Source organism: Porites lutea, chromosome 1 (assembly GCF_958299795.1).
Source record: "Porites lutea chromosome 1, jaPorLute2.1, whole genome shotgun sequence".
NCBI lineage: Eukaryota > Metazoa > Cnidaria > Anthozoa > Scleractinia > Poritidae > Porites > Porites lutea.
In genome coordinates, this window is record NC_133201.1 from 60,268,173 (window position 1) to 60,339,171 (window position 70,999).

A 70,999-nucleotide genomic window follows, 5' to 3' on the forward strand; every position below is an offset into this window, starting at 1 on the left:
TGGGATTTAAGTTATAATTTGAGCTTCTTGCCATTTCCACCGCCAAGTGTTTCTTGTTTTCTTTCTTCTTCGTTTAGGACCAAATAGCTTTTTTCAACTAAAGAAAATTGTTGTGTTTTTGAGGTGTTTCGTGTGTGCATTTAAGCTTATTTCATTGTGTGATTGCGATCGAGTTTGATTATTGAATTACAACGGATTCAATCAGAGTACCGCATGCAGCAGTTGACAGTTTAAACGTTAAAATGAATTACAGTCAAAAATAGTTAAGCAGTTCTGTATCATGTAGACATTTCCAGAGATAAGTTCAGTTGAAAATCGTGTTTTATTTTGCATGAATTAAAGCAAACGAATAGTGACGTCACTGGCCGGCGTTAACGGCTGGTCGGTTCAGACGTCACTGAGGGAGTAAAAAAGACTCGAGGTAATCCTCTGAAATTCGGACTAGATCAAGCCATAGTTATTAGAGGAGACTGGTTATGAAAAGCGGCAAACATCAATGATAAAAACAAAAGTGCTGCAATTTATGTTGGAAGCACCCTGAAAGTGCACAATCCTTTGTTTTCTGTTGGCAAATTGTTACGGAATAAATTAATGCAACGTTTTTATTGGTCAATACAATCAAAATGATAGGAATTCTTTTGAACGTTGTGCACTTTCAGGTCCACAAAAACATATAACAAAGGAGTCTGACGGGTTTCATAACCATTCCACTCAGATCAATTAGCATCGAGAACATCGTCAGCAACGTTCAAGACTATTTTTGACTGAGTATGGCTTCATCCCTTCTCTGCTCCAGGAGTTAACTCCAGTTTGCAGTTATTCGAAGTGCCGGTCACCGATGTTTCTATTGTCAAAAGTAAATGGGTGGACTATGAACCAAGTCAGAGTGGCACGAATCCCATGGAATTTGTGATCAAACCTCTGTCCGATTAAATCGACATTAACAAGACTGAACTTCGTCTGGTGGTGAAAATTACAAAACGAAACGGAGGTGAGACAGGAGCTGGGAAGAAATATACGTTGATCAACAACGCTCTTCATTCTATCATCAAACAGTTCACTATCAAGATCAATGAAACCCTTGTCACAGAACAATCAGACACATAAGCCTACAATGCTTATATCAAGACCTTACTTAACTTTACTGATCAGGCCAAGAAATCTTACTTGACAAAAGCGTTGTACTACAAAGACACTGCTGGGTATATGGATGAGGTGGATAATACAGCGGATCGAAATTTGGGTCTAAAAAAGAGATGTTCTTTTACCACTGGAGATGCTGAAGTTGGAATGGTTGGTGTACCCCTGTGTGATGTATTCAACCTTGACAAGTTACTGTTGGATGGATTGGAAATCAAAATCAAGATAGATCTTAACAGCAGTGAGTTTAGTCTGATGGGTGGTGAAGATGCCAACGATTGCAAGTTACAAATAGTGTCAAGCACGCTCCGTGTACGTACTGTTCATGTGGCAGACAGCACTAAATTGGATCACGTAAACACCATGACGGGTCAGAAGGCACTTCCTGCAATCTATACACTAACAAGAACCCCTTACGCATGCTAGGATCATTCCCAGAGGAGTATTAAATCACACAGAGACCGATCTATTCAATGGTCTCATCCCCCAATGCATCATATTTGGAATGGTGCGAAACGATGCTTACAATGGAAACTTGGGGAGGAACCCATTCAACTTCCAGCAGTTTGATCTGAATGCTGTTCGTCTAACAGTCGATGGAGAAGAAATACCTTTCTCAGGCATCGAATTGATAGGTGGCAAGAAAATCGATGGCTACAATACACTTTTCTCAGGCAGTGGTGATATGAACTGCGGTCATGGTATAGACATTGACAGAGAAGAATGGGAGCAGGGTTATGGTTTATTTCGCTTGGACACAACACCAGCAGGAAGCGGCCATCCGGATCATTTGATTCCTAATCGCAGCGGAAATGTCAGCTTGTATTTAAAATTTGGCACTGAGACCCCTGCAGTTCTCAATTTAATTGTGTACGTAGAATTCCAGAATCAGTTGGAAATTGATCGTAACAGACGTGTGGTGTACGACCTGTCACAGGGCGCTTAAAGACAAAACGATGCATACCATCTTTGAGCTATGGCAAGCGGCACTACAAGACCCCATTTTAGCTCCCGTTATGCAAGGTGTCTTCCCAAGAGACAAGTTACCTATCGTTAACAAGTATCTTTCGGGACTGATCGCAAATACGGACCCTCGTGATCAGCCCGGGACACATTGGGTGGCCATATACTTTATTTCTCTGTGGGAAAGTGAATTCTTTGACAGTTACGGGTTTCCTCCCGATACCTATGGCATGGATGGATACAAAGAGCGAGATGTTACGCGTTACAACAACAAACCGTTCCAGGGACTTACTTCAGACACTTGTGGAGACTACTGTTTATTTTATTTATTTCATCGAGCACGCAATGTTGATATGGACGCTATTCAAGCTAAATTTAGGTCGCACGATACACAGTGGAACGATTCACAAGTAGCCACATTTGTTCACAGCTATGTAAAATCGTTGACAAGTGTTAGGCAGAGGTCACCATTCTTTCAGAGTGAACAAACTTGCAAGTCATTCAAATGTTGGCGTAAGGAATCAATAAAGTGTTGTTTAAAATGAACATTATGTGTTTATTTTGTATTGGACTTGAGATACACCCCTATAAAGAGAAAGGCACCAGTAACTTTGGCATCAGTTGTTTTTTCGTTCTGTGTGGGAAGCATGGCTCAGTTCAAATGCCCGAGCAGTGTAATGATCGCAGGGCCGAGTCGATGTGGAAAGACGACGTTCGCAAAACTATTACTTCAGTATGCAGAAGTTTTGTTTGAAAGACCTATTCGTAAAATTGTGTACTGTTATGGGCAGTGGCAAGATGCTTTCAGGACATGGCGTCACAGATGACGTTTGTAGAGGGTATTCCTGAAGATATTCCGGCTTTATTTTCAATGGGATGTCGTCCAGGTATACTCGTGTTGGATGACTTAATGAGGAATTGTAGCGAGGATGAACGTATTCTGGACCTGTTCACAAAGGTGTCTCATCATTGTGATGTCACCTGCATCTACTTGACACAGAACCTTTTCCCACCGGGAAAATTTTCAAGAAGTATTTCTCTCAATGCTCATTACATCATTGCCTTTAATAATCCTCGGGATACGTTGGGTTTCCGAACCTCGGCTCAACAAGCTTTTGCAGGGCACGCTCCTTACGTATGTGTGTTTTCAAGATGCCACCTCGCAGCCGTATGGTTATCTCATGTTGGATTTACGTCCGCGAACACCGGCTATCCTACGATTACGTAGCAACATACTGCCTGTCTCACAATCTTTGCCTTCGGTCTACATCAACAAGAAAACCCATAAAACAGACGGGCCTTTAACTATCGACGTCAGTTAGCACCATGCCTTCGTGTAAGGCAGGTGGCACAGTGAAGTCAAGGGTTGTTAATAAACGCGGCGGCAATATTGTCTTACGTTCTGGCACTACGACTCAGACCAGTGGGACAAAACGAAAGCGGTCAAGTATTGCCAAACAATCCAAATTCCAACAACACCTACCCTTTCTTTGTGCGTGTTTTAAAAGCAATGGAAAGCAACGAAAAGATATGATAGCCCATGCTAATAGAGGACAGATGGAAGCCATTGGGGAAGTGGCCCTGAATCTTCTTAAAGGCAACATCATAGCACCGAATTCGTCATTTAAACGATTGAAACCACACAAGTCAAAGCTCCTCTGTTTGACCCGCAAGAAACCGAGCCTTAAATAGAAGAAGGAAGAGCTCAATCAAAAAGAAGGATTTTTGCCAGCCCTTGCTGCTCTGATTGCACCCCTTGCAGTTGATTTACTGGGTAAAGTGTTCAAATGAAGCACGCTCAAAAGATGGTGATTACACCGGAACATTTATCACAGAGCGTGGAGACAGAACGGCGTTTAACTGCTCCTGTTCAACTTCCAACGCTGACGAGATTAGATCAAGACATGCCTACTGCGCAGGGGACAGAAATTCTGTCCCACACGTCTGAGCTAAAACCTTCGTACCTTCGTATCTAGAATAACAACTACTACCCGAGTATGACCCGACCATCAGGCGCCATCTGGAATTTTTGATGATGTCACTTTCATAGGTGGACACTTTATGACTTACTACTTCATGACCTAAAGGACATTTCGTGACTATGACATGAAGTACTAAGTGCCCCAGTTAAGCAAGTAATACTACTAACAGATTCCTGTTCCTTTTGCGAGGAACAAAAAGAAACCCTCGTTCATATTTTCTGGACTTGCAAATACACTCACAACTTTTGGAAGAGCATGTTCGAGTGGATCTCTCAAAATTTCAAAGATTTAGAAAACGTCTCTCCCTCTTTGTCTCTCTGTTTCGGTCTCATTGACGACGTAAAAGACCTCTTTCATCACCTACTCCTTATAGCTAGACATTACATATACACCTGCAGACTCGGGAACAAGCTTCTTAAGGAGATTGCATTCCGCAATAACGACTCAAACGTCTTTGTACGGAAATGGTCTCGCTTTAAAAATAACCTCTCACAAAATCCATTACATTAACAATATATAGGAAGCGTAAAAGGTAGAATCCCTTGACTTGAAATCAAATATCTTGTATGACTTTTAGTGTGATTTTGTCTTACTATATGTATATACTACTATATGTATGTCAATAGTTGTTGTGGCAATAAAAAAGTTATTAAAAAAAAAAAACTTTCTCACCTGGCCTCTCCTGGCAATAAAACGACGCAGGGCAAGCAGGAAGGAATCTGTATCTGGGCTGTGAGCCACTTCAATAGGAGAGGAAAAAGTAAAACATTGTGCGCAGTGTAAGAAAAAAGATGGATTGCCTTTTTTGACTATTTTAATAGAATCTTTAATCTAATCTTTTTGCAATTATTTTAATAAAGAGACATAAAGTTGATTTCTCGTGTCTTAAGAAACGTGTCTGATTTTATTGCGAGAATCAATTTATTAGTCGCGTGTTTCAATTGATCCTTGTTTAGTTATTAATTGTTTTTTTTTTGTTTGTTCTCCCTTCTCTCCAAGGTTCTCCCTTGGAGTTTTTACTGCAGAGCTGAACTAATTTGTATGCAACGGTGGGCTTGTTAACTCGCATAATTAACTGACTAACGGCGCGTGAAACGCTGAGATTTCAATAGTAAGTCGTTTCTTTGAGGTAGAATTATGGCAAAAAGAGGAAAAGAAATCGACATAAGAAATTTCGAGTCAAACCTTACAAGTACTCCATCAGCGAAGAAGGTGATGATTAATTTTTCATTCCTTTCAGATCGCTGTGTATTTAACTCTTTTCATTAGTTTTCAATAAAGTTTTAAAAACGGTATCTCGTGTGTGGTTTTGTTTATATATCCTATTTTTTTAGCGCTAAATAGAAGACGTATGCCGTTTTTCGCGTTGCAGAGGTGATCGCTCCTCTTACTCGTAGTTTTTAAATAGACGGTCTGAGAAACCGGAATCAAGATACTTAATGGGCAAGCCTATAGTTCCTATTGTGTTCTTCCATATGAAAAGAAACGACTATCCACTTAATTACATATGGAGGAAGACAGTGACTAGACACTTACTAGACACATATGTTTTACTAATGAGGTGACGTCATTGACTATCCCTAAACTATCCTTACCTATCCCCAAATGAGACTTAATTCTGACCCTAATATACTGCTTCTGTTATTTTAATAACATTAAAATGTTTCTCTGCGAGCCTGTTACTGTATCCAGATGAACCCTCTTACATAGAAACTCTATGGAAAGGGTTATCAAGCAGATACTGATCTATTAAACAAGAGTATGATTCAATACAGGGGGAACTGTCTCAGTAAACATCCTTTGTGAATGAAATGTTTCAAAAATTAGCATATAAAAAATTGTGGTATCGACAAAATTGTATCATTTAGGAATAAAGTTAATTTTTTCCCAACAGAAGCCAGAATATACTTAAAAGGTGAATTAATAACGTTTCATTGCGTGCTATTTTGGGGTTGCGGAATAAGGCTAGATTTTCTTTAAAAGGCCTCAGTGTTTTATTTATTTACATAATAAAATGAAAACAGTGTATCGTCAAAATAAGGTTGAAAAAATCAGAACTCAAACCGATTGCTTTAATTCTTTTCCTTTGTATAACTAAATGATAGAGTTTTTTGATTTTCAAAACACAATCTTGCTGGCATCATTAAAAATTTATAGTTGAAGTGCGTGTATATTATTTCTCAACGAGAACGTACCGGTGAAGAAAGCTGAAATTACCGCAGAAAGCAATTTTTCACAGTCTTCATCAAAGCACCATTCATTCGTGGAAGTGTTCTTAGCTTCATTAATCATTAACTTTATGTGGGGAGAAAGACGAAATTTTGAGATTAACAAGCCAGCGAAAGAGTGAAAATGCAGTTTCACAGAAAAATGGATAATTAATTAACCATTGACTCCTGAGACGATTAAGTTCGATTTTGGAGTTACACTGTTGACAAGAATTAAATATCTATAGGATAACTGTTCAACGAAAAATTATCGTACTGACCGTTTCTCGCTGCTCAAAACATGTGTGCGATATGTTGGGTCGTAACAACATTCAGCCGATGTACTGTTTTACGAAAGGAAAGACTGTCTTCTTAAGGCGACAGCGTGACTAAATAAACTCACTTTCATCGCAGAAATACCTCATTATATTAAATAAAAACTTATAGTTGAAGTGCGTGTATTTAGATGTTGCATACGTTTTCACGCATGAATTCACCCGTCAAAATTTTGACCAAGCACGGGGAGGGGAGACTAGGTTGCTAATTGTTCCTTGAGTTTGATCAAAGAGTGACTTAGCAAAAAGCAAATTTATTTCCAAACATTTTCTCCTAAGCGAACACAAGAAACTTCAATCTCAATTTTTACTCGAGCAACTCTGTTGGTTGTCCCTAAATGGTTAATTTTGCGCCAAAATGAAAGGCAACGGATATGTCTGGGACTCCCCTCTCTACCTGACTGTGAAATAGCTAAGTTGCAAAGAGTACAGAACGCTGCAGCTAGGCTGCTTATGTCATGTAAAAAGTATGACCATATTACGCCCATTTTGATAAATTTACAGTGGTTATCAGTAAGATATAGAATTAATTTTAAAATTTTGTTACTTACTTTCAAAGCCCTCTATGGCATGGCACCTAGTTACATCATTGATTTAATTCATACTAAGACTAATACGCGCTATTTGCTGCGCCCTAACGAAGGTGTTTTATTAAAGCATCCGTCTTGGAAAATGAAAAAGTCATTTGGTGACAGATACTTCAGCGTGGCTGCGCCCACTTTATGGAACGCTCTTCCTGTTAGCCTCCGCAGCATCAAATGTATTTCTACTTTTAAGTCTAATCTTAAAACTTATCTTTTTGAATTAGCTTTTAATATTTCTTCGATATTACATATATTTGTATATTTCTAATATTTGTATAGCTTTTAGGTTTTTTATTGTTGTAATGCGCTTTTGATCACCTAGTATGTTAAAAAGCGCACTATCAATAAATAATTATTTTAATTGTTATTATTACCTCTCTAATTTTGTTTTTAGAGGGCCACTAGGGAGAATACTTTTCATAGTAATTGGTGTCACCCTCTTAAAATAAAGGTTATTACCCTACTGAGTTTTTTACCCCTACTCCCGGAGTCTGTGGCTGTGTGGACAGTCTTTCGTATGCAGACGAAATAACCTAATTTTTTTGGCATTGATTTATCTTTTGGTATGGGGTGCCGCTGCGCTAAAAAGACGATATCACGAGTTATAAGACGAGATCTCACTTTAGTCGAAATCTCGTTATAAGACGAAATTTCGTGTTATATGACAAGATCTCGTGTTATAAGTCGGGTTTTCGTCTTATAGGAAGAGATCTCTTCTTATAACAAGAAATCTATTGTTAAAAGTCGAGGTCTCGCTTTATAACTCGACATCTCGACTTATAACTAGAGATCTTGTCTTATAACTCAACATCGCGTTTTATCGGTAGGGATCTTAGATCTCGCACACACGAAATTCTCGACTTACGAGAAAAATAATACTATGCATGACCCTTATGGGCCATTGTACATTAAAGACTGTGATCATGAGGTCCCCAATAACAACCGGCCGATCTCGTTGCTTCCTGTCCTTTCTAAAGTGGCTGAGAAGATTGCCTTGATTCAATTTAATGACTTCCTGACTAAGCAAAACAAACTCACTCAACATCAGAGCGGGAACCGCAAGAACCATTCTATGGAAACTCTGAGCCTTTTGGTTACTGATCATATCTTCAGGGCTATAAACCAACAGCAATTGACGGCTATGGTCGTTATGGACCTCAGCAAGGCTTTCGACAGTATTTGCCACAGTACACTTCTTCTCCAACTACGCAGTCTAGGCACATCAAGTCAGGCTCTTAATAGTTCGATAGTTACCTCACTGACCACAAGCAGTCTACTCCATTAGGCACCTCTCTCTCTGATGAGCTTACGATAACACATGGCGTGCCTCAAGGCTCCATCTTACGTCCCATGTTGTTCAACTTATATATGAATGATCTAACCGCAGTAAGTCCAGCTGTACCGACTCCTACGTTGATGATACTAAGATCTACTGCTCCTTTTCGGCTAAAAACATGAATTCTTGCTTTGTAAAAATGACGGAAGACTGAACGTCTTATTGCAGGGTGGTGTTGCTCACACCAATTACTGATAAATCCAAGCAAAACCAAACTCATTTTTTTCGGGACAGGCAGCTCCTAAGCAAGGTATCAGACATCAGGGTACCTTTCCTCGACCAAGAACTCACTCCGGCTTCCTCAGTTAAAGACTTAGGCATTACACTGGACTCGTTCCTCAACTTTAATGATCATGGAAACACGATAACATCGTCTCTCCTGTCCACGTTATGTCAGATTAGTAGGGTCAGACACCTGTTCACTAAACCTGTCTTGTCAACTATTTTGAATTCTCTTATTTTTAGTAGACTTTTTTACAGTTCCACTGTCTGGGCAGGCACCTCAAAGCAAAATCTACAGAAGTTACAATTAGTGCAAAACTTACCAGCCGGCGTATTAACAGATACCAAAAAGTTTGATCACATCTCGCCTGTTCTTCGGGAATTAGGGTGGTCCTCCATCAAAGATCAGCTATTAGTCCGAGATACTACCCAAGTATACAAAATTGTCAATGGCCTCGCCCCGTTGTACCTGAGTAGTAAACTCAGTAAGCGATCAGATACACACCACTACAACACGAGGAAAAGGGACAATCTAAATCTCCCTCTATGCAGAACAGTCACCGCGCAACGGTCATTTTACTATCGCGCTGTAAGCGCCTGTAACTCTCTGACCGCAGACACTAGAAATAGCCTGTCACTATGTACCTTTAAGAGGAGCGTCAAATGCGAATTGCGGGTGCAGACCCCATGCGTTAAATAGTTAATATTTGATTTCACTTAGATCCTCAAAGAGATAACGTAATTGTACGCGCATAGATTACGCTTTTAGTTTTGTACCAAGATTGTAATTAATTTAAGCTTTTTCTTCTTATCCCCTTCTTTTTAGCATTTGTAAATTAACTTCAGAATAGCCCTTTGGGAGAGTTAATAAATTATTGTATTGTATTTTAAGTGACCCGTGTGACAGATTCCTTATTCTAGTGTGGTGGCCCTTATTACATTTGGCGTCAGTTTCATACTACATTCAGTACCCTTATTACATTTGTGACCTCAACATCATATTTTATACTTTGGTTTAAAACAAAAGGCACGGGCTTTTGAACAAGAAAACACAATATACCCTTCCGACTTCCGATTGTTACCTTTAGAGCTTGCAAAAGAAAACATTTTCTGAGCAATTCAACACCATCACTTGAATCCAGTTTGAAACTGAATAGCATGTCATGACCTCAGACGACGTAACTTGAACTAACTGATAACCAAGTAGTTTTAAACAGGAAAACGACTTCCTCCTCATCGACGTTTTTAACAGTTCACAGCTGCTGTTTGAAATTTTTAGTTTCGGCATATAAAATGGCATTAATAGAAGCGACGGTCACAAGTTTCGAAGAAGAGGCAAACTCTTTGAGAAACCGAGTTGTAATAACTATTTCAGCGACTCTTTCGCTGTTGAGCACCACTGTTATTTGCATTACATATATCGCATGGAAGGATTACCAATCAAACTCAAGGAAAATTCTTGTTTATATCTCCGTCGCAGACTTCTTACTTGCCGCGAGTTGTTTATTTGGAATGTGGAGGCCACATCATGATAGGGGTGATATCATATGCAAGATACAAGCTTGTGTCACCGGTTGCGGTTATTTATGGTCGCTTCTCTGGACGACATTTCTTGCTGTCTACATGTTCACTACTGTAGCAAAGAAGCAGCGTCAAAAAGCCGAGGTCATGCTCAAAGGTTTTCATGTCTTTGGATGGGGAATTCCTTTGATTATCGTAGGAACCGCTTTAGGATTGAACAAACTAGGAAAGAACAAAGACGCTCTAACTTCAGGGTGGTGTTGGATAGACTCAAGCCTGGAACGCGATGATTTGCTCTTATGGTTGTGGCTGATAGGAATATCCTGGGATGTTGCTGCTTATATACTTGTCTCTCTGTTCTTCGTGATGTTGAAATGTCACATTCGGGATCAGGTAACCTTCGTGTGTTTTTAGAGTTGGCTCGGCGATAAGAACTACGGTGATGTTAATATTTATTTTAGGTTATCTAGAAAGCTTCTAGTATAGGCGTATTTCCATCACAGCATTCTTAACAATGCTATTATGAATACTTAAAGAGCATTTAACTATAAAACGATTGCAGGAGATGACAGAAAAGCACCTGTCTGTGGGGAAGTAACTTAACACATTACAGTGTATGATTTAACATTGTTGTCTTGAAATCAGCCATTAGTTTTAATTTGGATGAGCACCACTGGTTGCAGTTCCTGCTTTTAAACAAAAAGTTTGAGATATTAGTGCTATACAAATAGTTACAACAGCTTAATCTCGTGACTATCAGGTAAATAGCTTTGAAGTCAAAAAAGTCATATGACCAAGTGCTGATATTAAAGGATGCTTGGTTAGGTATTAGCTGGTATTGGATTTTATTTTTCACTCGCGTCGGCTTTCTTTGTTCTTTGTCAATTGCCAACTGTCTGAAAAATTGTCGCAAATTCCTCTTTATAACAGGGAAGAGCGGGGTGAATACAAAAGTTGCTGGTAACGGAAAAGACAGAAAAACGATAAACTTTTTCCCTTGTCAACATTCCCTTGACTTATAATTCCCTTGAACCTTGACCTCAGGCAAGTTTAAATATAACACTAGACGATAAACCTAGACGTTGACAGAGCTGATGGGGACAGGTATTAAGCCTTTAACATCTTATTTTTTTTTACAAGCTAAGACTTACTACAGTAAAACCCACTCGAACGTACCCGTTATATAAAAGACTGCAGTTAAAACAAATCAAAAGATTTTGAATTTAAAAAAAATGATATTCATTTGCAGTCAGTATAAGCACCTGTGGCCTGTCACGCAAAAGCAGGAGTGGTGGTAGAGGGATGACTTACTCCTGTTTGGTGTCTAGTAAGTGTCTAGCAAGGTCTAGCTAGGTCTAGCCAATAACGTCACCTCATTAGTAAAACATATGTGTCTAGCAAGTGTCTGTGTCTAGTCAGTGTTTTTCTGCATACTAATTAAGTGCCTAGTCAGTGTCTAGCTAGCTAGGTAAAATCGTGTTCCTCTATACTAATAACTGTCTTCCTCCACATCTAATGAGCGTCTCTCTCATAAAATAGAAACAATAGGCTTGCTTAGGCATGCTCGCTCTAGACCTACCTGATTGACTCATGTAGAATCTATTATGTTTTCGAAATAAAGTCGGGGAGTTTTTGGAAGTGCTATCTTTCTTACAAGTTCAGTCTGCCAGGAAAAACTTTTGTTCGAGTTCGCTTGTTTGAGAAAACGCTTTTATTCACTTTTTGAGGATCATGGCTTATCGTTACCAACGTTGATGAGCTTCCAGCTCTTTTGGACGCCTGTTCGTCGACCCAAGAATGGGAATTATTGCTGGACTCCATTCTAGTACTAGCCTGCGCCCAGACGAAATTAAACTCTGGTTAACTCCGTCTTCGAAACAGCACCGAAATCCTTGTTCTGGACTTCCAGCTGTGTACCCAGATTTGAGTACGCGCCACGATTGGCCAGTTAAAAAAGGCCTTTGTTTTGTTTGTCGTGATCGCCAATCAGGTTGAAGGGAAATTCGAAACGCACTTCCGGTAATTCCTTGAGTCCGTTGGGGGTCCAGAACAAGGATCTCTGCGCTGCTTCGCAGACGGTACTAATCAGAGTTTAGTTATCGTCTGCACGCAGGCTATTCTAGTACCTAATGAGTGCAACGTCCATTAAAAAATAGTAATAAGAGGTGCGATCACCTAGCAACACGAGAAACGGCTTATGTCCTCTATTTGTGTAATAATCGGATATATAAGCAAAACACATACAGATACACAAAGTGGAGCTGAAAACTCTCTATTTCTATTTTTGACTCGCTATTACAAAAGACAAAAAAACAATAAATTAACAAGGGTGAATTGAAACTTGCGACTAATAAAACCACGTACAAAATACCTTTTTAAAAACTTTTTTGAGAACTAATGACAAAAAGAGTAAAATACACAGCGATTTGAAAGGAATGAAAAATAAATCCTCTTGTTCTTCGCCCATGGAGTACTTGTAAGGTTTGCCTCGAAATTTCTTATGCCGAGTTCGTTTTTTCTGTTTGCAAGCATTATTAATATCATCCAAATAATTTACAAATTGAATCCGACACCTTTTGCCCTTTGAGGCTTGTGATGGGGTATCTACTGTGGTAGGATTTAAGGGTGGTGGTGGGGTGGAGCTTTCTCTTTTAGGTTTTTGGATGAAAGGTGTTACGTTGAAGGGGTTAAGAGGAGTTGACAATGGTGCCGTTGCTGTCGAAGAATCTTGTGTGCTTGATGCGGTCTGGAACAGTACTGATCATTTCTTCCGGTCGTATTGTATTTAATTGTTCTTTAAAAGCCAGGTATCTGTTTTGCAACTGAAAGTATCGCTTAGCTTTTTCTTCGTCCCGAAGATTGTTTCGAGAAAGCAAGACATCCATGTTGCCCTGCATCTCTTGCCTAGCTGGAAGAAGTAGGACAGGCGAAAGATTTTGCTGCTTTAGACATTTTAGAAGCTCTTGAGGAATATCTTCTTGAAACCCTGCTTGGTTAAAGCTCTCTTCACTGGGCAGGACGTTTGTTCGCGGTCGACAATTATCTTGGGTAGTAGTTTTCAGATCAATCACCAGATAACCAAAAGGTCTTTTTAAAGCCTCTTCGTACTGATTTAAGAAGAAATCAGTTTGCCCGGGCTGCATTTGCTTGGCCAGAGTCAAGATTTGCAAGTTGTCTTGTGGATTCTTGAATACCACCAAATAATGACTGTTTAAGTCTATGCTGCGCCTATCTTTTCCCTGATGAAATAGATTCTGCACGATATAAATCACGCTGTAGCTGCCCTCGAAAGTCGTACTTGGCCTCCGAAGGAGTTCCGTTGTTATTCACAAGAAAAAAAGAAACACTTTAATCCTCAGATCTTCTTCAGTTTATCTCCAGATAAACTCTAACTCTTCAGTTCTTTAGATAACAACTTAGTCTGCCTCGTCATTCTCTGCCTTGTCCTCTGCCTCTGTATCTCAACGTTGATAAGGAAAGCCATGATGCTCAAAACGTGAATAAACGTTTTCTCAAACAAGCGAACTCGAACAAAAGTTTTTCCTAGCAAACTGAGCTCGCAAGAAAGATAGCGCTTTCGAAAACTGACCACCTTTATTTCGAAAACATAATAGATTCTACCTGAGCTAATCAGGTGGGTATAGAGCGGAAAAGCCTATTATTTCCATTGTATAAGATTGACGCTCGTTAGATGTGGAGGAAGACAGTTTTTAGTACGGAGGAACGTTGTTTTACCTAGCTAGCTAGACACTGACTAGGCACTTAATAAGTATGCAGGTGTGCAGGAAGACAGTGACCAGACACTTACTAGACACATATGTTTTGCCAATGAGGTGACGTTATTGACTAGACCTAGCTAGACCTCGCTAGACAATTACTAGACAACAAACAGGAGTAAATCATCCCTCCACCATTACTAGCAGCCGTTTATCAGCCATTCAAAAACAGTAGCTGTAGCTTCTGTTGGTAATTCTTGAGCGATACGGCCGTTTGCACATTTTCTTTTTTCCCTCCAGTAACTATTTCTTTATTAGGAGTTACTTGGACTTGATAACACCATCTTTATACACTTTTACTTTTTCAGATTTCTTATAACAAGAGTCAGTTTCCATCACAAAAGGCCCAGAACATCACCCTGAAAGCCGACAGAATGTTGGCCTTGGTTCCCTTTACCTTTATTCTGCTGCGCGTTTGGAGAACACTTCGTTGGATCATCGTTTTGTATATCGACACTGGAAAATCTCAAGCGTGGTGGAATACGGCACTTTTTTATCTCCAAGTAGGTTTTATGTCTCAATCAAGACAGAAACCGGCATTTGACAGTTTTTTTTAACGGTATAAATTACACCATACATTATAAAAAAACTACCATATATTATATAAAAACCCGTACAAACATTATGATCCAACAAGAAAAAGTGGTCAGGTATGGTGGCTCAGCTTGACTGCAATTAGATCTTTGATTTTTTTTTGCAGCTCCCATAATCTCTATTGCCTCAAAATGGAATAATCCACAATACTTCTGTACCTGTTCATTGTCCACTGTCATTGGTTCGTTACGATCCGTCTTTTGTTACATTTTAACAGTCGCTTTTTGATAGTCAAATTGTCGGTTGTCCAGTCATTCTGTTGTTGTCAGTTTTGCTTAAGCCCATAAATAAGTCGTTTATACGGTGCTGGTAATTGTTGACCGTATAATACTAAGTACACGAAGCAGAGTGCCAGTCCATCTCTTAGTTTCAGAGGTGGCTCCGATGTAAGGAATAGTCGCTGTCGTAACAGGGCCGGAGCTAACGCTGATCTGAGTGTTGGAATCGGGGTAACCGTGAGTGTTACGTCTAACTAACAAAAATCCCGTTGTAGTAGGTTTTGATGAAAAACGTTCTTGATTAGGTAGTAAGTCTCGTCAAAGTCCGTATAATAATCTGTCGAAATGTGTCGGTTTTGGCTATTGTTGTCACAAGTGACCCAGGAGTGAAGAAAAGATATTTTACGATTTTCCTTAATCTCCCTGGTAAACTATATGTCTGCGTTCTCTCTTCTTAAAGTGTTATGAAAATCTGCGATCTCGTCTTTGTACACAGAGGTAAAAGTGTGAGGGGTTTGAACCCAGGTGTTATTTCAAAAGTAGGTTGAGTTTGATCGTCCGGGTGAACGTAGTCCTGAATAGGACTGTTGTTGTTGACAGTGACTGACGTTTCGACAACCTGTGCGGTAGTCATCTTCAGAGTCAAAGTGAGATGGCGGGGAATTCAAAGTTACCCTATTCTTTCTAATTGAATGTACTCTCTTTGGACACTTAAACTAATGAACTTAAAGAAATTATACACTATTTGAGGAGTGCACAGCAGTCCTCTGTCGCTTTTTAGAAAATTTGACGTCTTCCATACATTATCTGTAATTTTTGTGTTGTTGGATTATAGAAAAAGGAATGGAAAAACTCACGCGTTCTCAAAAGCAACAAAGGACTGCTATGCACTCCAGATTTAGTGCGTAGTTTCTTCAAGCTCATTAGTTACATAATAAACAGAAAAGTCATTTTTGGAAGAAAATTATTTGAAAACCCAAAGTTCCTGTACTCAAATGAAATTTGCATTCATTCCAGCGTAATATGTCCGTAATTATAACTCAATTAAAATTTTTTAGCGATGAAAGCTACACAAAAAGTTAGCTGTCTCGAATCTGAGCGTGTTTCCTACAAGTTTAACTTTAACTTCACTAAAATGTCAATAACCCAATACTAATTAATGCATTTCCATTTCAAAACAGACTTTCTGTACAATAAAAACACAGAAAGTGTACCTAAAATCTCGCGCATAAATCCTCAAAAAACTTTGCTCACTCGGAGTTTTTCTTCTGAGGTCCCACCCGCGAAGACAACTGAACCTCAGAACGACAACTGAACATTTTCTTCAACTTCCGTTTTTCATTTGTATATTTTATCGGTCCATTTTAAACCGCACAGGAGAGGAGATATTCTGAATTTGCCTCAATTTTACCGCGCTAGCTTTTCTTGACGCGCACCAACCCGCAAATGGTAGATGGCTCACTGACCAATCAGAGCGCGCGTTACCCTTGTCACGTTATAACAGCAGCATATAACCCTGAAGCGTATAACTCTGTTTCAATGCTGGGTTTTTTTTGGAGAACCAATCAAAATTTACTTCCTAATATAGAATCACTGATATGCGAGACTGTCCCGCTAGTGTTATGAAAACTTTGTATCGCGATATAAAAGAAGCGCTACAAACAGCAACTAAAGTTTTACGAAGTAAAATTGGACCAAAATAGGAATTCAAAATGGCCAGGAATGACCTATTCCGGACAAAATAAAGTCAGCTAATCAAGATTATCATTCATTGCAAATTTTTTCTTTCTTTTCTTCCTTTTTGTTCTCACAGGGGTTTGGAGGCAGCAGCCAAGGGTTTGCCAATTTCCTGCTGTTTTGTGTTTTCACTGAACAGTTCAAGACTCGCCTTCGTGGTGTTGCCCAAAAACTTTTTGTTTGCTGCCTTCTGCCAATAAAACGGAAATTACAGGATAGCAGTAGATACTCTGGCGAAGAAACACCAATGATTGAAACTCGGTCCCTTGCTGACAGCTGTCACAACAACTACGAGACCTACGACTGATGCTGTTGTATTTGATTTAACAAAAACTTACTAAGATTTTGTATAGGAAGGACATTCTTATTATACTGTCACAGAACTAAATGAATTATTTCGCTGTATAAGACTTTTTAGGTTTTAGAAGTTGTTAAATATCTTGATAGTGAAAACTGATAAGATAAACTATCTGTATCATTATCAGCAGCTGGCCAAAGGGTATTATATAAATTTAATTTTATTATCTGTAATAACACCGAAGACTATTTCTCATGAAAGTAATGGAGGCCTGAGAAAAAAAATGTTAAATTTCACAAGAATTGTGAAAATACAGGTAAAATTCTGTAAATGTCATGCGCAACGGTGTCATTTTGTGAAATTTGACGTTTATTTTCTCGGGCTCTCATGAGAAATTTTCTTTGGTGTTATTACATCTCGATCCGCTGTCAGGGCAAGAAAAATGGCGCCGTCTAGCTGTAGGTAGGTTAGGATTTACTGCTTGGTATCTTTAGATCGCTCCAATCTATAATTAGATTTGATATTTGGCGTATTTCTATGCGATATGCAGAAAATATTTAGGTGATATTTTATAGTTAGTCTTTCAAGTTAAAGTGTTTTTTCGCCCTTTATGTTTATGTAGTGTCAAAATGGCCTATCGAATATTACAGGTTGAAGGTCGCGTTTTATCTTGTCAGTCAAAAACCAAATGATAATAAACGGCTACAAAAAAATATGTAATGGTTTTATAAATTTTGTTTGTGCATGCAACTTTTTAGAGTGAACTTTTATGAACCTTTAAGGTTTTTTTCTGAAAGAACGACTTCATAATGGCGATGGAAAGGTTTTTGTTTTGCAGGTTGGCGTTTAGCTTGTTAGTAAAATAAAAGATTTCAGTTGCCCAATTTAGCTATTTTTCTTTTTTTAATATACACTAAGATGGTAATTAAGTTTTTTTAGTTACAGAACCGCGATCCAGAAGGTTCTGACTACTTTTAAAGTTCTACTTCTATAAAATTGCATTCGAATGATCTCGTGTGACAGTCGTTACATAAACAACAACAAATTCTGCTTTACTGCGGTATAAATCTAAAAGTTGTATTGCACAGAAACAGAATGAAGCCTATGGAGAAATTTGCTTTCAAATCCCCACAAAGATTCTACTGTAAAATTAAATTATAGAATGTGTTTGTCATTATGATTTTTTTGCAGGACAACAGTGAGTGCCCGGCCTGAAAAGACTACTAGAACACATACTGAAAACTAAGCGAGTACATAATACCGTGAATATGAAGAAGAACATGAAGAGGTCTTAATTTGATTACGAGTAGAATAAATTAAGACTGTGTAGCATTGTATTTTTGTCGTCAGAGGCTTAAGTGTGGTGTTGCACAAACTACAGTCAGCTCTCAGATGGATAGGATAGGATAGGATAAGTGCTTTGTTATCAACAGAGCGTCTATAGACACATGTGTTTACAACGATAACAAAGATTTTCGTGCAATAATTACAGAGGTGTACATTTGTAAAATTTATACAACTATTAAACAAGGTTGTATTTAACGCGTCTATCTCTTTCGCGGAAGCGATCATATACGTATTAAGCCATAATTTTTTTGCGTTTTCTCTCCTGGCTTCATACTTATCAACGTTGTAAAGGCAGAGCTTGGAGTCATAGAGTCAAGAATAAGATTAGTTTCCTTTTTTAGCGTATTGAACAGCTCTCTCCTAGGATCCCTATAGGCTATGCAATTCATCAAAAAATGCTCCTCGTTTTCTAATCCAGTTTTACATAATGGACAGATTCTTTGGTCTGGTGGTTGATAGGGTTTAACGTATCGTCCAGTTTCAATTGCTAGTTTGTGGTTGCTTAATCTTAGCTTTGTGATTGCTACTCTATGATTGATGTTTCTTACATTTCTGAGGTAATTTTCGTAGTCATGGGTAAGTTTATATTTCCTAAAAATTCTTTTTTTTTTTGATGCGGGTCCTTTCGTTCATCATTGTGTATTTCGCTAATCCATGTTTGCTGTTCTATGTCTAAGAGTCTCTGTCGTATATCGTTCATGATTGCGGGAGTGTTAGTTTTCGCTGACCATATGTCGCCAAGACCTGCGAGATTTAATAGTCGTTTTAATTTGCTTGACGGAAGTTCCTTTTTATCTTGACCAATTTGGTCTGTCAATGCTATTCCAGAGAGTTTATTTTGGTGCTCCGGCTCACAAAATTTCAGCCAATATTTAATGGCTCTGCACTTTGTCTTCGTTCGCATTGGAAAACGGCCTACCTCCGATTTGCAAGCATTTGAGCTACAGAATTTGTTAACTCCCAATAGCCACCTTATGAACTTTGTTTGAACAAACTCAATTGGATCATTTTCTAGCTTTCCGTCGTGATCGACCCCCCAGACCTCGCTTCCGTAGGTGAGTATTGGGGAAATAACTGTGTCAAAAATTTTCATTGTGAGCTGTACATCGTCTCTGAAATGGTCGCCCATTTCCTTCCTGAGTTTGTATTAAGCTTTAAGGGCAACCTTCTTTATTTCCTGTTTAGCGTACGTGAAGGTCCCATATAAGTACTAAATTGTAGGCCAAGATATATGTAATCGCTAACATTGTCAAGTTTACTGCCCTTATAGTATAATACGTGCTTATTCATGGTTCTCCCGCAGTTATTAAAAATTAACACCTTAGTTTTATTAAGGTTAACCGACAAGTCGTTTTCTTTGCAGTATTCACTGAGGGAATCCAAATAATCCTGCGGTCCGTTTTTTTATTTGGAGAATATGACCAAGTCATCCGCGTAGAGCATACAACTTAACGGTAACTCGTTTAGTTCTACGTCATTTAGGCTCTTGGCCTTAAGTTTCTCTGAAAGGTCACTGAGATAAAGGTTAAAAAGGGTTGGCGAGAGCATGCAACCTTGTTTTACACCGGTATTGCATCGAAAGGCAGGTGTTAGCATATTTTCTATTTTCACAGATGATTTATCATTGGAGTACATTGAATGTAAAATGTCAAGGAAGCGCCCCGTTACTTCCGCTAGCTTCAATTTTTGAAACAGTTTCCCTCTGGGGATACTATCGAATGCTTTACTAAAGTCAACGAAGCAGGTGAATAAAAGGTTATTTGATTTCTTGGGTTTAGATTTAACATATTTGTGTAGTAGTGCTTTTAAAATGAAGATACTATCCTGTGTACCATGTTTTTTTCGGAAGCCACATTGTTCTGGAGTAATTATGCCCTTTTCAATTAGATAGTCACAAAGCCTGCTATTCATTATTGTGATAAAAATCTTTCCCATGGCTGATAAGAGAGTAATTTCTCTATAATTCTCTGGGTTGGACGGATCATCTTTTTTGAAGATTGGTATAATTAGGCCATGACTCCACAGGGTAGGGTACCTACCACTGGTTAGGATTTTATTGAAAAGGATTGTGAGAGGCCCTTTTAAGGCCTCTTTGCCATGTTTGAGCAGCTCGCATAAAATATTATCTACTCCCGGGACCTTCCCAGTTTTTAAGTGGTCGATAGCAGTTACCGTTTCCTGTTCAGATATTTCATAATCTAGGGGCCCCAAGGCCTCTGATCTTGTTGGTATGTACTCTTCGTTTTGCTGTTTTCGTGCGTTTAACTTTTTAAAGTAACTGTAAAACTTCTTTAAGTCCCCAGGTGTATTTTTTTGCATATTTTTGCATTTGCCCAGGTTGAATAATTTCCTAAGTTGTCTCCACGCAGTTTTACCATTACTGAGAGCTATGCATTCCATTAACGATGGAAACTATAGGGACTGGCACAAAATGTCTGTATTAATGGACAGCTGTAACTCTTATAGAGAGTAAAAGAAAATGACTAAAGAAAAGTAGGGACCAACTCGATTTCCTGGAGGTGCCTTATCTTTTGATTGTACTACTGTATAATATTTCTAGCATTATATCCTCTCTCTTAATATTATATATTGTAGTTACAAGGAAAAAATTAATAACTAAAGAAGGATCAATTGAAACACGCGACTAATAAATTGATTCTCGCAATAAAATCAGACACGTTTTTTAAGACACGAGAAATCAACTTTATGTCCCTTTATTAAAATAATTGCAAAAAGATTAGATTAAAGATTCTATTAAAGTAGTCAAAAAAGGCAATCCATCTTTTTTTTTTTACACTGCGCAAAATGTTTTACTTTTCCCCCTTCTTTTGAAGTGGCTCACAGCCCAGATACAGATTCGTTCCTGCTTACCCTGCGTCGTTTTATTGCCAGGAGATTGATTGATTGATTGATTCACTTTTATTTGAATACGCTAATTTCATAAGTTACATAACTTCTTTACATGAAAGCCGTATAGTAAGTAAATACTGTACAACTACACTAAAAATATGTACAAATAATAAAATATAGTAAAATGTAGTCAACAGTTTGCCTGCCTACTAGCCAGTTTTCTTTTAAAGATAGCTTTAGATTCGGACGCTTTTATGTCATTTGGTAATGAATTGCACAGCATTCCTCCTCTGTATGAGGAAGACCCCTTATAATATTCTGTTTTTGGAACGTGGTCCAGTACAACATTATATTCTGCATTTCTTAGCATAGACTTATAATGGTTGTTCTCACAGGCATTCGAGAAAAGATCGCTTAAGTAACTAGGTACATTTCCATTCGCTGTATCATACATTAATAGACTTAAGTGCCTTTGACGCCTTGAGGCAAGCTCTTCCCAGTTTAGTTGTTTTCGTATTTGTGCTGAACGAACGTCATAACCTTGAAAGGTTATTATGCGTGCAGCACGATTTTGTAATTTCTGGATCCTAGTGGCAAGTCCCTGGTCTAAATTGTCCCAAACAACGTGGCAGTAGTCGAACACAGGCTGGATAAGAGATTTGTAAATAGTATTTAGAACATCTAATGGTACATAATCACGTGCCTGTTTTAGACCACTGATGGATCGATTGACTTTTGAAAAAAGTTTGTCAACATGCTCGTTCCATTTAAGATTTTCATCTAAGTGAATTCCTAAATATTTTGTTGTTTGGACTCGTTTAACATGATCGTTGCCAATCTTAATTGAAAAGTCTCTTCCTAAGTTAGATAATTTGAAGGTAGTTGTTAAGAACATATACTCCGTTTTAGTGACATTTAAGCTTAACTTATTTGCAAGAAGCCAGTCCCTAACGCGAGTTAGGTCATTATTTACCTTGGCATATAGTTCAGCAGTGGATACAGAGGACGCATATATCGTGGTATCATCGGCATACATGTGTGCTTTGGTATGGAGAAGACATCCAGAGAGATCATTGATATAAATTAAAACAACAAAGGGCCTAAAATTGAACCCTTTGGAACTCCACAACTTATCAACTGGGGCTTAGACACACAGCCCTCTACTACACCCTTCAGACCATAGAGCTCAAGCTTTTTTAATAAAATATTATGTGAAACGGTATCAAAGGCTTTGGCAAGATCGAGAAGCACAATCAAATTGGTCATGCCTTTGTCAATGTTAAGATACCAATTATTTGTTAAATGTAACAGCGCTGTCACTGTAGAGTGAAGGGAACGAAATCCAGACTGGTTTTTTGTTAAAAGGCCCTTTGAATTTAAGTACCCGTATAGTTGATCGTAGACTACCCTTTCACAAATCTTAGAAATGGCTGGCAGGACAGATATTGGTCTATAGTTTTGCGCATCTGTGCGATCATCCTTTTTATACAAAGGAAATACTTTAGCCATTTTCCACTCTGAAGGAAAGAGGCCAGTATCTATGGTTTTGTTTATGATACAGGTTAAAGAAGTGGCAATAATTGGGCCAGCGTCTTTTAGAAGCCGACATGAGATGTTATCAAGGCCAGTGGCCTTGTTCGGAGATAATTTACCTAATAACTTTAAAACTTTAGTGGCAGAGGTATGTTGTAAATTAAAAGTCGTGGAAACAGGCTTTATGTAAGAGTCAAAACTTGTATTTCCACTAGGCAGTGTGGAGGCTAGGTTTAGACCGACAGATGTAAAATGGTCATTTAAAATCTCACACATTTCTGCGGGTTTTGTGAAGGAATTATCACCACTTTTTAGTTCACTTATTGAAGAGTTACTAGTGCACTTACGATATGTTAATTCATTGATTGTCCTCCATATTTCCTTAGGGTTACCCACATTTTGTTCCACTTCTGATTTATAATAATTCTCTTTTGCCATTTTAATCTCATTATTTATTCTATTTCTTTCTTTTCTATATTTATCCCAGATAGATGGCTGTTTTGTTAATATAGCCTGCCTTTTCAGTCTGTTTCGACCTGTTATCAGCTCCCTCAGATCAGTAGTAATCCAAGGGGATTTTTTATTTCTTACTCGCCGCGTTCTTATGGGCGCATGAGCGTCAGCTATTTTTAAAAACATAATTTCCCAGATTTCAACCATTTCATCGGGAGTAGTGCAATTTCTTAGGCTATCCCAGGGCGCTGACTTTAGGTCTTCTTTGAAAGCACTTGCATTAAAGGAGAGGCCAGGTGAGAAAGATTTTTCTTTTTTTTTTAATAACTTTTTTATTGCCACAACAACTATTGACAAACATATAGTAGTATATACATATAGTAAAACAAAATCACACTAAAAGTCATACAAGATATTTGATTTCAAGTCAAGGGGTTCTACCTTTTACGCTTCTTATATATTGTTAATGTAATGGATTTTGTGAGAGGTTATTTTTAAAGCGAGACCATTTCCGTACAAAGACGTTTGAGTCGTTATTATGGAATGCAATCTGCTTTCAATTTCTATCGAGTTCATAAGTACTTGTATATACACCTGCAGCTTAAGAAGCTTGTTCCCGAGTCTGCAGGTGTATAGGTAATGTCTAGCTATAAGGAGTAGGTGATGAAAGAGAAGGTCTTTTACGTCGTCAATGAGACCGAAACAGAGAAACAAAGAGCGAGAGACGTTTTCTAAATCTTTGAAATTTTGAGAGATCCACTCGAACATGCTCTTCCAGAAGTTGTGAGTGTATTTGCAAGTCCAGAAAATGTGAACGAGGGTTTCTTTTTGTTCCTCGCAAAAGGAACAGGAATCTGTTTGTTTGATACCTAATTTGTACAGAAAGTCATTTTGGCGATTTTTCTGTGAAGGAATTTAAATTGGATTGCTCTAAGTTTTGACTCTCTTGTACACAGAGATGATAGGCAGTACGTATTTTCCCAGTTTACTTTTATGCTAAGATTACAATGTATGTCTCTCTCTTCTAACCACTTTCACTGACTTCTTGATGGTATAGAAGCTTTTTCGTTTATTAGACATTCATAGATTTTCTTGGAAACTTTGGTGTGAGACAGAAGGGTATCAACTGGATCCTTTGGAGTTGGGTCATGATAGGCTGTAGAGTGTACTTTCTTGTAATGTGCTACCGCAGATATCACTTTTTGATATTCGAGATAGTTGGTTTTGATGCTATATTTATCTATGAAGGCGTTATACCTTAGAAAATTCTGGTCGTTATCTAACAGATCTCTGATCTCCTTTATCCCCGCGCTCAACCATGATCTGTAGAAGAATGGACTCGGACAACGGGACGAACATCACCAGTGGTGAGCGAGAGGTGCGTGACGCTATTTTAGATTGGAATCAAGAAAAAATCCACAATTCTCTGTTACAGAAGCACATCAAGTGGTCCTTCAATCCTCCATATGGGTCTCACTTTGGAGGCATTTGGGAGAGATGTATACGTACTGTTCGGAAGATTCTGCAAGCCTTGCTTCGAAAGTAAATCACTGAAGATGAAAGTGTAGTAACCTTTATGAGTCCCAGCCTTTTGATTGAAGGAGACTGTTCAATTAAAGGGAACATGGACAATAAGTCATAGAGACATTTAATTGAGATTCGTTTAGACTTAAGTCAGCTTGCCTAGTTTGTTACTCTGTCGTTTTTTGATTCGCTCTAGAGCTCTCACTTAGAGGCCGGGCTTCAGGATCGCTATAATTAGATTATTAGATTAATTAAATTAACATGTGTGTGTGTTTGTGTGTGTTTGTGTGTGCGTGTGTATGTGTTTGTGAGTCCGCGGTCAAAGTCAGCCATCTTGAGCCCATATTGCAATTATTATGTCAAGACTAGTTTATCCTAAGTTGAGGAGACCTGACTTATTATAAGCCTCGGGGTTTCTTTCAGGTCTCCTCGCCATTTAATTTTTCTTTAATCTAATGTTATTTCCATCTTGCGTTGTAAAATTTTGTATATATGGCAAATAAAGAATGAATGAATGTGTGAAATAGAGAGCATCATGAACAGTCGGTCCATCACACCTGTGTCCAATGATCCAAACGATATGGAACCCCTGACACCGAACCACCTGTTGTTGCTCAAGTAAGAAGTCTCTTTGCCACCTGGTCTATTCAAGAAGGAAGATTCATTTTCGCGTCGTAGGTGGAAGCAAATACAATATCTCGCGGATATTTTCTGGAGAAGATGGAGCAGGGAATACCTTCCCCTTTTACAACTTAGACAAAAGTGGGTGTGCCCTCAGAGGAATTTGGCAGTTGGCGATGTTGTCCTTGTCGCGACTGAATCTTCGCACCGAAATTCCTGGCCGCTAAGAAGAATCGTAGAGACCTTCCCAGACGGGAGAGGTTTTGTTCCACGGGTTAAAGTGCGTACCAAGAGGGCTGTCTTCGAAAGGCCCGTTGACAAGCTGTGCCTTTTGATTGAGGGAGACTGTTTAATTAAATAGGAACATGGATAATAAGTCATAGAGACATTTAACTGACATTCGTTTAGACTTAAGTCAGCTTGCCTCGTTTGTTACTCTGTCGTTTTGTAGCCCTAAAGAACAATTTAGCTGTTAATCAAATCCCCTAGGAATCCCACGTGCGCCTAGATCTTATTTGCATTTTTTGTTTTTAACTTAAAATCGCCTTCTAACATTTTCAGTTCAGCTTTTATCTCAACGTTGTTTCTTCCCGTCAGGAGTACCTCTTTTGCGGTCAGAGGTTTTGCGCCAAAACAATTTTAAACCACAACACATCAAATACGACAAATTACGGTACGTTGGACTTTATGTCAGTCGAGTCTTTGGGTTCAATAGTCTATCATCTTTCTTATTGTTGTAAACCTCGAGGGCTCAAACCTGAATAAAGTTGTGCGTCTATTATTAGCGCTGATCGGTGAAAGACGTCGCCTTACGGTAGCTTGTCACTTGCCGTATTTTTTGTTTTGTTTTGTTGTGGTTGTTTTTTGCGGGGGGGGGGGGGGCGGGGAGCGGCGAGTGGTGTTTTTTGGACTGAAAAGTTGTGAAAAGGGCATGCTGATTAGAAAAAAACAATCCTTCGTGAACTCTGTTATTGAAATTCTACTAATAATAAACTCCAATTTTACTCTTCTTTCAAAATGACTCGAGACGCTTCTGTTCAGATTGATCTAGTTAATAATTTGCAACACTAACACAGACAATCCGTGGCAAAATGGTGATCAGGTAACCATGATTTAAGAATTGAAACTGGTAGACACTGCGTCCCCAAAATTCCCGAAAACGTTAGAATATGTCAACATTGTTCATCTAACAATATTGAGAACGAATTGCACATCATCTTTGATTGCCGGTCTCCACAGCCACGCAAGAGAAAAACTCTTTGCCAGTGATATCACTTGTGAATACCCGATCTTTACTAATCTCAATACAACATATGAGTTAAACCATTGTTTCTCTTCACTTATGTAGACCCATTCATTTGTAAAAAAAAAAACAATTAAGAGTTCGCAAATTATTGTTGCAGTTGATTTTCCGTTATTCGTTTTGATGATTTATTTCTATCTAGTTATTAACCTTTTTATAAATCTGTTTCACTATTTATCCCTTCTTTTTTATGCAACACCATGTATGTAAATGGTACTGCGAAATAAACGTTGTTGTATTGCTTAGCGTGCCAAATGCTCGGTTTAAGTTTGTGGGCAGCGTCGTGCGCGGGATAAAGTTCAGTAGAGATCACCTGTTTGTGGCAAAAAATAGAAAATCAAAAACAAAACAAAACACTCGAAAACAACTTAGCTTTTGATTGACAAAAAACTGATGCAGCGGCCTAAAAATTAATGTGGCCGAAACAGGCCCAGTTCATAGCATGGGCGTCGGTGCGGGTTTCAGCTTACAATCTCCCCCATTGAAAAGCAGGGACCATAGCCTTTGCGCTTGCAATGGGATGCGTGGGGAAACACGAACACAGGTAGTCTATCGTTTCGTTTCTTTCCTACCTTGTTTTTATTATTGGACTTTCTCCTTTTTGTTTTGTTTTGTTTTGCTTTGTTTTTTCATGGCGATTCTCTTTCTCTTTCCTGCAAAAAATATCATCGAGTTGCATATATGGCAATGATTCTTAACCGACCGCACCCTGCTACACAGCCAATCTGAGTAAACCTACCTTTTTGTTTTCTGTGTGACAGGAAAAACAAGAGAAAGAGAGAGAGAGAGAGAGAGAGAGAGAGAGAGAGAGAGAGAGAGAGAGAGCCATAAGAACGGGCACTTTTGTAACGAAAAAAGGGCACTTTTGTAACGCGATAGGGAACTTTTGTAACCAAGGGAACTTTTGTAACGTCACTAGGGCACTTTTGTAACGACAACAGGGACCTTTCGTAACGTTATAGGGAACTTTTGTAACGAGTGGGGCACTTTTGTAACTAACGATTTTTTTAAAGAAATACTTTCAGTAATTGTAGTAATCAAAGATTTCCCTGCCCTTTTATGCACTTCAACTAGTAAAATTACTGCCCTTTCATATACCTGAAGCCTGGAAAAGGTAGCCCTTTCGGGCGGTCAGCTTCCTCGTTTTGGCCATTATAGTGAGTACCCCAGGGTGGGGGTATGGGACTTGTTTACTGTGTTATCTTTACTTAGTTGTAATTTAAGGACAGGAATAATTTCACAAAGTCCTTTTTCACAGGAAACTCATAAGAAGAAAATGCAATTTAGTTACGGTTGTTGATATACCTGGATTAATATAACACAGTCCTTTATTTAAAAATAAAATGAGCCATTACAAAGTCACTGACGTTAATATTAATGAAGATGAATAAGGGACAACATGATGCCGACTAGATATGAGAAACGAGCGGGTGTTATCGGTTGTCCATATTCTTTATAATGCGCCATGCTTAAAGTAAAGAAGTCTGAGAATATTTTTTTTTTTCGAACGCAACGCAAAATACATAAACTATTATACATTTTCAGGTATTCCTTTGACCCCGCGGCTTCAAAAAGTGATTTTTTAAAGTCCCACAGCCAAAAATGTTTTGTCTAAATGTCGAGTCGCCATTGCGGGGTTAAAATGCTCCGTGGCCTCTTTAACGAAAGTGAAGAAAGAGCTTAAAAACACCCAACAATCTCTCTAGACAAAACGCCTTAATGGGACATCACCGAATACTATTTTTGCTCCATGCAAATACAGTCCGAAACCCGCTTTACGGACACCCACTTGATACGGACACCTCGATATTACGGACAGTTTTCTTTGTCCCGGGGAAAGAGAGCCGTTACATTTTCTCTAAATTCAATCCTTTTAATACCGACACCGGTTCATGTAGACAATACTATTATTTCCTGCCTAATCAACGAATTCTCATAGAGAGCCAACCTCGCTAATGCGGATACTTCAATATCAACTGTGTGCTGTAACAGACCTTTCCTTTTTGAAGGTAAAAAGTTCCTCAGTTGACAGTATGTCGATGTTCCCAGCGCTACAATACACCGGATAGGATGGTTTTACACGTCATAAAAAAAAAATTCCTGCATTTAGTATGAACAGCGGTATCTGCAGGAATCGCACTGAGGTTCAGTCGGGTGTACGTGGACATTGAAGCTCTGTTTATGGCTTTTCTTCAATATGTAAGTGGTAAAATCTAAGATCAATGTGGATGCAGACAAAAGGTTTCATCTCAGAATCACTCAGTGAAGTTATCCGATTTGCGACAGTTGAACTTCAACTTCGATAAGACATTGACTCTTAGCGAGTCAGCCGACTTCAAAAGAATACTGCACTGTTTGTCTTTGAGAAATATTTAATATTATATTGTATTTTCCTGTGGACTGTCTTTTTCGTGTAAAAACCATTACTCTTGAAACGGCTAACGTAACGAATTGTCACGTCATCGCCACTGACATACTATTTTTATCTTCCAATCACAGGTCGGTGCAATTCCTGTATTTAGCTGCTAGTCTTATGGGCAGTCCGAGTTCGTCAGTACTCAGTAACAACCACCTGGTGAGTACAATATTCGTGGAGCGCACGCATTGAAAGAGCTTCAAATCAAATGACATGCATTCTGCACTGAGAAGAATAAAGCGTTTTCTTCCTCATGATGCAATGATCAGACTTCCAGATAGAAAACCCCCAATAACTAAAATAAAAATCCAAATTTCAAAGAATTCCCAATTAAAAGAGTAATTTTTTGTCCTTTTCACCCAAAAAATATCTCAAGAAGGTAAAAAATGCAAAGAATTCATCCTTAAGGGAAAAAATTGCAAAGAATTCACGCTTAAAGGGCGAAAATTGCAAAGAATTAACCCTCAAAGGGTGAAAAATGCAAAGAATTCACCCTCAAAGAGTGAAAATTGCAAAGAATTCACCCTCAAAGGGTGAAAAATACCAAAAATTCACCCTTAAATGGTAATAAAATGCAAAGAATACACCCTTAAAGGGGGAAAGTTGAAAAGAATTCACCCTTGAAGGGTAAAAATTTCAAAGAATCCACCCATAAAGGGTAAAAAAATTGCAAAGAACTCAACCTCAAAAGGTGAAAAATAACAAAAAGTCAATCTTAAAGGGTATAATCAGCGAAGGAAGCTAGGGTGAATATTTTCCCGAAATTTTGACTTTGATTTCCTTGTCTCCCTCTTAAAAAATTGCTTTCGATGAAAATAGTTAATATCCTTCTTGAGTGAAACGCTAGGAGGTGTCGACTTCAATGTTTTATTGTTTTGGTTTTTGTTGTTTGAAAATTGGACTTGTGAAAGTTACAAAAAAACAAATAACATGTGGCGTGTCTTCCAGTAGCGTTTACAGCCGAGATGTAAATCAAATCTTAGCAAACCAAAGGTTGAAAAGACTACTTAAAGAACAAAGGCTGTTATAGCACTGTCTCAGTTGCACGTTAACCCTGAGATTTTAACAAAACCTGCGGGATGAAAACGCTAAACGCGCAATTGCAGACAAAAAAAGGAAAAGTGAGAAAAGAATTGTAAAATGTGAACAAAAAAAAAAGAAAGAAAAAAGGCGAAAGAGGCGAAGTAGTACACACAAGCATTAAGAGAAGTAAAGTATGCTTATACTAAGAAAAATGACTTCAGTTTAGAAGCCAATTCAATTATTCTTAAAATGAAGAAAACAGAACCAATTTTTTTGTAATCCTGCCTATAAAAACAACGAGCTAATGTTTTTTTTTTTCCTTTCCTCCTTGGAGTTTTAAATGCATCTTTTTCATATGTTTTTCTTCGTAAGATCAGTTATTTTTTTTACCTTAATTTTATTGCAGTTATTTTCTTTTCGTATCATTCCTGGCCCGCCTAGACTAGCTATAGCTGTTTGCGGTGCCAGGACACTTGTAAAAATATTCTTTAGAAAATTTATAATAAAGTCTTGAATTCTCTCTTGAAGTCTCGAACGCAGCAATACTAGAGGCATTGAGTTCTGAATTTCAGAGCTAAGGGAATTAGATAATTTAAAACACAAGTGAAAATTTCCTTACATTTGTCCTGCAGTAGGGCAAGCGGAACGAATTCTTACTTCAAGCGTTGCGTGAATGTACGGCACAGTTAAAACATGTTTTTGTCCCTATCGTTTTTTGTAAAGATACTTAGTTTGATAATATCTTCAAATTTTACAATTCGTAAGTTCACAAAAAAAAGATTTGGTATACTCCTGGTTTTATTCTAACAACCCGTTCTTGAGGAGTAATCAAACGTTTAAGATTGACTGATGACTTGAGTCCCCGACACTCGCACAGTAATGTAAATATAAAAATAAGGATAAGGTAAACTATAATAGGGAGTGCATAAGGAGTTCATTATGAAAGCAGAAACTTGATTTGTGAATATTGCCCACTCATGATTGTGAGACTTTTCTTGTTACGTTAGCCGCGTAAGATTCAGAGTTTGCGGATTTCAGTTTGACGTTGTTGAGTCTGAGGTGTACAGGAGGCAATGAATTTCATTATCAACTTCGTCATAAAAGCCGTCTTAAGACGATCTCCAACTAGTTTTCAGGTAGCTTAGGAAAGCAATAGAGTGCAGAGTCGGTTCTTAAACTGTGTTTGTCTGATCTGAGTTTGGCTCAGGCCTTTATGTCATTGAGTTGTTTTTATTATTTTGTTCTAAATATCCTGATCTGCGTCGATCGGTTTTGAAAGTAGAGCAAGAGAAAAGAAAGCTACAAGCACCCCAAAATGACCTATCAGTAAGCATTAGCATTAAAACATCACAATTTAACCAAAATACAGTAACTGGAAGCTTGTTAAATTTTAAGGCAACTTTTCGTGCCGTAAACCTACACCAGTGTATCAAAGAAAGCAAACTGTAGTTTTCCAACAAGTTACATTGTATTTACATATAATGTCATTTTTGTTTACTTTCATTAGGGGAACGTCACATCAGCTTCCCTTTCTTGTGCCGGACAGAACGAAGACCCGGTTGACACCTTGTTTGAAGTCCCTGACAGCCAGGGTAATTTTTACCATGCCTTTATAGAAGTATGCGACAAGGTTTTCAGTGGAACCCCAAGACAAACCATCAAGTCGCGCATGCGAACATTGGGACTTAATCTAGTGCGATGTCCTACTACCGTCCTTGACATTGTTAGAAAGGCCAGACCAGGACTTTGTAATTACAAAGTCATTTCGCTTATATCTAAGCGAGACGTCTTTGTCTTACAAGCTTACCACCAATCGCGCGTACAAAACGAAAGTAGCAGGTGTTTTAACCTAGGCAATGCTAATTCATGCGCCAGTTACCTGCAGAAAGCTAGTCTAGACCTTTCATTCATAGATTTCAGTCAAGGGGCAAAGAACCAGTCACTCGCATTGCCTTTCCGCGATGTAACCGGTACAAATCTGCCTACGGGACAAAATTTATCTGCCCTCTGTCACGCTTGCAAAACAATGCCCACCACTGCTACTGACACCGAGAATAGATGTCACTCTTTCCTTGGGACGACGGCTGCTCAGATTCCGTGGTATTCTGAAAGCGCCTGTGCGAGTAAGTCGGCCGACCGGCGATCGAAAGAAAGGGGCGAAGAATTGGAAGAAGATGAACAGCAACGACGACAACAAGAGCAAGAAGAAGAAGAAGAAGAAGAAGAAGAAGAAGAAAAAGAAGAAGAAGAAGAAGAAGAAGAAGAAGAAGAAGAAGAAGAAGAAGAAGAAGAAGAAGATGACGACGACGAAGAGGAAGGGGAAGAAAAAGAGGAAGAGACAGGACAAGAAGAAACACTGAAAGAAACGGAGAGACAAGAAAAAAAAGGAGTAGCGGTGGAAGAAAGTGACGAAGAAGGAGAGAACTTGAGTTTTGAGCCCGGCGAATCAGGCGCCGACGTGAGGCTAGAGGAGGTAGAAAGTATCTTAGAAAGTCGAGGACTAGATCCCGTGCCATTTAAAAGGGTCGTGAGGGAAATCAAAGCGATGAAAACCTTTTATACTAGCGAGTTTAATCACAAGAGGCGCTCTGGCAAAATAACAATGACGACGTGGCTAAAACTCGTCGAACGCCTTGTCACTTTCCCAAGTTTCGGCGCGAGTAAGTTGGAGGTGACGCCCTCGTTAGCCCTGGTAAAAAACCTGCCGCTCGTAGAGTCTTTCATTAGCCACCTGCGTACGGACAGGCGAGTGCAAAATTCCACTGCCGCCTGTTATATTCAATCTTTGGTGACCACTTCAAACTTCCTGGGTGCAGACCAAAGGTACGGGGATTTTCAAGGTGACTCTGTCTCTAGTGACCTTCGCGCGCTCAGACGGCAATTGGAAAGAGCAAAAGCCTTCACAACTAGCATGCCGGACGTCAGACTTTTATGGCCTCAGTACCAAGAATTGGTTCGAAGCCTTCACTGCCAGTACCAGGACGCACCTGCCGCAAGCAAGGCGCGGCTGCACATGGATTTTACGATGCTTCTCCTTTTCGCTGTCAATCCAGGTCGAGGCAGAGAACTGAGGACTCTTCGCTTGCTGACGGAAATGCCAGAAGGCGGCGTGCAGACTCTGTTAAGAGGCTTGCCCGAAGGCGACAATGTGGTAGTCATCTCAGACAACGGCCCAGTCTGGTTGGTTGAGACGGGGTACAAGACCGCCGCAAAATATGGCCCAAACGTCGTGCAGTTTGATCAAGAGTTTGATTTCCTGACACACCACCTCAGGGAATACAGAACAAGGTCGAGACCAAGACTGCTTTGCAGAGAGAGCAGTCACGACTACTTCTTTGTGAACAAACGCGGCATGCCTTTCCGATCATCGAGCTCATTTTCCCTCTACCTATCGACCATTTTTAAGAGAAACTTGGGCTTGCCCTGCGGGATAAATGAAATGAGACATGCCCTGGTCGAGCACTTTCGATCTTCGCCTGAAAGTTCTGACGCGAGACTTGCCGAATCTCTTGCGCGTGTTTGCAAACACACTTTGAGAACCCAAATAAATATTTACGATCGCCGAACACAACAGGAGCGCACGTCACAAGCATTACGCTACCTCGGTAAGTCGGCCTTGAATTCTATTTTTGATGAGCCTCCGACTACCTCAGGAGCGACCTCTTCCGATAACGAACAGGAAGTAGATTCAGATGATTTGCCGTCTCCCGGAGAATTATGCGCGCTTATTCCTTCCGATGTGAACCCAGGGCGGCCAGACGTTTTTTTAGCCAAAGTATTGAAGTACACCCACGACGGAAGAGACGTTCGGTTGGCCTGGCTTCGAGAATTAGATACGCGCCCAAATTATTACGAATTTCAAGCGGGGACGGATGTTTGGCAAGAAAAAACCAGCGCTCTGATCTATCCTATCGACGTTCACTTCCATCGACTTGAAGGGTTGTACGAGCTCAGGACACCCAAGAGACGCATCTTTACGCTTGTTCGGAAACCATCCACTCAACCGTAGGCATCTCAGAACCATCTTGGAAAGGCAAGGCGATCAAGTTTTTGACTCCCTTTGAATGTCCTTGATTGAACGAACTATCAAACGATTGGCAAACAAATATATATTTATATAAAAAAATTATTAAAAAAAACAAAAAAAAATTAAGCATGACCCGTGACTTGCTCACGCCTTATTGTCTGAAATCGTTATGCAAATGCAGACTGCGAGAACTGCGCAGTCACGATCATAATTTTTCTTCTTCTCTTGTGAATCGCGCTATAACCGTCAAATAATTGCAGACCAAAGGCTAGGCTTTCCGCTGCCGTGGTAAGACCGTTAGCGCGCGTGCCTAACGTCTTCTGTCTTCAGGCTGGGAGGAAGGCCTCCTGCACATCTGGGACAGATTGCACGGTGCATGCGGGCGCGCGCGAGGTTTCTTCCCACGCCAGTGGATGGCCCAGCTTTGTTCCTTCTGCTTATTTCACTTGTACGCGTGATTTACCAGCTCTCAACCTTCAAATCGTAGCAGCTTGCCCATCTGTCGTGTGTGAATACTGTCATGTAATGCTCAGCAAGTTGTTTGAGTCGCGTGCCCTTCACGAGAAGGCACGTCCTGTTATCTATAAACGGCATTTGGATTATAGTTTGAGTTTTAATTGGAGCACACGTGTTTCATTGTCTTTTAGAGTCACGAAAGATGGGCAAGCGAAAAAAGAAAAAATCCGTACAACGCTACCAGCGAGACATGGCACGGCTGGAAAAACATCTTCAGTCAAAGTGTTTAGCGTGCCTCGGTAGTCTTGAGGTTCCTTCTAGCAGACTCTCACGCTGTCGGAAACGAGTTCACGAGCAGTGCCTTCTTAAGTGGTTTGTTCATTCCGAGGGACGGATACGAACTAGTTGCCCACATTGCAAGCAGTCTATTTTTCCTTTCAATCTTACAGAAGGCCCTCCCCGGTGCATCCCTTTAGGGTTCTTTCCCTTTGCATTTACGCGTGTCCATTTCGCGCCACTACAGCCGCGATTGGAGGACATCGAGTGGCGCTTTCTCAATCCAAGACCAATTCCAGAACCACCCCCGGGGTGGGCAGACTTTCTTCAGCATGGTCGGGCTACGCTTGCTTGGGAAGTAAACTAAAATGTAAACTTTAATGTGCGTTCATAAGAGAGCGGTATAGTTTATAGTTTAGTTCATCTATTTTAATACTTGTCATTTTTAGTACTGTAGTTTGTAGTTTTTTTTATGCAGTGCCCTATTGAAAACCACATTATGTGACATAGGCCACCTGTAAAAAGAACTTTTTTCTTATTATGGCTAGTGAAGGCAGGTTTCAGCAACCACGACGTTGCCAAGGCAAAGAGAACGTCAAAAAAGCGGTGCGAGTTTTTTGAGCGGCTTCAAAATCTCTGATGTAGATCAACTCATTCTTGCACAAATATTAAGGTCTGAAGTTACTTTGGTCTAAAAAATTGGACGTGAGCCGTCTCTTTATCAGATATGAAGACACTCATTCAACATTGAATTATTTAGTTTTGAAATGAAGCTTTGATATAAAGATTCTGTATCTAAATGTCCTCGGTATAGGTGGTTTTCATCCAATCTCAGGAGACATAAATAACAATGGTGAAATGAACAAATGCTGGTGGGCAAACAAAACGAGCTAATGAACGATTTTTTGTTTACTGTCCACCAGCATGGCGGCGATGACGTAACGTGAAAACCACCTATAACGATATTCTTTGCCCGGGTAGCCGTAAAATATTCGGAATACTATTGAAACAGGGAAACACCTGCAGCTCGGTATTCTACTTCAATTTGACACCAATAAAGTAAATTGGCCACCGTAAAGATGTTTCCTCTTTTTTTTTTCTTTTTCTCTATGACCTGAATTATGGCGCTTCCTATTAAGGAAACTTTTAACGCAGACAGAAACCTTCCAGTTAGACTGGAACAGAATGTTTCCTTTAACCTGCAAAATCACAAACTTCACAACGCCTAGTAAGCTTCAAGAGATTTTTCAGTGCAAAAAATACTCCACGAAACCTGCTAATAACGTTGTACAAACGTGACGTTTATCAAATTTGGTTAAGTTGACTTCCCGTTATTATCTCTGCAGTGAATAATTGGAAGACAGACTTCTTCTTCTATTGCAAAAAGTTCCTTTTTTCAAACGAGCTAATCACCATGCTCAGATCGCGAAAGTTATTTTAAGATACTTTCGTGACTGTTTTTAACCGGACAATGATGACAATATTCTAGTTAATCAACCACGAGAGTAGAGACCCTATTTTTAGGGAGTTATTATAACTCCAAAAATGGAGTAAAAATTTTAGGTACAGGATAACTCCTTTTTTGGGGTTATTTCAACTCCTCAATATCTGGGGTCACTTTTATTCCTGAAAAAGAGTTCTTTAAACCCCTTTTTGGAGTTAAAATAACTCCCCAAAAAATAACTCCACTGTAAGGAGTTAAATTAGGCCCACTAGAGTAGTTATTATAACTTCTTGAAAATTACTGTGCAGTTATTTTAATTAACGAAATGCTGAGAAATTCACCTTTAAACCGACTTAGCGGACTTGCGGTTTCTAAGCTTCGAGAAAGGCCGGCGAAGCATGTCAATCAATCTGAATTATGTTGCGTGGGAAAATAGGCTTAAGCAAACCTGAAGTAAAAAAGATAGGTTGTGTGTGAAGCTTTCTTTTACTGCAAGAATTCACAATTTACTTGTCTTCAAATATTTCTTAGCTTTGTGCGCAAGTTGCCTGTGATTGGTCTATTAAAGAGGTGAATGGGGGTATTTTTGAGGGCTTATTACCGGCGAAGGGAGGAAGTTGGCCAGCTAAAAAACTGTGCGTATTATATAATAGAGAGTGAACTGCGCGCTGGTGACAGTCTCAAGTTTGTGACACGCGGTGTTTGGCTCTGAGAGACGAACGAAGATCGGCTTGCGATAGAGTATAAATGTGACGGTGTATGGAACGGGGGAGACTGGAACCAAACGGCCACCGGCGCCGCCATCTTGTCAGCTGATGTGCGATCCTCGCTCGAGTTTTGAGTTTGAGGGCGAAAATAAAAAACAATCCTGTTGTGGGAAAAGGCAGCAAGTGCTAGGTAGGTTTTTGCAATAGTGCTTTTATTGTTTTTGTTAGAAAGAAATGGCTATAGACCGGTCCCAGAAAATTTCGGCGTTTAAGACTAGTCATCAGCATAAAAGGAGCTACAATAGCGTGCGTGCATGTGTTGGAGAATCGCAGGAAATACAGGCATTTTCTATAATTTGTCCACCTATCAGTCATAGTTTAATAATGGTAATAGACCTTGTCGCAGTTTTCGACGCCATCTTGACGAATAGGCAAACGCGTTAGAAATTACAGTACTTGTATTAGAATCTTATGTCCAATAATTTCCGTAGAAAGGCTGTTTTGCAAAAAATATCTGAATTTTAAACTAATGCTTCACTCCTAGGGATTCTACTGGAAAAAAAAAAAAAAGAAAGAGAACATTGAGGGCGTTACATGCGCTAGAAGACCCAGAACCACTTTTTGAAATTTTCTATACATTTGTCTGTAAGTCGGAAAGTCCCGGGAAAAATTACAGACAAATATATGGTAAATCTAAAGCAAGCCTCCGGAGAAATTTAAGCACAGGTACGCGCCCCCCAAATTTTTTAGTACAATCCTTTGTTTGGTAGCGCTTTAGTTTAGAAGTCATACCTTTTTCAGAACAGCCGTTTTACGGAAATTATTCGACATTAGATTCTCATACAAACACTGTAATTTGTCACGCGTTCTCGTCACGATGGCGTCGAAAACCGTGACAAGGGCTATAAGAAGAGTACGACATAAAAATAGCCGAATAAGAGGATATGAAAGAACAAACTCTAATAAGAAATTGATTTGTAATTTCCAACGCTGTTCGAGTAAGGGAGTACTGTTTGACAGTCCAGGAATTGCCGTAGCCATAGGATATTAATGGAATTGGATTTCTGTTGCAAAAGATGTTTGAAGGGAGTGGCTCTGTTAGCTGAATCCAATTTATAAGTTAGTGAAAAGAGCGCGTTTGCAACAGTGGCAGCCGATTCTCTGTCCAGACCCATCACCCGCGCTCCAAAGGAAAAAACAGCCCCTATATTGTTCGAGCAGAATTTTGCAATTATGGTAAAGGTGTTCTACAAGGCTGTATTCTGTCCCAGTTTATGCCCCTGGTTTACTTTTAATATCTAACTCAGCAGCAGGTTCGCAGCAAAGTCTTGACAGACTATCAAAATACTGTCAGGATTGGCTTCATAAGATTAATGCAACTGAAACAAGAGTTGTTGTATTTCCAAACAAGGGTAGAAAATCAACGATAGATAAACGCAATTTTCTGGTTAGCAATGAACACATTGAAATCGTCAATAATTATACCTTACATGTTGGAGTGAAATTTTCTGCCGATGGATATCTTACAAATCGTAAAGAAAACTCAACAGGAAAAACAAAGGGGTCCTTAATTTGTGGTGGCCTAGTCGCAGTTTTTGTTAGAGTTATTCTGTGTCGCGTATGGGTGACCCGATGTAGGTAATCTTCACATTTGTAATTGTCTATCGTTTTGAATAACCGGTAGGTTCTCATTTTGTTGCTTTGGTTAGCAAGTTTTCTAGTGTCGTTACTTATTTCACTTAGCCCTCTGTGTAGTTCGATATCCTTAAGCCGTTGCCTGATTTTTACGATGTTTACGATTCCTAGTGTGCTTTCATCAAGAATTCTCCTAACCCTATCTGTTCCAATAATGAAGCTTTTGATTTTTTTTTTGCTCCAGAAAGCTTTGTTTTCATTCCGTTTAATAGTATTGTATGACATTTTGGGATAATTCGTTTTCATTTTTGGTTAAGGTTAAGGGGAAAAAACCAGAACTTAAAGTTCCTACATTGGGCTTCAATTCTGATTGGAAACCTTTGCTGTCTCAGCTTTTCAGGCATTGACGGTTATTGCAGTATTTATTAACTCCCAGCAACCACTTCAGGAATTTATTCTGAACTAATTCTGCTGGATCCTTTTCTAATTGTCCACTGCAATCAATCCCCCATAGTTCACTCGCATAAAAGAGTATGGGAGATGTCAGTGCATCAAATAACTTCCAGATTCCAGCTTATTTAGCAATTTTGGTACATCACTTAGATAGAAATTTAAAAGGGTAGGTGACAACATGCAACCTTGCTTCACCCCGGCTTGACAAGTAAAGGATTGGGTTAATTTGTTATCAATTTTAACTGCCGATCTAGCAATTGACGGAGCATGAAAAGAGTAAATTTCGGTGCTTCTGTGGTTTAGATTTCACGTACTTCTTGTCAATAAGCATTCTACCTTTGTATACCCTCTTTCTCTCTGCCTTGAGTCAGAGCAGGACAAGATACAGTTATGATCATGCGAAAGCAACATTTTATTGACAGTTTTAATTGCTATCTTTTACAGGCATCCTGCACTTCAACCGGCAGACACACTACTGTCGAAAAAGGAAAGTAACAAGAAGGAAGGCAAAATGGAACACAAGTACCGAATAAACAAGTACTGAATAAACTGCTTAAAGTACAAGTACTGAATAAACTCTGAAGCGCCACGTGCAAAGTCATTCACGGGCAGTCACTGCGATGAGGGAGATCTCAATCGGGGGTCAAGAACTCCTTCCAGGGCGAATCGTCCGGCATTCTCCTGCGGAAAGCTTCCAGAGCGGCTAGTTTTGCCGCTCGACCGCGTTGCCCGATCACCGTGTTGGAAACTCTTCTCAGTTGTTCCCAGAAGAGTGCGCGACCGCTGCTAAGTTGAACACAGAGCAGTTTAGGCACCAGCGTGGCTAGCTCTCCTATGCGCCTGAGGCACTGTAGCCTATTTCTCTCGACGTCTAACATGGAGCACAGTATCCCCTTTACGGTCTGTTTTCTGGTCACCCTCTGACCGGGGGGTAAGTCTGCCGGGACGGCGAGGTCGTACAGTTGGTGAACTGCCACGGAACTCGCAAGGAGTCGACTGAAGAGAGCGCCCTTGCTAGTAGACGCCCTACCGAGGAGATTGCAGAGGTCCAGGTGTCGTGTGAAGACGCTGCAAACGGCACAGCGGAGGTCTTGCGAGCAGGGTTTTCGTGGCTGCTCTTGTAGCCAATATTGACCGCCTTTCAGAGCACAGCTGTCTTCTCGGCAGTTACAGTTGTCGCGGCCGCAGATGACGAAGAGGGCTGCCATCTTCTCACCAAGCAGTTGGCGGCGTGCGTCTGCAATCAGGTTGCTAGTGGCCTCTTGTGCCCTCTCGGGGTCTCCTTGCCAAGCGCCTCCTCTGGGCATGGCGGTTCGTATTTCCTGTTTGGAAAGAGAAAGAACAAAAAATGCAGTGTTTCTGATTGTGTCATCGGCGGACGGAAAATGTTCTCCTTAAAAATAGCAACGATAACGATAACCATAAGAAGGATAGGGAGGGATAAGAGACCATCAGTGTGGACACCCACCTCTTGGCGAAGCGGCTGGTGTTGTCGGAAGAAAGTTAACATGTCCTGCCACGTCTCCGCGTCTGGGAAGGCGTCAAGCCTGAGTCCCGCGACCGACCCGTCCTGCAAGCCCCAGGGATTTGCCTCTTCTTCCTCTTGCGCCGTCACTGGTTCGCCTGTCGCTTCTGCACCTGCTGAAATGAAACAGGGAGTTCTCGCCGTTAATGATTTGGAAGTGAGTGAGCGTATCATTTATATTGCCCAGGTTCACATAAAAATATGATCAAATGCGCATTACAAAAATGAAGAGTTAAGATTAATGTAATATATAAAAATTAAGCAATATGAATGTCAAACAACTTAAAATATAAGATAAACGCTAAATAGAAAACAAACATTTGCTAGCCCAGCTGTGTCGCAACTTTAGCCGAAAAAATGATGTTGTGCCTTTGTTCCTTTACCAGTATGAAATTTTGCTCAATTTTGTTATTCTTGGGGTATTGATTCCATGTTTGTTATTCTTGTTGCAAGGAAATCTCTTGTTTCAGACTTCGCAGCATATTTGCTAGCACTTTCCTAATATAAGAAGAATGACATAAGCAATCTATCAATGCTTTTCAAGTTTGCTTCTTAGCTACCAAATGTTTGCGACTGTCTCAGCGTGTGCGCACAACTCCACAAACTGAAATCGGTCACTCCTGAGACCTAGAACACGAAGCTGGTATCATGTGCTGATACCAGCATGTATTGGTATCATAATAACGGATCATTGTTTTTATAGATTTGTATACATTTCGTTAGTTTTAATTTTTCCCTTTTTTACTCATTGTAAATATAATAGGATATGGTTGTATATTTGTAGATATTTTTCAATAATGTTGTTTACATGACTGTAAAGCGCCTTGAACATAGGATAAGAGCGCTATAGAAATATTATTATTATTATTATTATTATTATTATTATTATTATTATTATGTGCGAGTGATAATCGAGTTTGGTTTCATTTTTCAGCGTTCTTTACCTGGTTCCCTGCCCTCCGTCGCTTCTCCCACACGGGACGCCTTGGCTCTCCTCCCGCCTACAGAGGAAGTCTTTCTCTTCTTCCTTGCTGCGCGTGCGCCACCCACTGTCGTCGAGGTGTTCTCTCCGTCAGTCTCCCCATGGTGGTCCTCCTCTGAGTCGCTGCTTTCCGAGCCGGGCCGGCTGCTCAGCCGTGCGAGGAGAGCACAGAGCATTGTCCGCTCGCTGTCCCCTGGTGGCTGTTGGGAGGTTCCAGCCTCCGAAGAAGACTCCGCGCTGGACTTGCCTATCTCCTGCATAACACTCTCCGGACAGGATATGAGGGGTTCGTTGGATTCCTCGCCGCTACTGCTGGAGTCTTCGCCCTGTCTCCAACCCCGCTTGAGGCTGGCGTGAAGCGTGTCCAAGGTGTCTGCCGATAATGCCTCAAAGGTGGCGAAGTTTACGCCAAACTCTACCATGGCGGAAGCCAGGTACTGCGGGCAGAATGACCCACTCTGGTAACTGATGGCCGCGTAGCGGAGGTTAAGGAGCCGTGCTCTACTCAGACCTGAGCCGGCGGTCGTTGCTTGACTGACCAAGCAGGCCACGTCGCACACCGCCAAACGCCTCAGCGTCAAATTGCTGGCCTTCGCCGACACGGTTATGTTCCCCGGTAAGAAACCCCCGTGTTCTTGCACTATCAGCCGCTTGGGAAAGCCGTGCGTGAATTCAGGGCTTGCGAGGCTCCAGGCCGGAGCGTCCCAGATCATGATATTTCCAAACCTAGGAGAGCAAGAGAGTAGGGTCAGTCCACAAAGGCTTGTCTATAGGTTTCCTGCTTTGCGCCCCCAAACCAGTCGTTCCAAAACAGACAGGGCTTCGTAAGTGTGCCGTTTAAGATTTTGTGGTTAAAATTATTAGTTGATTGGGTACCGTGTGGCGGTTTTTTTTCCAGCGGTCCGCGACTGAATAAGTTACCGCAAACACGTAAAATCTACTCCAGGGTGAATACTCTCTATAACTTAAATTCGCTACACAGAAGTTAAGTACTAACCAATCGTGTCTGTTCAATTACAACTTGCCCCCTTCATTCGGAAACGAAACGGTGTACATAGCATTGTAGGATTATTAAACAAAAAAACGAAAATGTTATCAATGCTGTGTACTTTCTAGAAAATCGCCAATAAATAGGAAACAAAAGGAACAAAATATCGTCAGTTGGCGCGAATAACCCCCCCCCCAAAAAAATAGCTTTTTACGAGTGTCTCTGAGCAACGTACCTGTCCAAGCGAACGCGGTTTAAATTGGCGTCAAACGGCGCTTGTCCGCTGGTTAGAGCCTCGGTCAAACGTGCGCTGTGACGGCGAAAGAGTTCCCACTTGTTCACCTTTGGGTGGGTGTGTCTGCGACTTGCCCGCTCAGTTGGATCAGCGGCGGGACGCGTATCTTTCCACCCTCTTTCCAGTCTCTCGGTGCAGTAGCTGATAGCGTTGGCAGCGTTGTCGAACAAAACTGCATTGGACACCTCCTCCCGCGAATCTCGAGGCACTATGTGCCTTGGCAACGACAGGCTGTCTAGCAGAAACAAGTCAAAGTTGAAAGCTAGAGGCCGGTCGGCGGATTCTGCGAATGCCAAGGGGAAATATGGCTCCACGCTCTCGACGTCCCTTTGGAGGGAAGCCGCGTCCTGTTGTCGATAAAAGGACTGACTACTTTCCTCGACCACATCCTGGTCCGCCACGAAGAAGGCCCTGTCCTGTGAGGACTCAACGTCACCATCTTCATCTTCTTCATCGTCGTGGTCAGCGCTGTAAGTGCAGAGGGACAGCAGATCATTTAGAATGGCGTTGATGGCAAACGCCAAACGTCATATAAACACGTACATAGAAACTTACCAACATTTCCGTACGGGCTATTCTACGTCAATGCACATGTCACCGAAAAGAAGGAAAAATTGGCGAAATAGCTGATGACAACTTGAAAGACTTTCTTTCACAAATACTCCTCAAGTGATCTCTTAAAAAGTTTTTAAAGTCATGTTGTTGTTGTTGTCGTTGTTTTTAATTCTTGATTCCTCCCTTCCCTCGCGGCAATCTGTAGCGCGATTTCGCGGGAAAATATTAGTTACTGTGAAGTATTTTCCTCATTCCTCAGCACAGCCGCATACGAGGGTTATGCATGTTAAGAAAGATGCTTGACCTACCTTCGGCCGTCCCGTGTCCCTTCTGCTCTCGCCTCCTGGTCAAAAAACTGTCTGAAAAAAACAGAAATGAATTAATACACAGCAAATAGATACAGTCGTTTAACCCCGTTGTCAAAAAGACACCTTCAATTGTAATAGACTACTAAAGAAATTTATGAGGACATGAGAAGCGACAAATCATTCCAAAAGGATTTAACGAACGGGCATTCCCAAAAGAGGTGCAAAAGAGTTTCCGAGCTTTCTTTACAGAAACTGCATTGATCATTAGATTTGATTCCAATTTTAAAAAGGAAATAGTTTGTTGCCAATTTTCTATGCAGAAGTTGAAATTGAAATACACGCAATTTAGATTCGTTAGTACATAGAAAAGCAAGGGTATATGACTTAAACCAACCCCAATCAATCATGTAAATAAACTCCCGTCAAAAAAAGGCAACAAAAAAACCGATTAATTTCGAAAATGGTCTCAAATCCGCAATAACGATCAACGGGGTTGGGCAATACTAAGTGAATTAAGTAACCGAAAATCAGGGTTAACCATTTACCTTGCTTCGGTGCGACTGCTTTTTTGAGTCCTCGGCCGGCGGGAACAAGAAGGCCTACACAGAATAAGAGACACGACATTGTTAACGTAGCCACGTCAAAAATGTAGTTAAAATTATGGTGGTGAAATTACGGTTTCATCGAATCAGCTAGTCAATTTGTGGTCCTCATCAGTCCCGATTTCGTTTTAAGCGGTTTTTCTCTGGGTTGCTAGTAATAGTTTCATGCTTGTCACGAAGCAAAAATCTGTACCTTTCTGGGCTGTCCGCCGTATCACTGCCAGCCTCGCTCGGCGCTGGCGGATCTTGTGAAGATCTGCAACAAAACAATCAGACATCCAACTTAAAAAAGCACGATAAGTGAGCAATCTGTTGGTTATTCTTTCGCCTCAGAAAATGAATTAAAGCGGGAAGAAGTAAACAGAACGATAAGTAGAATTTCTCACATATTTCTCCAAACCCAACGTAAAAACCGAAAACAAACTTAATTGAAAAGAGTTTCCGAGCTTTCTTTACAGAAACTGCATTGATCATTAGATTTGATTCCAATTTTAAAAAGGAAATAGTTTGTTGCCAATTTTCTATGCAGAAGTTTAAATTGAAATACACGCAATTTAGATTCGTTGGTACATAGAAAAGCAAGGGTATATGACTTAAACCAACCCCAATCAATCATGACTTTTTGAATTTGTTTGTTTTTGCGCCGCTTTTTCCGGCGATCCGCAAAAATAAGTTCCCGAAAATAACAAACATATTATCAATGCTGGGTACTGATACTGTCTGGAAATCGCAAAAATCAACTTCCAGCAAAACATAAAAAATCGCAATTCCGCAAAAATAAACTCCCGCCAAAGAAAGGCAACAAAAAAAACGATTAATTTCGAAAATGGTCTCAAATCCGCAATAACGATCAACGGGGTTGGGCAATACTAAGTGAATTAAGTAACCGAAAATCACGGTTAACCATTTACCTTGCTTCGGTGCGACTGCTTTTTTGAGTCCTCGGCCGGCGGGAAAAAAACCGAAAACAAACTTAATTGAAAAATGACTTCCTACCTGGATGATTCCTGCGTCGCTCGTCCACCATCAAGCTGTTCTGCTTGATCCGATCTCTTCGCTGGGAAAAACTCTGCGATGCTCGTGGCTCTCTTCTGCATTGTCGAGTCTAGTCGATTGAACAAGTATTTCGCAAGGGGACACTTATATATCAGGGCACATTACGTCAATTTCTCCAAATAGACTCGTTGCCTTTTACATGACCATGACGTCATCCGTGTTTTCCCCGTGGAGCTATTTTTATATTCCAGCCGAGGGAATCTGGGTTTTTGCCCTGACGGGGCAAAAACCCAGGCTTCGCGCGGCGGCGTAATGGCTGACGCAATGTGGTGTGCGAGATAGCTCGAGGGGTTTAAGATCGCAACTGACGGTTTCCTTTATCAATGAACCCAAACAAGAGCCCCCTTCGTTCAAGTTTGCGGCTGTGGCCAACGACGCCTCTGGAAGAATTTTCACATGGCAGGAAATAGCGCAAATCTAGCGGCTAGCTGAAAAGATGGATGCGAAAAGTGTACACTACTTGTTTTGTCAGTGATCATTTGCTGATTCTGTTCGGTGATGGTTGATGAGAAGGTTCATTCTGGCGAACCTTTCTTTCAATAAAGCACCAATGATATTTTGTGCAAAGAAGCGGCCTTTCTTTGAATAAGGAACCAGTGATATTTTGAGGGGGAAATTAGCGGTAAAATACCCGACGACAAAAGCTTGGACAGCTAGAAAAACGATCTTGCTGCAGTGTCCACATACAAATTCTCCCCGGTTGATCTTCATACAGTTTCATGTCGAATTAGTTGAGAGAATTAAACAGATCAAAGCACTTTCCATTAGGGGCCAGTTCCCTTTTCGGTAAGTGGGGTGGAACGGGGGAAGGGGGAGGGGAGTGGGGTGTGGTGGTGGGGGTTGTTGTTTGTTGGGGGAGGAGGGAACTGTTTGCCTTCGACAAAACAGCAGCATAAATACTTTTCTCTGGAACCGAGGCTGTTTTTCTTTGAATTGGCATGAATAGGTTGGAAATTTGAAAATACGGTTGAAAGACTTGAAATGTTAAAACTTAAGTGAGGAAAGTAGAAAAATTCATTCTTATATTCATGACTAAGAGACTGAGAGCTTGAGTGTTAGATTGCCGTCCGAATAACACACCAAGTTTTTACCTGATGAAGCTGAACAAATGAAGTTGCTGAATACATTTAAAAGGACATATCAATTTCAGTTAACTGAAAATATGAGCCCAATATACCAAATAGTTGCTTATAAACAAAAAGTTGAAAGTTCCAGAACTGAGATGAAGACATTACCACTGTCAAAGCCTTATTGCCAAACAATTTACACCAAACAAGATTTTCACGTATGTTTTTTGTTGTTTCTCCTATTTTTGCCTTAATAGATTTATTGTTTTGCGAAAACGATTATCCTGTGTACTGACTCCATTAAATAAGGCAAAGCAGAGATTCAAAATGACTTATTTCTCTGACCTATAAAAAAAATTTAACCCACCCCCTGTCATTTCATATTTCAGTAGTTATCCACCCCCTATCATAAAAGAAACAAACTGAGCAAATAAATACAATGTGGTGTGAATATGTAAGCTTATTGATTTATTACTTTGTTACACCAACAAGTGGGCCTTTTTTACTTTGCCTGGTCTATCCAAAAATTCCAAACTGCTTACAAGACTAAAAAAGAAAATAAAACAAATCCTTTCAACAGCTCCACCCTTGACTCCAAAGCTAAAAGAAATGGCAATGAGATTCAGGGATGAATAATTCACTTCTTTTGTTCTTCTCTTCCTTAGCCTTGGAGCCAAGTGTGAAATTTTAATGTGAAACTGGGGCCTAAATGGTGTACACAGTCTGACAAGTGCATACCATCAAATATTATTCTTTAAACTAACGTGATGTGACGCGATGCTTCACAGCACTACACCTTCATGACATGATTGAAATGTTCACTCTTCAAAATTATCTAGCGGACTGGCCGCTCTGACTCCCAGAGCAGCTTCTAATGAAAACTGTTTTCAAAATTAAATGGAAATATTTTTAACCCTCTAAGTCCCAATAGTGACCAAGATCAAATTTCTCCAAACAAGATCCATACACTGCCAAGAGATGTTATAAGCAGTAACAAAATGATCACACAAGAGAAAATGCCTTGATCTATTATCAAATTCTCTCTACTTATTCTTGAAGGAAATGTATAGAGATCAGTTTGGAGAATTTGTACGTGGATACTGTGGCTTAAAGGGTTAAGGCCCACCACAGTGAACTGCGAACGAGAAAAAGGCTTCCTTTTTTCACCAAGTATAATTGAAGCCCTAATAATGTTACACAAAACTAAAATGTCATGAGATGATTGTGTAAGAAAAGTTTGTAGCAGACTACAGAAATAGTTGTAGTTCTTCAGTGGACTGTAGATTTTTACTGAGCTGGTCACTTGATCTCTGATCTGGAAGCATGGCAGGCTGAAAGAGGAAACAGAAAATCGATGAGAATTTCCTTTTGAGCGAAAACACACTTTTTCTGTTTCTTTATCACTGCCCAGTAGATAATCGAGTACCAGCTTTTTCAATTTCTCGTTCCTCACCTAATCTGCAAAGACGACCTTGTGTATTTGACGCGGGGAAGTGCAGAGTTGATATAATCCTGGTCGATTCTTTGGCACCTTTGCTGTAACAGGCACTAGGCTCTCCAAACTCTCCGTCCACTGTTCACCGCTGAGTTCCAGTTTGTAAAGGTTCCTTGAGACATTCTTGTACCAGAGAAGGGAAACATCACCTTGTTGATTGAGAGAATGGATCTGTCCGATCAGGACTTTTGGGCAGTTAAGCTTGCTATGCTCTTCCACCACAGCTACAAAGTCACCCGGTTTGAATGGGCAGTCACCGAAACTCTGCGGTTGGCCATTATCGGGTTCCTCTTCCAAATGGTCCTCTGCATACTCCCTGGCTAGGTTGACAGCAAGCTGCTTTCTGTCATTGGCGGTACCGCGGTCATAGGTACGCTGGGCTTGTTGCCATGAATGTCTGAGAGCGGCCGCCAATGATGCCTTAAGGGCATCTGTGCAATCACTGTGAAATGGAGAACTTATTTTAGAGATGGCTATGAACACGAAGAAAGGCAGACCTACCAAATACTACCCGCCAAAATTTAATGTGTGGAAAATATTTGTAATCATTGGTTGTCTTGTTCACCTACTGTTAATGCTGATCACCAGTGGTCCAATGTATATGTTTTAGTTGATTTTTTATCTCAGGTAATTTTATTCTCCTTTTGTTTTTGAGTATGGTGATGTATGGCAAAGACGTTTAAACCAAAGGAAAATAAAAATTACCTGACATAAAAAATTAACTACAACATATATTTCATAAAATGTCCTATTGTTATAAATTCTATATTGCACATAGCTTTTCTCTGTTTTATTTTTTTTATTTAGGGAAATGTCACAGAGCAACCTCCAGTTTTCCTTTTTCAAGATGTTTTATAATTTTTTATTTCTATAAGATTATGATGCTCCTTTGAGTAAGGTTTTTCAGCAACAATAATCAACTCACACCAGTGCATGACCGAGAAAGAGAAACAAAAAAATTCAATCCCAGGATAAAGTTGGACTGATGTGAATATCTCTAAGTTTGTTGAGTGAGTATTTTTACTTTGATGAAAAAAAGCTGTGCAGTGTATAGTAGAAAAAAATAATTATCTTACTCTCTGCCATACGACCAGGTGATGAAAGCAGATCGAAGCATATTCACTGTCACCAATCTTCCAGTCAGGCTATGAAACAAACTTTTCATGTGTGCAGAGAACGCAGCTCCCGAGAATCTGTGACCCTTCCTGTTCTGCAAGGTACAAGTTAAAAAAGACATGGATGAACACTGAACTAAAGTTGGAAAAACACTCGGATCTTTCTAGTAAAATTGACAATAATATTGAACGTGTGAAAGAAACAGTGATTCTTACAGGTCCAGCTTTTGCTTTCCTAGAACCATGTGTTCCAATACAAAGAAATACAAAGATAGCATTGTATTAACTGAAGGGTGAATTGGGTCGAGAAAGCACCCTCGCTGAATTTAATGCTCGTCCTAAAAGATGATTTTCCAGATAAAATAACCCCAACTACTGAAATGAAGATAACCATTTGAAAGGATTCACCCTCACAAGGGTGTTTTTTTGTCCATTTTCACCCAAATAATATCTCAATAAGGTGAAAATTTGGCGCGATTCACCCTTGAAGGGTGAGAAATGTCAAAGAATCACCCTAAGGAGAATTAATTTCAAATCCCAGGGACTTCTATGAGGGTGGTTAGGGGATTTATATAGGTGAATCAAGAGACTGAGACATTTTCAAAAGCTAATTTAAGGTTAGGGTAAAACCTTACTGTGTCCAATTTAGGGTGATAATTTAAATCCACTCACCAGAAGCAAGTAGTCCCCACTGTCATCCTTTGTAAGGAGTGGACGGAAATCGTTGATGTAATTTACCAGAACTTTGTATAGTTCATGGTCACACTGAAAAGAAGGAGAATCCTGTTTAAGTCCACTTTGCCTTTTAGAAACCAACATGAAAATTCTTTGCACTGTATCTTCCCTTTGCTAATGTAACATTTGTGCAACAAGGGACATGAGTTTTGGGAATTATGAAAAACTGAGTAGTGATCTCACCTGCAGAGTTAGCTCATCCCTTCCAGATGTCCCGGATGTGATAATCGCAACGCCATTCTACCTGTAGCCAAACCGTTTCTCCAGGAGTAAGAGGCAATCTAAAAATGTAAAATGTAAAATGTAATACATAACAAAACAAAAATTCATTAAAATACAAGAAAAAAAGAGGCAATCTATCCATATTTAGGGCTACGCGCACATTTATTTTACCCATACCATACACGGAAACACTCTATCGTAAGGTGTGTAACAGTTGGGTTAGCAATGATGCGATGATTGAGGCAAAGTCCCGAACCATATGCTTTAAAGTTATCCCCTTGTTCTGTCTGTGATGTATTTTCAAGACACCTTGGGCTATGTGCCCTAATGGCCAGAGCACACAGTAGTAAAAATCAGTGCACCCATGACCCAGCTGTTGGCAAGCAGCACAGCATTGCACTAAATTTACACTCTTGCAGTGCCTTGTCAGATGTCTCCAGCTGAGAGAGTACAAAGGAAGACCAAGGTGAAAGATCTTCTGTGTAAAATCTTTGACTGCAAGAGGAACAGATTGCAGTGCCTGAAGCACATCGGCCAGTTGGCCCAGCTCTTGCCAAGACTTCTGTGTGTCCAGTTGGTCACAGGGCACTCTCTCTTCTGGGATGAGTTGAGGAAAGTGGCACGTGCAGTGAATTCCCAGCCAAATCAACAGTCAAAATTAGCTGCAATAGTTGCCATTGGGAGAAAACTTCCTCCAGCGTCCCCTTGGAGAGCATTCCTCACCTCAGAGAGGACTGCAGATGAGGAGGCTATTATCCAAAGATTTGGCTCCTTATGTGCAAGCGCTTTTCAGTGCATTAGTTCTGTATTTCTTAACACCTCTGGAGGGTGAATATTAAGGATTTCTTTCATATTGATATACAGTAAACTTAAATTTGTTGTTAAGATCTAGAGACATAATAGGAGAAAAATGCAAGTATTTAAAGAGCAATTAATTTTGATATTCCACTTAACTTATTCCTAAAATAGTTGGCTGAATAGTTTTCCCCCAGATGGCATTGCACAACTATATTTTGATGTAAACAAAGTGGCAGGTGCAGTGAATTCCCAGTCAAATCAACAGTCAACATTTATAGCAGCAGGTAGTTGCCAACAGGAGAATTTCCAAGACTTTCAGCTTTGTGTTACATAGAGGAGTAAGACAGTTTGAAATTGAGAAAACTGAAATAGTTTGCTAAATTGTTTTTTCCCTCAGATGGGATTACTTAACTCTATTTTCATGTAAATTCCAGAGGAAAAAAAGGTTCATTTAATTGTTCTGTTGACTAGCATGTCTGCCTTTGCCACATAAACACTTATTAAAGCTACAAGTCATTTATGGAAAGAGTATACTATTTAAGGAGATATGAGACAATAAAAATAATGGTTTGATAGTAATTTTGAGTAATCAATAATTATTTAATAATATTATTATTATTATCAATTATTATTAATGTCACATGCTTGTCAAACAAGGTTTGCCTTCTCCACAAGAACCAGTGTTTAGCCTAAAATTTGAAACAGGTTCTTATTTTCTTAAATCTATAAAGAAAACATTATGTACAGTATGTGGTCCTTGGTCCGCAACTTTTCCGAACATGTTGGAAAAATTTCATCTAGAAAAAAATTAGGTAAAAAATGAATGTAGCTGACAATTTATTGATTAGTTTTCTTTCATATGGCGAAGCTTCGGCTTTTCTTCTGTTGCTCCTTGGTAGTACTGTTCGTTTTTCTGTGTTTGATGCTATAAAACTTAAGCAGCTTTCTCTCCAATTTTGCACACTGGTTAACCTTTAGGAATGGAAGGGTTTAGAAAACTCCTGGGCCAAGTTGTTCAAAGGCTGATTAGCAGTAACCCGGGGTTGAATTTCAAGACCAGTTTCTTTTTCTTTTGTTGAAATTTTTTATTTTTTGGATAATTTTCTCTATTCTTTTTAGAGCATCCAGTCATCACATTATAGACAAAGAGATACAATTATGCTATAAATTAATACTTAGCGCTCTGCGTAGGTAAAAAATAAAAATACAGCACCTTTTCACCCTATGAAAAATTAAAATATAGAGAATATATTCAGTGCGGTAGAAAATAATTACTCAAAACTCTGTATGTATTCAAGATATTAAGAAAAGAGAAATTGGAAACATGTATAAGGAATATTTTAACACATCCCTTTTATCAAGCAAAAGGTTTCATTTATTTTGCAAAATGTAATTACACCAAAGACATAGGTTGCAGACCAAGGACCACTATGCGAAATTTGGTGATAGTTTTCAAGAGTCTTTAAAACAAAAAATTCAAAGTCTTCAGCAAATTTGCTTCCAACGGCAGAAAAATTTTTATCTCAAAACCTGTCCTACAAAAAGGCACGTCTTCCTGTTGCGTTTTATTTATTCACAAGCAAAAGTAAACATGACCATGTAATTTATGGTGCCGCAAAAGTACATGTACGAACTTCAAGAAAGACGAATTAACTTACTGTCAACAAGCTTGAATTTCACGTCTTCAGGTTTAGTTAAAACAGCAACACCATGGGGTTTTGTGCACAGACTCAACAATAATTTGACCAACACACTCTCTTTCACCTCGCTGTTCAATATCCTTGGGTTTTAGCAGTGGAGGGGTAAACACAAAATGAGTTTTACACCTGGCATATATTTTCTAGAAATAAGGTAGTCTAGATTGTTGGATACTGTAAGTCATGAGAAACAGCTATGAATGCAGTCTCTGTAACAGAAACAATACTGTGTAGTGACCCATGCTTTTAAAAGTTTAGAACTTAGCTTTTGGCTTGGGAAACTAGGAAGCCCAAATCAGCTAGAATTTCATAGAAGTGTGTGTGCGCTCTAGAATAATAACAACAATATAGCAAAGGAAAAAAAATAGCAATAACAATCACCAAATGTAGACTGAATAATAATGAAAGAACTCCATTAGGGCCCGTAACCCTTATCCTTTGAGCTATTCCACCGAGCCGAATAACATAATATTATTCCTCGACAAGAAATTAAACATACAAATATAATTTCACTGGAAAATAGTTCAAAGAAAGCTGCTGAGGACAACGTGTTTGCTCTTTCACTGTGATCAGTGAAAAACTCCGGATAAAAACTATCTAGCAAAAGAACAATATAGACGATGCTTCGAAAGTTAGAGGAATGAATCCGCCATGTTGTTTGACGTCCTCACATGAAAATTGTTGCTGATATATGCACATGAAAATGCCTCCGTTACACAAATATAGCACTGAATAGAAAACATGCGGACTCACCGGCTTGGCAGGCTTGTCTGGAAGAGTGTGTCTTGCTTTGAGGACGAGAAAACAATTCCGATTTGTACAACACGATCACAATGTCTTGGTAGTTAACACCCGATTCACTCAAAGGGTACTGGGTATCACCCGTAAAAATGATACCCAAATTACCGGGTATCACCCGCCATAGTACGTACTATAGTACGACTGAGAAAGTGCTGTACCGGATGCTGCAGGATGATGGATAAAACGTGTTGTAATTGCACGTTTATTGGTCTTATTATAAAATCTGTTGCAGCACGCTGTCACTGAGGTTATATTTTAACGTGCAAAGCAGTATTAAATGGGCCGGTAAGTTGTGAAAGCCTTTATTTTGTTCATTATTTTTGCCTTCGTTGTTTACCTATCCTTTCTGGTGTTGTTGACACTTCAACAGACCAGTTCGTTTGGTTGCAGGCGGACACTGCGGTAAGCAGGAGAAGAACAGCTTAGTGCGAGCATTTCGGATGATGCCGGTGAACAGGATCGCGACGATTTACGACGTGGACTGATCTTTAGCAGGTATCTTGGGCAGCTTACCATTTCGCTTTCGAACCTCGCTTTCAGCGATAATTAAGCCAGAAAACCTCTAGATGTAAACTTAAGCTTAACACTGATCTTCGCTATAAAAAGACTGTCAAGAGTAGACGATGTGTGTGCCAAGTTACGACAACCTGTTCTAACGACAACTTTTCTAAAGAAGGTTCGTTTTCAACAGGGTTTTCAAAGAACAACAGGTGTCACCTCTGTGACTCCGAAGCTGGTATTCTTCGTCGTTGCTTGGACTGCAGTGCAACAGCAAAGGTTTGCGAATCTTGTGCAATTTCACGACAAATTAGATATTTTTTCATCGTCTGGAAATCCTTAAGGTACCTAAGTTGGTCCCTGATCTAGGTACGTAAGTTGGTGTAAGTTGCAATACTGGGTACGAGTTGATTGAAAATGTAAATTTCTACAGGTTCAACCCGCACTTCAAATCAAATTGTTGTAAATCCAGTCAATCCCCCTTATGCTTTTAAACTTCATGCTAATTATTTTATTTTTGAAATAATGTGTGGTAGGTACTAAGAGAAAGCATTTGCATTCTCAGCTGCTCTAACTGCAGCATCTCATTGAAGTTGCTTAAACTTGGCTAGAAACTGCTCTCAGATCCCTTTGTCAACTACGTTATTTGTCAGTCATTACAATTTATCATTTTGCTTTTTTTTTCAAATTATTATCTTATTAAATTTTTTATATAGAAGTTGCAGTGGACGGTCTAACATAATTTTATAAATATATACCTGCCTTAGTATCACGTGCATCCCTTGCAGCTGCCTCTAAACAAGCCTTGGTTTCTGTATTAGCGTGTGTGCACCACCATCACAAAGATTTTCCTTACTTCCCGTTATTCTATGGTTTTACAGATCCCATTTGAAACCAATGTATGCATTCGAAGCTGCCCCCATTGTTGGTTTGTCATTTTCAGTAGATTTCCTTTCGAAATGGTTGAAATACAAGTTTATTTTTAAAAACTAGTTTGCATGAAATATAGGGCTAAACAATGCATGTTTGATCCCTGTTTCATGCTTTATGTGCCAGATTTGTTATTGTGAAAAGTGCACTTAGCATGCATTCCAGCTATTTCTACAGGCACTCCACGCAAATCATTATGGAAACAAATTATTCAACAATTAGAACGTAACAGGATTAAAAACCCCAACTGGCACTGGAGGCAACCATTAAAACTATTAACAATCAAGGCTGCGACTAAGAACAAATCAGGCAAGTGACCACAGCAGGACTCGAACCAAGGACTGCTAGATTGCAACTTGTCTGATGTGGTTCCTTACTCAGCCAGTCACTTCCTCCTGAGTATGGCATTCCATAATTTTTGTTTACGAGGAGGAGAATTATATATTCAGTTGAACCTCCACGAATCACTCCACAATGGCCACGTCTCTAATAACGGCCATTTTTTTGGCAGACAGTCCATACATTCACTCTTGTTTCAACCTCTCTACAATGGCCACTTTTCCTTGTCCCCAAGGTGGCCGTTGTAGAGGGTTTCAACTGTAGTACTCTTTCATCTTACCAAGAACCCTGCAAAGTGCTTGACAGACATCAGTGCTCATTTAATATCCTGCTCTCCCTCGCCTCTTTTGTATTTATTGTTATTCCTATGATTTAAAATGTGTGGTTCCAGAAAATATCCATACCCCCACCACGGAAGACACTTTGATTTGCACCCCCCCACCCCCCAGGATTTTCCGTTCCAGGGGGTCTTTGATGACCCCCCCTCCCCCCAGGAATTTCCAGAATTTTAAAATGGAGACTTCGCTTACCACACTTTAGAAATTCAAAGTAGTTTGGGCACTTAAAAACAAAGAAAGTTAATACTAACTCAGTTATGAAAATACGGAAGAATTTTATTACAACAGTGCAGCGTAAACGTTTGTTAAGTTTATTATTCAGCCAAACTTTTAGCTTTTTCGCCATCACGTTTGCAAATTATGTCTGGGTTGTTTTTTTGTAAGCTTATAAATTAAGCTTAAACATTTGGTTTGCAAAGTTTAAACGTCGATTGTTCTACGTTTTTGTGTTTACTGCGACACGAACGTTATGAAGAGAATGTAAGTTTCACCCGCTTAAACAACTTTGCAAACGGTAGCAAGAAAAACCCAGAAACTTACAAGGTTCCTGTCTGGCTGTTTTTATTTCTACAGATTTTGTCAGTTTCTTCAGGTTGACTATTATTTAAGGGCCGAAAACTTCACCAACACGTGCATGCCAATGCGCTAGATTTCGTGAACGTCGTCACGATTGCAGAATTTACTAGCCAGGTAGCCGGGCCTTGTGAAGGTGGAGCAAGAAATGGGAACGAAAGTATTCTCGTCTCATCGCATTTTTCATGAGTTTCCACGCACAGTAAACGCTGATAAAACATGAAACCTATCAAAAATGTGTGTCATGCATGTCAAGGAAGCGAAAAGGGATACTCAGTGAACAGAAGTGAAAGCACTTTAATGTCGGTCGGACGAAGACGAGACGAAGACAAGACTCCAGTTATGTCCGCCATTTTCAATCGTTTTCGACTTCGTTCCAAAGACACATCGTTCTTCTGGAGATTGTAGCGCTAGCGAACTCAAAGAAAAACAGAAACATTAAAGCTAATGATGTTAACCTCATGTCAATGGCCAGGAGTACCGACTTTTTTTTCAAAACAACGTACGTAGGTATGTTTTTGTGCTTGAGATCGATCGTACGTTGCTTTCAGTGTTTTGTACATGGTCTGTCACCCCTTGGAAAATAGTTTCCCACGAACCCCCCATACCCCTCGGAAATTACTGCCTTTGAACCCCCTCTCCCCCTCGGAATTTCCAATGGTCTTCCGTGGGGGGGGTATGGATATTTTCTGGAACCACACAATGTGGTGCTATAAAGCCACTTGTCAATGATTTCTTTAAGTTCAATGTAGTTGATTTACACATCTGCTTAATGTGCATTGGTTACTGTGTTTTATATATTTTTGTACTCTTACAGCACATAACTTTAATATTACTCTTTTGCCTTTTTCAGTTCTGTAGTATTTCAAGTGGTTGTCAGTGAACATGTTTGCAGCTGTGAACCCAATTAAGTTTTTTTCAATTTACCAAGTTTAATCTTAGGGGTTCCACACCAACCATGCCAGAGTTGGCATTCAAATGTTTTGAGTTATTTTGCAATTGAATATCTATAGCTTTTAATTTTTGATACCAAGTTCTAAAATCTTTTAGCTGTGTTTATTGTTTCCACCATGGCCCTTGTCCACTGACCAGGCAGTGTTATTGGGAGATATCAGCCTGACTTACGTTTAGGTGTCAGAAACATTCACTATAAAATTATTAATCCATACACACAGGGAGTGGTGATATTGAATATGTTTTAAAATTCAAAATAATGTCCTTAATATCCCAACAAAGCAGGTATTTAGAGGAGAGAAATGCTCACAATTTACAGGATGAATTTAAGTTCCTGAATTGCAAAGTGAAACTTTGGGGAAGCAAAAACATAATACATGATGGTGTGAAAACAAAGCTGTTAACAAGAAAAAATTAAAATTAAGAATTCAATACTACTATACTTGTGTAACCCAGACAAATGTGCAAGTAATATTCTCTAAAAGCAATGATCAAATAAATCTCTTTTCCCAATTTCATTTTACATGCAGGTGTCTTCTACAAAAGACAAGGGATTAGAGGAAGTGAAGGAATGCACTGTCACAGAGAAGAAACCATTGAAAGAGAAGAAGAGTTGTTACGCTCTGGAAGCCAGCTCACAGCTTAAATCCTTAGTGACCTTTTACTAAACCCAAGTTTTGCTATCAGTTAGCCTTCCACTGACGCAGACTTTCTTCTGGCTCATCACACAATCCTCCTCAAAGAACATGGCCTAGTAATGTCTGCATGGGAGGCTAGCTATCTTTGGGCTGGCTTTAATACTTTCATGTAATTTATATGTCTGCTACAGTCACTGTTTATGTGATTGAAATAAGTATGCAAAGAAGCTGCATTTGTGTCACCCTTATCAAAGGCACCTAAAGTTCACAAAACTAGTGCCCAAGTCTTACATATTGTCAAAAGAATAATATTATATTTCATTATATGGCAAAAAAATGAGTAAATGAGTTTTCAATTAAAATTGTGTTCCTTGCTTCTAGAAGCATGTCTTCTTTCTTTTGAGGATTAGGGGTACAAATTTCATAAGAAGTGTTTCATAAGATTGAAAAGCAAAGCAAAACAAACAAGGGATACATACTTTTTAAGGCCCATTTTTTTCTGTGCCCATTCTTTGATGAACTGTATTGAATGCAAGTTTCAGATGTTAACCATCAACTTTGTTTCAAGTTATTGGTAGAGGACAAGTTAATTATAGTGAGTAAAAAAGGGTATTTTCTATATTTTGTAGTTCTGTGTGATTCACCGTTTTATACACAAACTGTTAGATTGATGCCGTATTTCAAATTGTAGAAAATGTTGTTGAGTTGTGGGTGTAATTTTAAACAACATATTGTTATGAAAGGCAAACGCATACACTTAACTTGGGGACAAATTATATTCCATTGATGTGTTTTTTTACATTGTGTAAAATTACACTACATAAAAGGCTGCCGAAACTGGTAAAGGCGGCACACTTTTGTATTTAATCTTACATTTTGAGGGTGGTATGGCCATTCCCATGTTCCTTAGGGGTTCCATCAAGTGAATTACCCGAAAGCAGACCTTTGGCTGCAAAAAGAGTTTGTGGGTTGTAACTTGCCACTCCCCATAACCGTAAGACGTACAGTGGCGGATCCAGTGAGAGGGTCGGGGCGGGGTCCGGACCCGCCCCCATCAGGCCTGCGGTTGTTTTTTATTACTTGTTTGACCCTGAAAGTTTTGCATCTATAGGATCGCATATCACGATTCAACTGGTTGATTTTTCATTGAAACGCGCGCTGCCTTTTGGCACGATTAAATTTCAGGCATATTTGAAAAATATCTAATTTTGGGAGGGTACTCTCAAATGATCTGTTCGTTTCAGGATTCCGAATCAAAGATTGAACCCCCTAATTAAAAAAAAATTCTGGATCCGCCCCTGACGTAGAGCTATCGATTTGTAAGATGCATCTACTGCATCGAGCTAAAAAAGATGTAACCTTGCTTCAGAAAATACGAGGAACGTAAAGGCTGGTTTTCACTAGCCACGACGGAGTCGGAGTTGTAATCACGAGCGTAGATCTTATGATGTAATGAAAACATCGTTCTGATTCCGCTTACGACTCCGCCGCTTACAATCCGCTTATGATCCAGTGAAAAACAGATTGTCGGAGTCGGAAGCAGAAGCGGAAGAACTAAACCAATCACAAAGCGTGGGAACATGCATTGTGATTGTTTTAGCCTTCCGCTTCTGCTTCCGACTCCGACAATCTGGTTTACACTAAAACATAAGCGGAATGTAGGCGACGGGAGTCGTAAGCGGGCTCGGAAGAAAAAGGGAAACTGCGGATTTCATCGCACTTGTGACTGCGCGTACGATTCTGATTTTTGATTTTCACCAGGTCACAAGCGTTCTTACAACTCCGACTCTGACTCCGAACTCCGTTGCTAGTGAAAACCAGCCTTAATTGAACACTTAAACGGGCAGCACGCGACGTTTTCTGCTTCGTTAAGGCTGGTTTTCATGACCACTAGCGACGGAGTCGGAATCGTAAGAGCGCTTATGACCCAGTGAAAATCAAAAAGTGGGAGTCGTAAGCGGAGTCAAAAGCGCGACGGACTCGGAGTCAGAAGAATGGGAACGTTTCCATTTCTTCCGACTCCGCTTACGACTCAGTCGCTTACGTTCCGCTTATGATCTAGTGAAAACCAGATTGTCGGAAGCAGAAGCGGAAGGATAAGCCAATCACAATGCACGTTCCGAATAATTCAAAAATGGCGAATGCTAAAGGTTTAATAAGTGAAAATTCTAAAGAGATGGCGGTTTAAAGGGGCCCCTTGAAAAGTGACGATTTTGACAAAAATGGCGATATGGTTGGCAAAATTTCTATTGAGATGTTGACAAGGCTCTCTTGAAAAGTGGGGATTCGACGAAAATGGCGAATTTGCATACAACAATTCAAAAATGGCAAATGTGACGACAAATCACCTAAGGGTTGGCGAAAATTCAAACTTGACTCAAAAGAGATGTCGTTGTTGCGTACATTTCTGGATATCTGATCTCCAAATGGTGGGGGTGAAGGTCCAGCCATTCTATACGCAAGTTGCCGTCAGCTAGTGCCCCGCTAGTGGTGAATATGTAGAATTTTTGGGTTGACGTGAAATTAGTACGTTTCCCCTACTTTTCATGAAATATGGGCCAATACGCATTTCTTGCGAAATAGTTTGGGACTTCGATGATGAGCTGCCGTGAAATCGCTATGTTTCCTCTAGTTTGCAAAAAAATACTTTATGATAATGCATATAATGCATCTCATTTTATACGAAATGCGAAATAGTCCTCGGCGCTGGAATGAACTGCTGTAAAATAAGTAATTTCACTAATTCCCATGGATTTTCCCCCTCCTCGCGCGCCCCTCGCGCTCTCGCGCCCGAATTTCGCCTTTCCCATTTAACACCTACCCTCAGGCTTTGTACATGAGATATGTCCAGAAATGCACGCATTGGCGAAAATGCATGGCAGAAATGGCGATTAATCGCCAAAATCGCCAAACCGTAAGCAAAAAAGGGTTTGTAACCGGCTCCTAATTCAAAAAGGGTTTGCGGGCTAGTTGAAATGACTTGTGGGCTAGTACTTAATTGCTAGCTACAGCTTGCCTGCATGAATGGCAGGCTGTAAAACTGACTTTCTTTGCACCCTAAGGGACGTCTTTAGTTATATAATTTGAATTAAGGGGCCACTTTTGGCATGCAATTTGAATATTTGCCAAATTCTGGATATCACAAGCCCACTGGCGATTTTCGTCGAAATCGCCAATTTCGCCAAAAACGCCAGTCTCCAAGGGGCCACTTTTGGCATCCAACTCAAACCGTCAGAGGCTGGCGTTTTTCCGCCATTTTTGCCATTTTCGCCATTGTATCCATTTCTGGACATGAATGGAGACGTACATGGAACATTTTGACACTACGCGGTTCTTAGATCCCATTGAAAATGTGTGGTGTTCCACTGCCTTTCCTGGAACGGATCCGGTTTAATATGCCGAGTTTTGGAGTTGCAGTGAAATTACTGTGTTTTCACTATTGACACTATTCTATCATGAAATATTGGGCCACGACGCATTCTTGTCCTTAGATCCCATTTTCGTCGGACTGGGAAATAGTCCATCACTCAAATGAATTGCTGTGAAATCAGCGTTTTTCTAAAAACATGAAATAAACATTATATGGAAATTACGCATTTCTGGCCTGCAGATCCCATTTTGTGATGCATGAGGAAAACCCCTGCTCTTGAACGGGTTGCGGTGAAATGAGTGTTTCCTTCTATTTGTCATTAAATATCCGGGTAAATATGCGGAATTTTCGTCGGCCTTCAATTTGGAGTGTGGGCCACTACGGAGTTTTATAGTCCAGGACTTGAATAAATTGCTTCGAAATAAGTAGTGTATGTCACTCTGATCAATATAGTTTGCAGAAAATGTGGTGCCAGAAACGCTTTTTTCATCCTAATTTCTTAGTATTCAATAAATGCGAAATATAGTCCAGCACTTGAATGAATTGTTCTTGCCAGTGTTTGTTGCTCTGAAATTATTGTATTTTATGTGAGTGAAACATATTCCGTTACTTCGATGAAGTGAGGTGAAATCAGGACCTTTCCACCAGTTTCCATGAAAGATAGGGCTAAATTTGTATTTATGGGTCCTTGGATCCCATCTTCTAATAATCGCGAAATAGTTTGGTACTTTGATGAGCTGCTGTGAAATCAGATGTTTCCCCTGGAATTTTTGGAATATTATGGCCAATACGCATTTCGAATTCTGGCCCTGAGAATGGCTGAGATCTTCCAATTTTTTTAAAAAAAAGAGATATAGTCCGGCAGTTCCATAATAACTCCTCTAGTCTAGTGGGGTTAATTTAACTCCTTACAGTGGAGGTTTTTTTTTCTTTTGGGGGGGGGGGGCGGTGGGGGGAGTTTTTTTTACTCCAAAAAGGAGTTTAAAGAACTCTTTTTCAGGAGTAAAAATCACCCAGATATTAAGGAGTTGGAATAACCCCCAAAAAGGAGTTATCCTGTACCTAAAATTGTTACTCCACTTGAACAGAGTTAAAGTAGCTCCAATAAGAGTAAAAACAACTCATGTAAGGAGTAAAATAACCCCATTTTCGGAGTTATTTTAACTCCAGACTTGGAGTTAAAACCGGAAATCTTTTTAGGAGTAAAAATGATCCCAAATTTGGAGTTCAAGTAACCCCATAAAAGGAGTTATCCTGTACCTAACAAATTACCTAAAATTTACTGTGTGAGTTGCTGTGAAATAAGTGTATTTCCACCAGTTTGCATGAAATATGGGCCAAATAGACATTTTTGACCCCTAGATCCCATCTCGTTAACGAATACGACGAACTGCCGTGAAAGCATTGTGTTTCAAAAAGGTAGTTTTCGGTTCCCTGCTTGGATCCCACTTTCTAATAATTTGGAAATGTTCAGTGGGCACTTCGATGAGTTAATGTATAAATCAGTGTGTGTTTTCACTAAAACCCGCGCGACTATAAAGAACCTGAGTTTTAAGAACCTGTCAGGCTAAAATTTGAAAGAGGTTCTTATTAATGCTCTAAAATCTATAAAAAGACATTCTGTGCTCTTGGGCAAATACTAAAGATAAGTCAACATTGAGGAAATGTTGGGGAGACTTAGGTGCCAAGAGTGTAAAACTGTTAGAACTGAGTGTAATTGGACAAGTCAGCCATTCAGTTCTTCTTTTCATAGTATAACATAACATAACATAACAACTTTATTTAAGTGTCGATATCTTTAACTTATAAAAGCTAATTGGGGACACTGAAAAAATAGGAAAAAAAAATTATAAAATGAGTTTATACATGGTATCATAAGGTGAATTTATAATTCGCTAAAATCTAAAATTTATAAAAGGTAAAAATTAAAAGATTACGGAGTTATCCCCACTAAAATATACAGAAAAATGCTAATCTGGTATGCAGATTTCAAATGAAGAATCTGTTAAGGCTAACTCAGTGAGAAACTGCAGGATCTTACTTGCGGGTTTTATTGTATTTGTCATGGAAGATTGGGGCAACTACGCATTGCTGGCCTTTAGACCCGTCTACTACGAGGAATAGTCCAGCATTTCGATGCGCTCAGTGAAATCAGTGTATTTTCACCAACTGCCATCAAATACAGCTGTCAAATAGTGGTGTTTCGTGCACGTTATGTAAAGTATTCCATATTTCTCTAGGAGAAGGGATAACAAGCTGAAGGGGAAGTCAGAAGTTTTGATTTTTTCACTTGTGTAGGAAAGTTTAATGCTCAATACTCAAGGTCAGTTAACTCATCTCTGCAGTTAATTAATACACTCCCTGTATTTGCGACAATAAAGTAAAGAGGGCCGAAGGTGCAGCTTAACTGAGGGATCAACTGTTAACCGCGGCTACTGCGCCTTCAGAAAAAACATATTTCGCTAAAAACATTTTTATTTTACGATTCAAATCACATTGATCTTAACATCCTGAAATATACTTCACTTTAGGCAAACAGTAATCAAGTCTCTCTCTTGAATTTGCCCACCCTTAAAATTACCAGTCCATCCCATCATGTATGTCATTGGCCCAGATGATTTCGGATGATTGCGCATTTAGAATTAAGACCAGATTTTCATTTTAAACGTTTCTATTATACGATTCCGATCTTTTTGGTCTTATTTATATAGATATAAAGTTCCTTTCGTTATTTCTCGAATTTCCCCGCCCTAAAAATAACTTGACCCTGGATGAATTCTTGAATTCGCCATTTTCTCATAGACCGTAATGAACCTCGGTTTAAAGCCCCAAATTTTGCATAACCATTTTTTCCAATCTCTCCTGGGTATTACAGTCGTCCCAAGATAAATTTAAGACAATGATTATGCAAAAGTTTTAATTGGTAAACAAGTCGCGTTAACGTCTATGAGAAAATGGCGCATTCGAGAATTCTTCACTTTGCGCCTTCATAAGATCAGTTTTTCTGTTTAAACACTCCTATTATACGATTCCCAACAGTTTCATATTAATATCATCGAAATACACTTCATCTGGGGGAACTGTAATAAAATTTCTCTGTCGAATTTGCCCGCCTTAAAAACGCCCGTGAATCGGCATCCTATAGGATGTCTCACACGCTGTACTCGCCATTCCAAAATTCTTTACTTTGCCCTTCGGAAGACCAGATTTTTGCTTAAAACGTTTCTATTACACGATTCGGAACAGTTTGATGTGAATATCATAGAAATACACTTCATTTGGGGGGAACTGTAATAAAATTTCTTTGTCGAATTTGCCCACCTTAAAAACGCCCATGAATCGGCATCCTATAGGATGTCACACACGCTGCACTTGCCATTCCAGAATTCTTTACTTTGCGCCTTCCGAAGACCATATTTTTGCTTAAAACGTTTCTATTACACGATTCGGAACAGTTTTATGTTAATATCATATAAATACACTTCATTTGGAAGGAACTGTAATAAAATTTCTTTGTCGAATTTACCCGCCTTAAAAACGCCCGTGAATCGGCATCCTATAGGATGTCACACACGCTACACTTGCCATTCAGAATTCTTTACTTTGGGCTCTTGGAAGACCAGATTTTTGCTCAAAACGCTTCTATTACACGATTCGGAACAGTTTGATGTGAATATCATAGAAATACACTTCATTTGGGGGGAACTGTAATAAAATTTCTTTGTCGAATTTGCCCGCCTTAAAAACGCCCATGAATCGGCATCCTATAGGATGTCACACACGCTGCACTCGCCATTCCAAAATTCTTTACTTTGCGCCTTCGGAAGACCAGATTTTTGCTTAAAACGTTTCTATTACACGATTCGGAACAGTTTTATGTTAATATCATTTAAATACACTTCATTTGGAAGGAACTGTAATAAAATTTCTTTGTCGAATTTGCCCGCCTTAAAAACGCCCGTGAATCGGCATCCTATAGGATGTCACACACGCTACACTTGCCATTCAGAAATTCTTTACTTTGGGCTCTTGGAAGACCAAATTTTTTCTTTAAAAGTTTCAATTACACGATTCGGAACAGTTTGATGTGAATATCATAGAAATACACTTCATTTGGGGGGAACTGTAATAAAATTTCTTTGTCGAATTTGCCCGCCTTAAAAACGCCCATGAATCTGCATCCTATAGGACGTCACACGCGCTGCACTCGCCATTCCAAACTTCTTTACTTTGGGCTCTTGGAAGACCAGATTTTTGCTCAAAACGCTTCTATTACACAATTCGGAACAGTTTGATGTGAATATCATAGAAATACACTTCATTTGGGGGAACTGTAATAAAATGTCTTTCTCGAATTTGCCCGTCTTAAAAACGCCCGTCGTATCAGCATCCTATTAGACGTGAACCAGACCGCACTCCCGAAACCCAGAATATTTTATTTTCCGTGTTGAGAACTACAATTGTTTACTAAAGACGTTTTATCTCAAATCACGGATGGATTTTAACCCAACACAATGAAGTAAAACTTCACTTTGAGCAATTTAACTTCGCCCTATTCGTTACTCGTCTTCGAGTTATGCGGAATTAGCTGGAATTGTTTGAAAATTTGCGGTTTATATATCAAATAGTCGTTAATATTTTAGTCTTTCCATTTTCCGCTGTATCAAAGAGGCGGAGTTGTTTTTATTTTATCTAAAATATAACGGTTACTTACACAGACAGTTGTGTAGCCTATGGACCGCCATACGTAATTTGGTGCATTTTCAGCGGGTATCACCCATAGGGGTTGCGTGAATCGGGTGCCTTAACTAGGTAAGTGTGCCTGCCATGGAGCTTGTCAGCGGAGGTATGTTTGTGGTGTTGTATGCGACCTTGAAAGATGACCCTGTTTTGGCAACTTTTGACAGTCTCTGGTGCTTACCTGGCAGTAGAAAAGTGCCTAAGAAACTGTGGGAAATGTAGACAGGAAACTAAAGTTCGCGTCTGGAGCGTTTTCGAGAGGTGAGGTTCAGCGGGAGTTTGAAAAGATGGGTGGAAAAACGCGTTGGTATTTTCAAGATGGCGCCTGCTGCTTTGGATAACCAATTTCGGTTGTCAATGTTTATTGTACATGTTCTGTCGGGTACAAGGTTTTATTGAGTTTTCAATAAAGGCGGAAACAAAGTTGAAGCCAACTGCTTGAAAAACAAAACCCAAAAAAACTTGCTTGGCCTTTGAATACGCGCTTTTGGTCAGTCACTTGCCGTATTTTGGGTTTTGTTTTGTTGTGGTTGTTTTTTGGGGGGACGGGGGGGGGGGGGGGAAGCGGGGAAAAATATAAATCTTTTTTATTATTTTTCCCTTCTTTTTTTAATGCAACACCATCTATGTAAATGGTACTGCGAAATAAACGTTGTTGTATTGCTTAGCCTACCAAATGCTCGGTTTAAGTTTGTGGGCAGCGTCCCTGGTTTACCTGCGCGGGATAAAGTTCAGTAGAGATCACCTGTTTGTGGCAAAAAATAGAAAAAGCAAAAGCAAAACAAAACACTCGAAAACAACTTAGCTTTTGATTGACAAAAAACTGATGCAGCGGCTTAAAAATTAATGTGGCCGAAACAGGCCCAGTTCATGGTATGGGCGTCGGTGCGGGTTTCAGATTACAATCTCCCCTATTGAAAAGCAGGGACCATAGCCTTTGCGCTTGCAGTTGCGATGCGTGGGGAAACACCAACACAGGTAGTCTATCGTTTCGTTTCTTTCTTACCTTGTTTTTATTATTGGACTTTTTCCTTTTTGTTTTGTTTTGTTTTGTTTTTTCATGGCGATTCTCTTTCTCTTTCCTGCAAAAAATATCATCGAGTGGCATATATGGCAATGATTCTTAACCGACCGCACCCAGCTACACAGCCAGTCTTGAGTAAACCTACCTTTTTGTTTTCTGTATGACAGGAAAAACAAGAGAGAGAGAGAAAAGACTAAAAGAATGGATATCTCGACCGAAGCACAAGAAACCCGTGGCCCTGGGTCACCCTCCAAACCGGTGAGACGTTTTCTTAGCTACTAGTGGAGATACGATACCATTGTTTGGGCGTGATACTACAGCGTTTAAGCGCTTAAACGCTCAAGTTGTTTCTTCAACATTGGTCTTAGAAGAGCCGATTCATTATGCGTTACAGATCCGCAGCCATCAGTTCAGTAAAGAGACTTTTCATGCTGACGGTTCCAACAGTAACCAATTTTCAGCTATTAGTTCAGTAACCTCTCCCTTCTCCCCTTAACACTACCCCAGCTCGCGGTTTCTAGAGCTTCTCTAAGATTCATGTTTTTTTTGTTTCTTTGTTTCTCACAGAAGCGGCCCAAGTTCAGAAAGAATCATCAGAATTCAGCTTTTCCGGATGACGTGGTAAGTGCTTGACCTCATCTTTTGAGGTCGTCGGATTTTCATTCAAGAATCTAAACCTGTCACTTGAGCGCTTAGTCATTTAATAGCGTGGAATTTTGCGATCTTATCTCCAAATGAGATCTCCCCTTTCCAGCTTCTTCCCCACCCAGGGTGGTGCGGGGAGTCAATGATTGTTTGATTTGTTGGGATTTTTTACTTTGTTTTTGTTTGGTTTTTCTGGTTTATTTATTTTCTGTCTTCCCTACGAAAGCGTACGTTCCCCGACTTAGGCTTAGGCTTAGGCCAGCAGATGGCTGAAAATTCATTTTTGCCGTGAAGCCTGCAAATGTGATCATCGATCGCCACCTTTTGCGATGAAGTCATTAGTCATTTGTCTGTTTGCTTACCTGTGATCCGTGTTTTTTTTGTTTTGTTTTTTTTTGCGTTTAAGGAAAGGCAAGCGAACCTCGCTGCTATGAACCCATCTTACAACGGCAATGATGCGGTAAGTTGGAATTTCTCTTTTCTTTTAAAGTTAAACGAAGCACGTGTGTTTGTAGTGAGATCAATTTTTGTCGCCTATTACCTCGCTATTACGTACACCCTTTGGTGCGCACATTAGGGGCTCTTTCAAAACGTTATCCTAGAAAAGATATCCGGCTAATACGGGCCGCTCTTTCTCTACCGTGCGCTAAAAGGCTAAGTATTTTCATGTCTGTAAAATGACGAAATCATTCACAGCTTGGTTGCCAACAAGTCACCCCCAAAACCCTTGCAATTAACCGATTAATCACTTAGTTTCTTGGTCGCTCTTCCTTTCAGAGGGGACGATCCCAGAGCTACCAGAGACTCCTTATGGGCAGTCCGAGTTCGTCAGTACTCAATAACAACCACCTGGTGAGTACGATATTCGCGGAGCGCACGCCTTGAAAGAGCGTCAAATCAAATGACATGCATTCTGCCTTGAGAAGCAGAAGGCGTTTTCTTCTTCATGATGCAATGATAACACTTTATAAAGCATTTATACTACCTCATCCACAACAAGTCAATGTCATACGATGAGCTGCTCACTACGGCTAGCATGACATCCTTATATTGTAGGCGCTTACACCAGGCGTTAATTTCTTTTCAAATGCTTAAATGGTACGGGACCTACTTATATTGGAAGCCTTTTTAAATACAGACATACACCTTTTAACTGTTTTTATAACATAGCCGTAATTATTATAGATGTTATTTATACACGTTCGTATTTTGAACGAGTTTTTTAGCTCTTTGACGTAACGAGTTAAAATAAACGATTGATTGAAAAAAATTGATTGATGATTACCTGCCTAGTGAGAGTAGGTCATCCGCTGACATTCGTGGTTTTTTTGCGTTTCAGGAAAAGCAAGCTAGTCTTAAGGAGCAAGCTCCTAACAGCCTCGCAGCCAGGAGTTCATCTTACGAGGACGATGTGGTGAGTGAGGATTTTCTAGGCTTACATGAGTAGAGCGTTACATTTGCAGGGGGTGAACTTTAAAAAACCGTCTGTCTCAACAGTTCTCAAAATGCCTGTATGTGCAAACCTTTTCAATTTAATTTCTTCACTTGCTGTCTTAATGTTCCGAGGTGGTTATTTCTGCATGTTTCACACAGCGCTGAAATTTTAATGTAGTATATGTGCAAAATTCGCAGTAAAGTGACTTTCAGAGTCATAAAAAATATATACTTTAATGGTAATAAATTGACGCAGAATCTCTGAGCAATTCCGCCCCCAGCAAATGAGCGCTCCACAAATTATGTGACCATAGGTCTTCTGCTGACACAAACGTCTTCCGGGAAATTAAGCGATTGAAACACGTGTAATGCCCTCTTAATTGATCAGTCGATCAAGATTCTGCTCCAATCGCGTCAGGGTGAAATCTCAACAAGGGAAAAAATTTAAGGCAATTCACCCTTGAAGGGTGAAAAATTAATACGAATCACCCTGAAAGAAACAAAAAAAGTAAAGCCGTCACCCTAACCCCAACCCCATCCCCAGCCCCAAGCCTAACCCTAACCGCAATCCAAACCCTAAACCCAACACCACATCCGACCCTAACCCTAACCCTAACCCCAACCCCAACCCCAACCCCAACCCTAACCGTAACCCCAACCCCAACCCCAACCCTAACCCTAACCCTAACCCTAACCCTAACCCTAACCCTAACCCTAACCCCTAACCCTAACCCTAACCCTAACCCTAACCCTAGGTTTAGGGTTAGGGTTAGGGTTAGGGTTAGGGTTAGGGTTAGGGTTAGGGTTAGGGTTAGGGTTAGGGTTAGGATTAGGGTTAGGGTTAGGGTTAGGGTTAGGGTTTAGGGTTAGGGTTAGGGTTAGGGTTAGGGTTAGGGTTAGGGTTAGGGTTAGGGTTAGGGTTAGGGTTAGGGTTAGGGTTAGGGTTAGGGTTAGGGTTAGGGTTAGGGTTAGGGTTAGGGTTAGGGTTAGGGTTAGGGTTAGGGTTAGGGTTAGGGTTAGGGTTAGGGTTAGGGTTAGGGTTAGGGTTAGGGTTAGGGTTAGGGTTAGGGTTAGGGTTAGGGTTAGGGTTAGGGTTAGGGTTAGGGTTAGGGTTAGGGTTAGGGTTAGGGTTAGGGTTAGGGTTAGGGTTAGGGTTAGGGTTAGGGTTAGGGTTAGGGTTAGGGTTAGGGTTAGGGTTAGGGTTAGGGTTAGGGTTAGGGTTAGGGTTAGGGTTAGGGTTAGGGTTAGGGTTAGGGTTAGGGTTAGGGTTAGGGTTAGGGGTTAGGGTTAGGGTTAGGGTTAGGGTTAGGGTTAGGGTTAGGGTTAGGGTTAGGGTTAGGGTTAGGGTTAGGGTTAGGGTTAGGGTTAGGGTTAGGGTTAGGGTTAGGGTTAGGGTTAGGGTTAGGGTTAGGGTTAGGGTTAGGGTTAGGGTTAGGGTTAGGGTTAGGGTTAGGGTTAGGGTTAGGGTTAGGGTTAGGGTTAGGGTTAGGGTTAGGGTTAGGGTTAGGGTTAGGGTTAGGGTTAGGGTTAGGGTTAGGGTTAGGGTTAGGGTTAGGGTTAGGGTTAGGGTTAGGGTTAGGGTTAGGGTTAGGGTTAGGGTTAGGGTTAGGGTTAGGGTTAGGGTTAGGGTTAGGGTTAGGGTTAGGGTTAGGGTTAGGGTTAGGGTTAGGGTTAGGGTTAGGGTTAGGGTTAGGGTTAGGGTTAGGGTTAGGGTTAGGGTTAGGGTTAGGGTTAGGGTTAGGGTTAGGGTTAGGGTTAGGGTTAGGGTTAGGGTTAGGGTTAGGGTTAGGGTTAGGGTTAGGGTTAGGGTTAGGGTTAGGGTTAGGGTTAGGGTTAGGGTTAGGGTTAGGGTTAGGGTTAGGGTTAGGGTTAGGGTTAGGGTTAGGGTTAGGGTTAGGGTTAGGGTTAGGGTTAGGGTTAGGGTTAGGGTTAGGGTTAGGGTTAGGGTTAGGGTTAGGGTTAGGGTTAGGGTTAGGGTTAGGGTTAGGGTTAGGGTTAGGGTTAGGGTTAGGGTTAGGGTTAGGGTTAGGGTTAGGGTTAGGGTTAGGGTTAGGGTTAGGGTTAGGGTTAGGGTTAGGGTTAGGGTTAGGGTTAGGGTTAGGGTTAGGGTTAGGGTTAGGGTTAGGGTTAGGGTTAGGGTTAGGGTTAGGGTTAGGGTTAGGGTTAGGGTTAGGGTTAGGGTTAGGGTTAGGGTTAGGGTTAGGGTTAGGGTTAGGGTTAGGGTTAGGGTTAGGGTTAGGGTTAGGGTTAGGGTTAGGGTTAGGGTTAGGGTTAGGGTTAGGGTTAGGGTTAGG

At 40.0% G+C, this 70,999-nt stretch overlaps 3 protein-coding genes and 1 pseudogene across 5 annotated transcripts; 2 read left to right on the forward strand and 2 right to left on the reverse strand.

Annotated features, from left to right (window-relative positions):
• The window catches only part of LOC140933345 (uncharacterized protein F54H12.2-like), a 9,507-nt pseudogene extending 6,826 nt beyond the window's left edge, over nucleotides 1-2,681 (forward strand).
• Nucleotides 2,682-10,062: 7,381 nt separating this feature from the next.
• LOC140933355 (G-protein coupled receptor 157-like) lies at nucleotides 10,063-16,922 on the forward strand. Its single transcript, XM_073382899.1, has 3 exons — nucleotides 10,063-10,683; nucleotides 14,375-14,569; nucleotides 16,692-16,922. Exons 1-3 carry the CDS (start codon nucleotides 10,063-10,065, stop codon nucleotides 16,920-16,922), a joined length of 1,047 nt encoding a protein of 348 aa, XP_073239000.1.
• Nucleotides 16,923-39,611: 22,689 nt separating this feature from the next.
• On the reverse strand, nucleotides 39,612-43,553 carry LOC140940847 (uncharacterized). 3 transcript variants are annotated; one of them, XM_073389831.1, is made up of 4 exons: nucleotides 42,712-43,553; nucleotides 41,451-42,214; nucleotides 40,450-40,619; nucleotides 39,612-40,303 (listed from the first exon to the last, which is right to left on the reverse strand). In XM_073389831.1, the coding sequence occupies exons 2-4, from the start codon at nucleotides 42,199-42,201 to the stop codon at nucleotides 39,614-39,616; spliced, it is 1,611 nt and encodes a 536-aa protein (XP_073245932.1). In that variant the 5' UTR covers nucleotides 42,202-42,214; nucleotides 42,712-43,553; the 3' UTR covers nucleotides 39,612-39,613. The 3 variants fall into 3 exon arrangements, with proteins under 3 accessions (XP_073245932.1, XP_073245915.1, XP_073245924.1); XM_073389814.1 differs by having other exon boundaries at nucleotides 40,450-40,622; nucleotides 42,712-43,551; XM_073389823.1 differs by lacking the exon at nucleotides 42,712-43,553 and having other exon boundaries at nucleotides 40,450-40,622; nucleotides 41,451-42,349.
• A 3,931-nt stretch (nucleotides 43,554-47,484) lies between these two features.
• LOC140933373 (uncharacterized) lies at nucleotides 47,485-50,106 on the reverse strand. The gene is made up of 6 exons (XM_073382920.1): nucleotides 50,098-50,106; nucleotides 49,888-49,944; nucleotides 49,642-49,734; nucleotides 48,931-49,064; nucleotides 47,813-48,296; nucleotides 47,485-47,690 (listed from the first exon to the last, which is right to left on the reverse strand). The coding sequence occupies exons 1-5, from the start codon at nucleotides 50,104-50,106 to the stop codon at nucleotides 47,813-47,815; spliced, it is 777 nt and encodes a 258-aa protein (XP_073239021.1). The 3' UTR covers nucleotides 47,485-47,690.
• Nucleotides 50,107-70,999: the final 20,893 nt, after the last annotated feature.

Excerpts from the sequence above, each read along its gene's own strand:
- LOC140933373 (XM_073382920.1), bottom strand. Across the intron at positions 49,065-49,641 it reads GTGGGGACTACTTGCTTCTG|AACAGGAAGGGTCACAGATT; the intron begins GTGAGTGGATTT and ends TGTACCTTGCAG. Across the intron at positions 48,297-48,930 it reads ACCTGGTCGTATGGCAGAGA|TGATTGCACAGATGCCCTTA; the intron begins GTAAGATAATTA and ends TCCATTTCACAG.
- LOC140940847 (XM_073389814.1), bottom strand. The coding sequence starts at position 42,201 with ATGATCTGGGACGCTCCGGCCTGGAGCCTCGCAAGCCCTGAATTCACG. Across the intron at positions 40,623-41,450 it reads GACGGAGGGCAGGGAACCAG|CAGGTGCAGAAGCGACAGGC; the intron begins GTAAAGAACGCT and ends GTTTCATTTCAG. Across the intron at positions 40,304-40,449 it reads ACCAGCCGCTTCGCCAAGAG|GAAATACGAACCGCCATGCC; the intron begins GTGGGTGTCCAC and ends CTTTCCAAACAG.
- LOC140933355 (XM_073382899.1), top strand. The coding sequence starts at position 10,063 with ATGGCATTAATAGAAGCGACGGTCACAAGTTTCGAAGAAGAGGCAAAC. Across the intron at positions 10,684-14,374 it reads AATGTCACATTCGGGATCAG|ATTTCTTATAACAAGAGTCA; the intron begins GTAACCTTCGTG and ends TTACTTTTTCAG. Across the intron at positions 14,570-16,691 it reads CGGCACTTTTTTATCTCCAA|GGGTTTGGAGGCAGCAGCCA; the intron begins GTAGGTTTTATG and ends TTGTTCTCACAG.